The sequence below is a fragment of the Mya arenaria genome, chromosome 7 (assembly GCF_026914265.1).
Source record: "Mya arenaria isolate MELC-2E11 chromosome 7, ASM2691426v1".
NCBI classification, from domain to species: Eukaryota; Metazoa; Mollusca; class Bivalvia; order Myida; family Myidae; genus Mya; species Mya arenaria.
The window spans coordinates 36249409-36316961 of NC_069128.1; the positions used below are offsets into that span (position 1 = coordinate 36249409).

At 32.6% G+C, this 67553-nt stretch overlaps 4 protein-coding genes across 8 annotated transcripts; all 4 read right to left on the reverse strand.

Moving 5' to 3' along the window:
• Positions 1 to 11781: 11781 nt before the first annotated feature.
• On the reverse strand, positions 11782 to 16245 carry LOC128241789 (phosphatidylethanolamine-binding protein 4-like). Of its 2 annotated transcripts, XM_052958873.1 has the most exons (4): positions 15918 to 16245; positions 15473 to 15566; positions 13012 to 13057; positions 11782 to 12273 (listed from the first exon to the last, which is right to left on the reverse strand). In XM_052958873.1, exons 2-4 carry the CDS (start codon positions 15548 to 15550, stop codon positions 12089 to 12091), a joined length of 309 nt encoding a protein of 102 aa, XP_052814833.1. In that variant the 5' UTR covers positions 15551 to 15566; positions 15918 to 16245; the 3' UTR covers positions 11782 to 12088. The 2 variants fall into 2 exon arrangements, with proteins under 2 accessions (XP_052814833.1, XP_052814832.1); XM_052958872.1 differs by lacking the exon at positions 15918 to 16245 and having other exon boundaries at positions 15473 to 15835.
• Positions 16246 to 18490: 2245 nt separating this feature from the next.
• LOC128241546 (phosphatidylethanolamine-binding protein 4-like) lies at positions 18491 to 25437 on the reverse strand. Of its 4 annotated transcripts, none has more exons than XM_052958546.1 (5): positions 25331 to 25437; positions 24684 to 24958; positions 21613 to 21711; positions 20399 to 20444; positions 18491 to 19004 (listed from the first exon to the last, which is right to left on the reverse strand). In XM_052958546.1, exons 2-5 carry the CDS (start codon positions 24945 to 24947, stop codon positions 18814 to 18816), a joined length of 600 nt encoding a protein of 199 aa, XP_052814506.1. In that variant the 5' UTR covers positions 24948 to 24958; positions 25331 to 25437; the 3' UTR covers positions 18491 to 18813. The 4 variants fall into 4 exon arrangements, with proteins under 4 accessions (XP_052814506.1, XP_052814507.1, XP_052814509.1 ...); XM_052958547.1 differs by having other exon boundaries at positions 24684 to 25162; positions 25331 to 25378; XM_052958549.1 differs by lacking the exons at positions 21613 to 21711; positions 25331 to 25437 and having other exon boundaries at positions 24684 to 25321.
• Positions 25438 to 32260: 6823 nt separating this feature from the next.
• LOC128241628 (contactin-2-like) lies at positions 32261 to 41824 on the reverse strand. The gene is made up of 9 exons (XM_052958643.1): positions 41650 to 41824; positions 41064 to 41351; positions 40110 to 40430; positions 38717 to 38845; positions 38375 to 38396; positions 37343 to 37431; positions 36003 to 36018; positions 34523 to 34602; positions 32261 to 34163 (listed from the first exon to the last, which is right to left on the reverse strand). Exons 1-9 carry the CDS (start codon positions 41813 to 41815, stop codon positions 34108 to 34110), a joined length of 1167 nt encoding a protein of 388 aa, XP_052814603.1. The 5' UTR covers positions 41816 to 41824; the 3' UTR covers positions 32261 to 34107.
• A 594-nt stretch (positions 41825 to 42418) lies between these two features.
• LOC128241106 (MAM domain-containing glycosylphosphatidylinositol anchor protein 1-like) lies at positions 42419 to 60514 on the reverse strand. The gene is made up of 7 exons (XM_052958084.1): positions 60480 to 60514; positions 51582 to 51633; positions 46495 to 46809; positions 45643 to 45885; positions 44549 to 44836; positions 43763 to 44047; positions 42419 to 42732 (listed from the first exon to the last, which is right to left on the reverse strand). The coding sequence occupies exons 1-7, from the start codon at positions 60501 to 60503 to the stop codon at positions 42419 to 42421; spliced, it is 1521 nt and encodes a 506-aa protein (XP_052814044.1). The 5' UTR covers positions 60504 to 60514.
• Positions 60515 to 67553: the final 7039 nt, after the last annotated feature.

A 67553-nucleotide genomic window follows, 5' to 3' on the forward strand; every position in this document is an offset into this window, starting at 1 on the left:
TTGTAAAATGCTTAAATTAGAATTGTTCATACTAGTAATGGGAAAATATCAAATAACCACACACTGGTGTACCAAATTATCAATGCGGAAAAGCGGCGTATGTCTAACTATTAGTGCACATATTCATAAACTCGGGATAAGGCACCATTGGGGAGAATTACGTATGTATTTGTCAGTTCCCAATGTAATTTTTGTGTGCTTAAGTTAAGAAATCAAATTCATTGTGATATCTCACCCATTGTACCCATTATTGTTTAAGTTATTTATGTCCTAAATTATGATGTCGTTTCTTTTGAATATAACTGTTGCAAAAGAATGTAATTTGATGAAGCACTTATCAAAATATAAACAAAACCCTTTTTAGGTAAAAATGTTACTTATCTCTCATGATATGATAGTTCTCAATCTAACCCAAGTAGTTAAGTTAATATCAACACCTAAACTTCCATTCCTTAAATTCATTTATGCATTCGGTAATTGTAATTTTTTCCCGACCAATTCAACATGTTTGTCAATGTTCGGAAGGCGAAAAACTTTAATTTACATGTCGAAAATGTTAAACATTTGATTAGGTGATTGTATTGCTTTCACTAGCGTTACCATTCTACATTAAACGTATCAGTTTTTAGATCATTATTTATTCCCGCGCTTATATGCTGTCATATGATAAACATTTGGTTTCCGGTTACGGTCGGGTCAGTCTTTTTACGGAATAGGTTAGAATACAATCAATCATAAAGGGACTTCTTAAATAATTAAAAGTATTTTTGAACAATTCAGGAAAGAAATAAAGTATTACTGTACAAATAAGAAATGAATTTGGCGAGTGATGTCATAATCAGGGATATGAATGCAGTTGGACTGGTTAAATCACACATGGAGTCATTTAGACTCCACAAACATTGTTCGAATGACTACACGAGGACTTGAAGCAGTCCATAACCCGATAATGACATCAATCACGCAATTAATTCCTCAAAACAATGCAGTGTGAATGAAACAATAAACGAATAGTGTTATCTCAGGAAGTTCATTAAGTACAAAGGAGTTGCAAGAAGGTCATGTCATGGAAAAACTTTTCGCTTGAAAGAAATATCTTTAATAATTTACCACTTTAAAACAGTCGGTTGTTTGACACAATAATATGGGGAACAAAGACCCTGTCACACTGTCATGACTTGCATCCATGAGTTACCACGAGTGCTGGTGAATTATAACTCGCCAAAAATGCCATGAGATGACCGCGGATTCCGATGCTGGGTACATCAGTTCGACACCTGCCCGAGTTCCCTTCCATGTGAATACGAGAGTAGTACGAGATTCGTCTGTTAAACACGAGTTTAAGCAACATCGGTACAATCTGTGTAGAACACACTTTCGATAACCACAGATATTTCTACGAGTTATGCCGATATGTGCACGATATCATGAGGAGTTATTAAGAGTGAGCTACGATAATGTACGAGAAAGGACGACACATGGCGAATTGGGTATAAATACAGATGGTGCTGCACATCAGGACCAAATTCCAGTTGATCAGCGAAGGTGACGCTTCGTAGAAATTCAAAGGTGCTGTTGGTGCAGGGGTTGGTGACTCAACATCTTGTTCCACAGCCATCTTTGGTCTTAAGGGAGCGTTTCCTTTTCTCTTCGAAGGCATTACTAGTCTAACAATGGTTTACCTCTTGTAAACACAGTGATGTTTACTGGTTGGAATCTTCAGAAGAAATGATGCAGTGATTTTTCTTGATATGATCACATTGAACTCGCCGGAAGTCGCAACAGTCTCGAGGACATGTCGACGGGGTACGTCCAAACTCACAACAACTCGAACGAATCTCGAGCAGATATCGTGATAATGTCCTCCTGAGTCGCTGCTGAACTCGTAGATTGTCGAGCGACTTAAAGACGCGGCGAGAAGCGACGATAAATGAAGAGTTTGAAACAACTCGCAACAACTCGTAGCCGAAAGTCGCCACAGTGTGACAGGGGCTTAACGAGACATTTCTCTGAGTGACTGAAGGACAATCGGACCTCCATTGCCATTTTCCTTCGAAAACAACCTCCGATGTATGCCGGTACATGAGTAGAAGTAGTTCGGAAACTAATAATAATAATTAATTGAAGTGAATTGTGTAACTTGTATATTTTAGTTCAAATTGATTCCCTGTGAAGTATATTATTGAATGAATATTTAATATTCTTAAGGTAAAGTCGTAAGGTTTCACTGAAAATTGACATTTCTTCGTGATCTACTTGCGGCGTAGTTGAATATAACAGTTCAAATACATCCGAGGTTGTTTCGACAGAAAATGGCCGATTTACTGAGGGAAAATGAGTTTATCTAATAATTTAAAGTGTTATTGTATTGTGAAAGTATTTCGCTAGTGTCGGGTTATGTCAGGTTATGTATGATAATCCAATTCTCAAATTGTGCGAACAGATACCATATTACTTAAGAGATTATGACAAGAACAGTAAAATATACTTAATAAATTTGTTACTTTGCATAAAAGTAATAAGCAGTACCTTAATCTAAATGAGAAACATTATGTTACATTCATGAAATGTTGGAAGGAATTTGTATTTTGTATTGTGAATGTAAAACACAAAAAATTATAGTCAATATTTTAAATGTGTATGTACAAACTAAGGTAGAAGCACAACAATCATGAACTGATAAAATATTTGTTCTGACACATTTCATTTGGTATATATAATTGCTACACAAATATGCTTTATTCAGAATAATGCAAATCGTGATCGTTTGATAGTAACTTTATTGCTGAAAAACAAAGATTAAAGAAGAAAAGAAATAAAACTATTAAACAGAATTGAGACGATTAAATGATGGATGTCCATGTGAATCCAAATGTAAAACTAGATCAGAGCTAAATATCACAAAAATACGCAAGGCGAACGTTAATCTCAATCTGAACTCATTTTAACCCTCAACCGCGTACTATGATTCAAACTCATGTCAGATTTTACTTTAAAAAATAAGTGTGTTCTCACAAAATGTGTGTGGACGACCCTTAAGCCTTCATTTTTAAAACCAAGATGTTCTAGAATACAATACATTTTTGTTCAAAAACAACGAGCTATACGCCATTATATGTTATGCTGTATTATTAGATTTTTTTCTTCTTTTTAACTTTGAGTTCTTCAAAGTCTGCAGATGACAAACGATATATTTATCGCAATTAGACATTACAAATTAAGCCCTTATAGATGCATACGTACCCAAACCTAACATAAGTTTTACAATAGATTATTCCAACTAATGCGAGCCTCTTAGAGGGGTTTTGTGTATTGATTTAAGAAAGAATAAAAGTAATTTGCCAGCATGTCTAATTTCTATAACGAGTGCATTTCGGACAATTTAATCTTATCTATTGATGAACTTATAATGCTCGTTGCGATCATTAAGATAATTTGTATTCACAAATATGTTATGATCCCCCGAATCTACATAGTTACATGTTTATCAAATATATTACCCGCTTTTTGTCATTATTATCAACGGAATGATTTTCGAGTATTGAATATATTTAGATTTCTGCATTCCTTTATGACGTTAATTGTGCAATACCAAGCTGTCTGTGTTTACACAAAAAGTCATATTGAAACAGGCACATTTAATTTAAAAGAGTTAATTACTTCCTTCAAACATACACATATTGTCTAGAAAACAGTGCAGCCTAACATATCGTGCTACTTTAATTATTGATAACAATAAAATTATTATAAGCTCACATTTTAGAATCATTTAGCCTAGGCAGTGAACATTCCACGTATACGTGTATTCTGGTTATGTCATATTTCTTCTTATTAAGGAGGTGTTACTCCCGTTATTTAGTGCGTATCAAGGAGAGCAAACGAATAGTAACACATTCTTATCTGAATAAAATAAAATATATACAGCATGGAAAAATAGCCAACAGTTAATTAGCCAACCAGCCCCTTGATATCTGGAGTAAAATTATTTCGGATATGTATTTATTTATATTCCATTATGAGACCAATAGATTTGGTGACTATCTTTGGATAAATATATGATTAGCTAGTAACATGTCCTATAATAACAACTCAATATGAAGTCCTTATACGAAGTAGACGCTCCACTCTTCCTTCAAAAAGTTATCTCCTACCTTTGCTAAAGTACAACCAATCCAAATACTGGAGATTACGTCACTCGCTGATTAAGGTGTCATGTTTGTATTTCAAATGTATTGCATTCATAAACTAGCCAATGACATTCATTTATCTTAGACTTATTTTGTCCATGCTTGTGAATTGTTATTAGCAACGCATGCTATAGCTTCTCTATTAATGTGTACCCATGTACGTCCTTTGGCAGTGTACTTTCTGCCTTCGAAACAGTGAAATAGCAAGGATGGATTTTGGACGTGTCTCTATTTTTCTGCTGGGCGTTATTTGCCTTATTCCGAGTTCTGGTAAGATTTTTTTTTTATTTCATAGTAATTCGTTTAGTATTTATGATTCTATGATGTTTGTTTATTATAGTACATAAATATTGTACAATAAATAATGTACATCAATAAAAAACATATTATTTATATATTTCAAATATTGTTCACTAAAATACTTTGTTATTGGAAAACTTCACAAAGTACATACCATAACATAATGTCATTTGCTTAGATGGCTTTTATAAATTATGTTCACATACACAATTACCTTTAAATGATCATCATTATCAATTGGATAGAAATAAAATACAAAATAAAAATTAAAATCAAGAAAAAAAACAGAAAGAAAAAGAGTTTTCGCGTGTGAAATAGTTATGCCGAAATATTGTTCTGTAATGGCCGGTAGTTATAAGGTTGACTACAGTAAGAAGGGTTATGTGTGAATTTATTCCCGTGTTTTGCTTTTTCACATATATTTCTTTCTGTATTATGTCGCATTGACATATGTTTGTTTCCGTAGATTGGTATCGCTTCTCTGTACTTTGAACGAAATATATTCATTAATATTTTTAAAGTGTTTTTATCGTGACTATCATATCTGAAGGTGATAATTTGACTTGCATATGTTTTCATTGATAAGAATTTAATCAGAAGTTAAAACTGATATGGATTTTCTTTCTTGGCATCGAAAATATACGTTTCTTGTCTTAATTATTCATTAAAATTCTTGTTATCTACCGTGTAATACTTTTGGATATTGATAACATAATTTCTTTATCATACTATATTTCTGGTCAATTTTAATCGTTGTAATTCATTGATCATTATAAAGTTATTTTATACTCTTTGTAGCAATTGTAAATTGTGCCAGCGCTTAGCGATATATTTTAATATTGACGTGCCAACAAAAAGAACAACTCAAGAATAGTTGTATATGTAATTGCAAGGTTGTGTAAAATTTATCTCCATTTATAATTGTTTGGCTTCAATTGTTACTGTTTGTTTTAGTCACAGTTTGAGGCACAACATTTTATAAGGTAACAACAATAGATTCAACAATATCATCATTCATGTACGGTAGTGTTTGTAACAATAATAATTTGAAACTATGTTTTCTGAATACAAAATCAAAGTTCATGTTTAAACATATTGAAATTCACGGAAACACCCAGTCATGATTATACACTTATTAAATAATATGATCGGAGGCTAAACGTTTATAGAGATCTTCTTCTTAGGCATCAAATCATGTATTTCTATGGGGTTGAACAATAACTTTTACTGTATACGGTGCAATACATTTGGAAACGTATAACCATAATTCCCCAGATATATTCGAAAAGAAGTTCAACTACTCTCATCGGATGTTTCGTTTTAACCATTATTTGTTAAAAGTACTTGTTCAAATAAGTGTAAATTTAAATTGTAAGCAACACGTTTCATTTTTTTTTCGAATTCTAGTTTTGCAAATCGGTTTGAGTTATTGACAGCTTATAACCTTCAAGAGAAGTTGATATATATCAAAATCTTGCATTTGAAGTCGGCCATATTGAAAAACGTAAGTTGCACGATTGGGACAGATTTGTTTTGTACTAAACCTATGCTTAATATCCTGTTGAAATGACTTTTGCTGAACCTTATTGAGACTTGTTTATAAAGTTATCTGAATATAATGACATTCTGCTTATCACTTGGAAGAAAATGATGATGTAAAAGACTTGTTTCACGACAAAACACTCAAACTGCCATTAGCCACATGGTTATATTAAAACACATAGCCTCACAAATGTTCATGTTGCAAAGAATTTTATATCTTTTGTGAATTAAAGACAATACAGCACGGTGAAGTGAACACAGTAGACAAGTGTCTTAGCGTATATACAAATATTAGCAATATAAAGCAATTTCAAAATACAAAAGGACGTTTTCTGTGAAGTCAAGCAGAAGCAATTAAAGTCAGTGATATAGACGATTTTAGTACAAGTGTGCCAAGCCAAACAATCAAACCTTTAGGTATGAACCTTATTTAGATGCAGAAGGCTAGGTCACAAAACCTGAACACATCACAAACAAACCACACATCATCATAACTGTATCAATATATGATAGGTTTCATATTGGAACGGTCATTGACTGATATGGACATTTTTGTCAAATTAATGCTTTCATTAATTCTGAACATGAGACAAATTGTTCAAAATGTTCGAATTACACTATTTAACAAATCAGATGGTAATATCAGAGCAAATAGTAATCAAACACGTGTTCGTAAATGGTACTAAGTAAATGGCTAACGAGAAGTCTACTCTTAGAGTAGTAAGTAATATATATAATATATAGGCAGTTGCTGAAAACTTAGCAGAAGGAACTCTTCTATTTACCGTGACAGCAACAGGAGCTGCGAATTACACATTGACGGGCAATGCTGGAGGAAAAGGGACAATCAATCCTACCACTGGTGCTCTTACAATAGCGAAGGGGCAATATATTGATTATGAAACCACTCCCTCACTACACTTCGTCGTCGTTTACGTTTAAGAAATAGACTAATGCCATTTTACTTTATTATCTGAGCTAAATCACAGTTGTTTGTCATTGTCCTATTAACATTTAAAAAAAGTAAATATTATACATGAATTGAAGAAATCATGAAAATTTCATACTATTGGATATAATACAGCAATAAATTTGAGATTTCAGTTATTTCATAAAAGCGACTACCAGATTGGTGATTTAAACCAAATTTTGTCAACTAGATAATTCAAATTTTTAGCATTACTAATCCGTTTAGGTAAGGCATGGCTAATAGTGTTAAACTAATACATATCATGTTTAAAATGTTAACATAGCATATCTTATGTCATGACAAGCAAGTTGGTATTTAATATGCGTCTGTCTAAATGTCATGTGTTATCCATAAACAGCTTTAATAAAACCAATTTTAGTATGTTGATGTTCAGAAGGTAAAGGTTGTGCATTACCGGCCTAAATAAAACAAGTGTACTTTGTTGATGATTAAATGCCAAGTGCTGTGCATGTTACAAGTGTAGTTTGTTGTTGTTCAAATGTCAAGTGTTAAGCATGACCGGCTTTAATAAAACAAGTGTAGTAGGCTGGTGTTCAAATGTCAAGTGCTATGCATGAGTGGCCTTACTAAAACTTGTGGTGTATGATTATGTTTAAATGTCAGTGTTAAGCATGACTGGCCTTAATAAAACGTGTGTCGTATGGTTATGTTCAAATGTCAAGTGTTAAGAAATACTGGCCTTAATAAAACTTGTGTAGTATGGTTATGTTCAAATGTCAAGTGTTAAGACATACTGCCCTTAATGAAACTTGTGTAGTATGGTTATGTTCAAATGTCAAGTGTTAATCTTGACTGGCCTTAATAAAACAATTGTTGTATGTTGATGTTCAAATGAAAAATGTTATGCATGACCAGCCTTGGCAATACAAGTGTAGTGTGCTGCTGATTAAATGTCAAGTGTTGTGCATGACAGGTCTTAATTAAACAAGTGCAGTGTATTGATGTTCAAATGTCATACTTAAGGAATGACCGACCTTGAAAAAACAAGAGTAGTATGCTGATGTCCAAATGTCATTTTTTAGCTTTACCGACCTTGAGAAAACAAATGTAGTTTAAATGTAAAGTTTTAAGCATGACCGGCGTGCTTGTAATTGGATAAGTAGTATAACAGCCGTAATGATTTTGTGTACTTATATGAAACAGGTATGCATATTAGTCGGAGCAAATCATTGTCATAATCGACTTAATGTTTCGAGACAACAATAGTCGTATTTCGTATTCCAATGAGATTAACGATATTTTTTTCTCATACAAAAACAACTAAACAGAATCAGAGTTAGTAATTGTGCATACAGTTAATTAAGTATTTTCATTCAAGAGTCATATACTCGTATTTTCGTATAGAATTAAACTTTTATAAAATGTATTTTTGTCCCTTCTGTTGCATTTTACTTTAGTACTAGAATGGTGTTCAATATTCAACTGAAGTTACTCTTACGGTCATACATCAATGATTTCATTCACTCTATCGGACATTTATTAATAACAAGTTATTCGATTAGCTACACCGTTTTTAGCTTATTTACTTATTTAAAACCAATATTGAATAGTAACCATGTTTATGTTATCAATTGCAAACGCAAGTGCGGCTTAGCTTACTGACATTATGCGTAGAAATTTTAGTTTAATTTGGAATACAAAATATTCGTCTAAAACATCGCCTTTTACAAAAAGATTCATTACGGTTGTTTAGTGTAAGTTTTGACAGAAATACGTTCTCAGCTGCGCTCTATTAAAATGCCAAAATTAAGTTTTCATTTTTGAAGGGCCTTCGTAATGGCATTTTGATTAAAGCTTGTCCGAAAACAATTGGTTACGCTTGTTGCTTTCTTACCATCAATGGGTGTGCCAGTCGTGTGAGCACCTTGTAGAACATAAACATGTTGTTACGCTTGTTCTAGTGTGATTATATACGATTTTGTTAAAAACAATCAAGGAATTGGTGTTATTATTGCTTAAAACACATCTTTATATATCTTGGTTGGTAATACAGTAAAATTTATTTCGACATTTGGAACATAGGTTATATACTGTTTATTCAAGTTTCGACTGTTTTGAAATACTATCACTCGACAATGATGTTAAATGTTTAATTTAATGTACAGAATGTATACCGATATGATCAATCGAGATTGTGCATGATTTTGTAGTAAGTTTTGATTTTTTTTTATGTGTCACTTGTCTAAATTCAAATAGGTATTCCTCTATGTCCATGAAGAGCTTTGTTTTACATGTTCCTGTGGGAGCTTATTCTCAAAGCCTTAAACCAATAGTCTTTGCCATATATTGACTGCTTTTTGTTTACAGATGGTAGCTAGTTAAATATTATAAAACACGATAAAGTGCGTCTTATTGGTTTTTTCTCATTTAGTTGATAACCGTCATGCGCCCTCAGACAAAATCTGAAAATCCTTTTGAATCATTTTTCAATGTTAACATTAAACAAATAATCGGAAAAACACTTTAAAAACTTGTCTTAAACAGAACACTATCTTGAGTATGGTTTCCAAAAATAAACTGGTTGATTTCTGTTTTAAATGAAATCTTACAGATATTTCATTCTTTACCTTATTTCATAAAGCTTTTATTATTAGTCATGATTGTGATAAATGTCTGGCAGTAAGTACTCTACACAGGGGCTGTTTCAATGGAAATCTTAGTTGATTAAGTCCTAATTGAAATTAACCGAGTGACATTATTGTGCTACTTTGTCATCTTAATACAGAACATAAAATACTAAATTGGACTACGCATCCTTTCTTAAAACGCCCCCTTGCTGTTTAAGTGTTTACACCAAAACGTTTTATCAATACACAGCTGCCATAAACCGAGACTGCTGTGTTTATGCTTTGAACGAATCTCCTGCTGCAGAAGGATTTCTTACTTTCACTAAATTTATCTGCACTTCAACTGTTTTGAAATACCGTTTCGTTTATCAAAGTAGTTTCTATTTGTAATGCGGATGAACTAGTCAAATACTCAAACGCTGATATTTGATCATGATGGCATTATTAGCATCAATCATAATTATAGGGAAATTAATGACATGTCAATAAAATGCTGAGTTTTTCGTCTGGACACCTTTTTGAGCATGTGTACCCGTAACGTATGCTTACATTTGTAATATGTTTATTCATTTAAAGACATGTATGTACAAACCAATATAGTTTTGGATATATTTGTAATAAATTCACTTGTTCCGTTTCGATCATATAATCGATTATTAATCGAAGTGGCTCGTCCGATTATTTTCGATGATCGATTATGACTTTGGTCCGATTTTCAATCCCTAATTCTAACATATGAAGCTTTCTTTAGGCATCTTTATGTAAATACATGATTTATATCACGTTTTCAATGCTATAGTTCATGAAGGACCTCTGTCATGGTTGGATGGATTCACAGATGATCGCAGAGGCGCGGCTATATCCGTTCAAAATGGACGTTACAAACAAAAGGCCGATTGTTTCGAACGTTGTTAAAGCAAACAACGTTGTAAACCTCTGCGTTGCTAACTTTTAGATCTGAATTGCCGTATAATTAAAATGGACTCAAATCTGATCTGCAGTGTTTCTTACAAGAGATACTTTGTTCAGCCGTGGTTCAATGAAATATGGAAAAAAATCACCTTTAAATACTAATTTCGATGTTGTTAACTTGAACAAAGTTCTGAACAATACCAAATATTTCAACCTTACGTAAGTAGCCATGTTAATTGTTGATTTCTCTGACAAGTAGATATAATATAAATCAAAGTATTACTCGATCAATTACATTTCTTAATATGTGTACCCCTGACATATCAAATATATATACTCACATAAAATATATAAAGCTAATTCTTTTGATAGAAGTTGTTTATGTTTGTCTTTAGTACATTTGTAGTTAAGAATGTATAGCAAAATATATATTACCATTTAAAAATTTAAAACAATACAGATGTACACATAAATACATCATCCTTTAACATGTGTTTTCATATGTTTATACAATATTAGTAGATATACCCTAAGTTCAATGCAGAAAAGGGTATAAATAAAGCAGATATTAAAAGTTGTTATTGTTGGTAACAGTGGCCTGCTTTGCCCTATATAAGTGAAGTCGTACTTTTGTATTTCTTTAATATGAACAGGCATTCGGCACATTTTCAATATAAGTTTTCAATATAAATGATATTTAGAGATAGAACAAATGGATATAATTTGGGTAAACGATCATGTATATATTCTGTCCAATTATCTGAAATAAAGCACGAAGTAGTTTCTGTATCGCCATACGCGCATTATCACTGAAAACCCGGAACAGTTTCAAGAAACCTCTTCAAGTGGTGAAAGAGGAGTCGAGACGAACGGACGAATGAAGGTTCATAAACCACTCGGTATGCCACCATATTTTGTTGTAGGGACATACAATGTTGTCTACCAATCAGTCAAAGGAGATTACTCTGAATAAGAATACTTCATTTCTTTTCATGAGTTGTCTTCCTTAGACTTTGGAACCATTCATTTCCTTAAATTGCTATGTTCAGCGCTATGACCTGTTCATGTTTAGATACTTAAACCAGAATATCATGGACGAGTGTTTCAACCAGAAAGATTTATTTAGATAAGTAGTAATTAAACGAATGCCACAATCTGTTAGTACAGGCTTCCGTAAGGCGTTATGAATAGTTTGCAGTGTTCTTTAAACGTCGAGTAAATAATAAACACGTGTTCCATATTCAGTTTTTGTATTATTATTGTAACATTACTACACAAAATTAAACACGCAGTAATAAATAAAATTTACCAACAAATGACGAAAATGAGTGTGTTTTTGTTTGTGTTTTCCTCTCTTCAGCTGGAACATATCCATGATTGAATACGTGTTCCACAGAGTAACGATCCAGCAATTACTGCCAAATTTATTTTCAAATGATCAATTAAAAGTGTTAATGTACATATTCTTATGTTGGCACTTATTACTAGGAATTACATACTACAGAGCGGATTTTTCTACTTTTATATTAGATCGTTGTATTTGAAAATAAACAAAGCTAAGACGTTATTGTTTGTCAACTCTCAAGGCACTAAGGTGGTACCCGGAACTGGAACACAGCGACCACCGAGCAAAGACTTGCACTGTTTACATTTACAAAATTTAGCAGTGAAAAATGGCCTCTGTGTTGGTCCGTGAGATGTACACCGGTTGTAGACTCGAACACGACCAGTTGGTATCTATGAATGCCGAAGGGCGTGTTAGGACCGTGGTAACCTGAAATGGGGAACAAACGACATGTTTTTTCGTTAGTTTGGTATAATTAATAATATTATCGTATCTTACTGACTTAAATATATTCCGATGTTAGGATAATCTACAAGTAGCCAACAACCAAGTAGAAACCATCGAATTTTAACAATAACTAGCAATCATAATGATATTGTATACGTTTTATGACGTAGGAAACGCGTGACGCTCAGTTTGTGTTTATTTGAATCACAAATTACGTCAGTATTGTATTCTTTTAAAAGAGAGGCCTCATTTAAAACAATTTATCTGAAAGGATGCAATATTAATACATTGTTATATATTATCTTTAAAACGTGTAAGAAATAAGCGCTTATTGAATAACAGTTTTTATCTATGAAAACAAAATAATATGTACAGTCGAAACTTGCTTAGTCGATGTCGTTCGTCCTCGGAAAATACTTCGAGATAACGAGCATTCGATATAACAAACATACAAAATGTTTTAATCTAAACTAAAAAGTCGGATTTTTCGATATAACTGGAACATCAAGATATAGCTGAGTTCGACATAACGAGTTTTGACTGTACTCGTGTACTTGTAAAGCATGCGACGCTGTAATTTTAACTTTTTCCAAAATTGGACGTAAACAGACAATTACATTATCCTTACTTCATAAGCGATTGATTGCATTTGTTTATGCAGCAAAAAAAAAGGGTTTGCGATCAATTTTTAAAAATTAGAATCGCATTATGTTTAAGTACCGATTAGCGTTGTTCCCTGGACGAGTCCACGTTTAAGGTTCTCTCCCTGTGGAAACAGAAAAATATAAATTTAAAACAAAATAAACATAAATGGGGTTCGGAACAAATTTTATGAAGGATTATTTATTTGAGATTTGTTTAAATTTCGTTTATATTTAATTGTAAAAGTCATTCGATAATCTTGTGACAAAACGTTCTGACAATCAACAATACCAGGAGGTATCTGTTTATCAAATTTTCGCGTTAGAAAAAAATAAAATCACTGCCAGGTGACTTAACTGATAATATATCGTTTAGTAACATCAATCATCACAAGGCTACAATAACGTGCTGATCATTGCGTATCAAACGTTGCAATCTTCAACATTTAACACATTTATAATTTGTTTTATGTCATATCTATATATTTCAAACTTCCATACTTAAATATGTAGATGGTAAAGGTTGCAGCTTGCAATATATATTAAAAACAACGTATCCATACTGTTTATCTGATATTTCCATATTTATGAAACATTTGTAAATACAATGAAACCGGCATAGAAATGTAAATTAAATGAACAAAAAATAAAAAAATAAATCATCGATTGTTCTTATCCCACTCAAAAAAACAAATGCTTTTGATGCATCTTGTTAGGAAGATGATTATGTGCACATCCAGGAAGTATGCCTAGTGCGATCTACGCCTGGTTGTTAGATCAACCATGTTTGCATCAATGCATCATTTGTAAGTCTATGCTTACAATGTATTTAATGGTTTAATTTGACTACTGGAGAGGGTCTACTTAAAGCAGAAAAAACTCGACGTCCTTTTCTCACTTATCTATTTTCACTAATTATATATAAGAGTTCAATTTTGCGATAAACAAAAAATAGAGCGGGCTATCTCGGCTCAGCGCTATATAATATGAATATCGTTGAACTTGAATTCTCACATAAAGTTAACCAAGTGTAAGTAGATTAATAAAACTTTTTGGGGGGTTTGTCGGTGAAATTGTCATAAAAGATTTACTTTTACAATATGCATGCAAATCTAATAAGTGAATATTGAAATATAAATACATATTCAGAAACATTGAATACAAATCTAAACTTGAATAAGCATATTCTCTATATAGAAATAAATAAACTATACCAACATGAAATTTTTAATAACCAAAATGTTTTTGAAAAAAATATCCTTTGCAAGTTAGTTTGATTACTTAGTTTTTGTCTGATTCCTTGATAATGACCTAGTGTTTCAGTCAAATGTTCATAATAATTCTAGAGTAAAAAAAAATGCTAAATATATACCTATGGCATGCGACTTATACAGTTTTACCAATCAACAAACATGTTAATGGTGAATTGATTGTTATAATGGCAAATTTGCCAAGATATAGATTTGATAATTATAAGAAATTACTTAATCAGTCTTACATCCCACATTCCCATAACGTACTGTTTTTATTAAATTCAATTAACTTTTACGTATTTGACGCGATACGGGGACAATCTTTGCACTTATACCATAACATTGACGACAGTATATGCAAAAGCTATGCCTATATCGAACAAATTCGGCCAATTTAAGATTACGTTGTTTTGATTGGCTACTAAACTCGCCAAATATAGCGTTTGAAAAATGGACTATTTTCATTGGCTGTCGGAATTGGTTTATATGAAAAATATGTTGGAAATTATTTTAATAAATAGCCATTTCGTTTCCCGTTTTTCCGACTGTTTTGAAAATTTTCAGGTTAGTTTAAAACCTAGTATTTGGAATTACTAGCCACTTTAATACTTCATCTAATTTGTACGGTTTGATATTACAGTTGTATTTAACCTGTTGGTAGAATTAACGATAATTATTTTTTGAAAACCTTCAAGACGCCCGAGGAAAGTTGAAAATGTTGAACTTTTGGCCAACGATTTACGAAATAAAGACGAAAAGGCATGCGTCCTTATATTGTAGAGTGCTTTATTCATAAGTATGCGCAATGTCACTAAAGGATGCATGCCAAAATCAGCAAAGTCAAGTCTAGAAAAGCAGACACCATCACTTAATAAGGGATAAATAAGCTTCAAAATAAACTTAAGGTAAGTTATTGATAGTTTTTTTTTTCACCAAAACTTCGTACCATACGTAATAGTTTATTAATAAAATACTTATTAATTAATTAATTTTAATAAAATACTTATTAATTAATTAATTTTACATTTTCCGAGTTATTTATCTACGGTCATTTGTTTTTTCCTTCGCCCTTTCAGGTTCAGGCAAATACAGCTTACCTTGGACAAATAACTGGGCTAGTATGAAATCACCTATTTAAAAAGATTATAATATTATTTACTATATGACTTTTATTCTGATGAAGGCGATATGTCGAAACGTTAACAATAAATTCACTTAACTTGTTAATGCGATTAATCATTATTATTGATGTTAAACGATTTGTCAGTATAAACAACGTTGACATACCGTTATGTCTGTAATTGCCCAGTGAAGGTAGAATGTAAGACTTTCCAGACTGTGGTTAGGAGCATCTGGGTCAACCATCAGTGTACGTCTTTCCCTGAGAAGGAGAGAACATGTATTAATATATAAATACAAAATGACAAAATACGTCTTTAATATGGTCAAACTAAACATTTATTTTGCATCAAGCGCATAAGTTTATTTTTAATCTATAGTTGTTGTATTGCATACCGACACCTTACCATACATGGCGTAATTATTGGAATCCCTGTTGGCTAAAAACACGTTGATCTTTAACTAAATTTAAACACACAGCTTAAAGTCTTCAAGTATAAGAAAGACTCGCTCGTTGGGCTCACGCCTAATGATGCAATGTGTTCTCAAGATAGTATTATTCCACAATGAAAAAATACGATTTAAAACACGACACTTGTAAAGGGAAGCCTACCGCCTCAGCTTGGTCAAATATCACTTCCGTTGGTTGAGAAGAAGTTTCCAATTTAGAAGACGTTTCGTCGCACAGAAAAAAATCATCACTGCCATAACGAACGTTAAGCAGAGTTGTTGGGGGTTCACAAATACTTCCCAATTCGTGTTTCAGTGTAGCTGCGTTAACATCACACAGTCCTGATGACGTAGAAGCACGTTCGTTATTTGCTCCTAACGCAGTGCCAACGAGTAGTCCGAGAACTAGAGCAGCAACGGACACCATGGCAGACATCACTACAGTACAAATGTACAAACAAGGGGTTATCTTACATCGTCACATTTGTGAATTAAAAAAAACAAAAAAACATTGTCCTTGTTACCTGTGTTAAATCACTTTATAATAACAATTTGCCAAACGTAATACCTCATATAATTCTGCATCCTTTCTGTAGATATGACTTAAACGAATCGTGTGTTTATTTGAACCTCGAAATGAATGCCGTTGAACATTGTGTCATCAGCTTTTCATTGACATACCATAATGTGTGCAGTTTATAGAAAGGCTGAGTCCACCAAAATCGTTACGCTATTTATAGAAGTGTTGAGTCCTCCGAAATCGTTACGCTATTTATAGAAAGGCTGAGTCCACCAAAATCGTTACGCCATTTAGGGAAAGGTTGAGTTCACCGAAATGTTAACGCTATTTATAGAACGGTTGAGTCCACCAAAATCGTTACGCCATTTAGGGAAAGGTTGTGTTCATCAAAATCGTTACGCTATTTAGGGAAAGGTTATGTTCATCAAAATTGTTATGCCATTTAGGGAAAGGTTGTGTCCACCAAAATAGTTATGCTATTTAGGAAAAGGTTGTGTCCACCAAAATCGTTACGATATTTAGTTGTACACTTGATATATGCACGAAAGAAACTTTTTTTATTTTTTAATGCATTTTTATGTTTAACTCATTTGACATTTATAATAAAAACCCAAAAGCAAACACAAACAAGAGTGATTTAAGAACAAATAAAACTATTAGCGATATTTTTGCGGTTTGTTATCTGAGATATTTGTGGTTATTGATATTGATTGAAAACACCATTTATTAACACTAACATTATTATATGTACTTTAATCATATGCTTTTTTGTTTTGATCATTGAAATAATATGAGTTAACATAAAAAAGCATTCCAATTAATAATTTGTTTGTTTATCTATCAAATGTTAAAACTTATTGCCCACATCCTACACAAGCTGTCACTTACGCACATGTAGTAGTTCGCAACCTCTTTACTGCATGGCCACTAAACGCTAGCTCCACCCATTAAAGGTAGTGCAAAAAAACACGAGCTGTCGACAACACCACAGTGCATCTGTTCCCTTTGTATTATTATACACACGCGAACCTGATTAATGTTTTATTTGATTATTTTATCGAACGGATATATTTCGCAAATTCTAAAATGTGTTACCGTTACTTGATATTCTAGCCGGTCTCGAAATATGAGTTAGTCCGACTCGGTGGAGAAAACCTCCTAGCACCACAATTCACACAATATTGAAACGAAATCCGTGCCAGCCTGCAGTAAATGTATTTACACGGTACCACATTATCCGATTTTCTTTTTATGTCCGTTCAATAAAATTGTCAAATTAGCTGGCGTTTAGTGGCCAAGAACTGCTATAAAAATAAGTAACGACATGTAAAGTTTCCACCTGTCTTCTAATAATTGGGATCATACCGAACATAATAAGAACAATAAGTCTAAGTTATAAACTTGACTTGCCTGTTGACATATTGAGCTTCTATTGAAATTCAATCTTATCTTTGTACAATGTATACATTATAGGCCATACTGTTTAAAACTGTCCCAGTTTAACTGCCACAGACCGAGTGAATCTAAGGTTATTCTCATTTATAAAGTGATCGAAGTAACGTTAAACTTTGTATATTTATATTGCAATATGACAGTCGCTTTTATTAATGTTAAACTTAAAAAAGCTTATATAGATATTGACACATCTGAAAAGTGTTATAGTTGTAATTGCTGGAGACAATCTGTTTAACATGTTTGAAAAGTGTTTTAAAATTCATTGGGGTGTTTTGCAAAATGTATTGTGTTAATTTATAAATCCAATGGACCAGCACAAAGGACAAACATTAACGAAGATTAAAGAAGAGTTGTGGAGGCTCCAATTAAGACTTTCGGCTGTATTCAATAAACAGCTAAGATGAGTAACTTAAGCTTATGAGTAGAATTTCAGTGTTTTGTTTTGCCATTAGACAGTATGGAGTATCGAGGTCATATCAGGGTTATGTAAAAGAATGAATAATATTAGATGTGTAACTAAAGTTTAAGAGTAGATATTGAGTGTTTGTTAAACTGTTTAAAAACTGGCTATTAGACAGTATGGAATCTCGAAGGCATATCAGGAAAAGGATAACACACATTGATTACCGCCCCTGGCCTCTATGTAACAAAAAAAATCACCGTACCATCTCAAACTCATTTAACAACGTAACGTCAAATGTTATTCAAAATTATAAATTGTCTTTCTAATATTCTTCATAAAAACAAAAAATATGATAAACACGTGTTTAATATTTATTAATTATATATATTATTGAAATATTAATAAACCTGAAACAATACGTAAGAAACAATTACGTTAGATATCAAACAAAAAGTGTTATTGAATTCACCAACTCGTATATATCTACGGTTAAATAAGCCCTTTAGCGATATTTGAGAACCTTACTTTTAATTTTTGAAATCGTCCCGGTAAATATTTCCAAGATAGCACTAAAAACTGGAACGTACACATAAGAGCTGATAGTATTACGGCTTTAAGTAAAGATCAATATCAGTGAATGTTAACACATATAAAACATTATTTTTATCGATGTCCACGGGACTAAGCTGGTACCTGGAACTGGAACACAGCGACTACCGAGCAAATACTTTCACTGTTCAAATTTACGAAATTTAGCAGTGAGAATTGACTTCTGTTTTCATCCGCAAGATGTACGTCAGCACCAGTTTTTGAACTGAACAAGACCAGTTGGTATCTATGAATTTCCGTAGGTGGATTAGGACCGTAGTAATCTGAAATGGAAAAGATAGACCTGTTCTGGGGGTAACAAAGGTAATTTATACCTATTTGGTCTCAAATGCTACACAAACCAATACTATTTCTCTTCTTTTTGATTTCACGATGTTCAGTGTTATTTAAAGATGTGAACTATGATTTTGAATACGTAATTCTGTGTCAATTCGTTATTCAGATCTATTTATTGTTATATTGAATGGCATACATTATCCGACAGGAAGTCCTTTCAAACTTTGACTAATAGTAAGGATCTCATACATATAAAACTCGGTGCAGTTCTAAGGAAAAGTTATTCATATACTTTTCTAACTACCCTTAAATATAGAGACGTTTTGCTACATGGGCGTTTTCAGGTTTAAGAACTTAACCATTTATATAACAGCGACCTATTGGTGTTTGCCAATTGTTGGCCAGCGGCTTGAGCTGATTGAGGATGCCCAACGAGCAGCATACAGCAAATACGAAATTATCGACTTAAAGATGCACTCTTATTCTCAAATAAGATTTACCACAACTAATACAATTGTTTGAATATACCAAAAAGGGTAAATAAATGTCGAAAACAATTGCTCTTCTGAGGGATACCTAGTTAAATCTGAGAGAAAGGTGCAAAAACACGGTATTCCTACTTTTGGAGACGATAGTAGATCCCGGTAAATCTTTAAGCACTCACCAATCATTTAATATTTTTTTCGTTTCCAGCTTTAAAATACACGGTTACAATCTTGTTATCAGTAAATGATATCTCCATAAATGCATTATTTAGTAAGTTGTTAAAGGTTTATCATTCAAAATTTATGTTTGTTATACTTGTGTAAGTATATGGACCAAGCTACGGGAAAATAAGGATAATTTGACGAGCGACTGAGGCGACACACACTTCGATGTTTCTGACATTATTCTATTTACTTAGGTACTGAGATTTGATGCATGCGCTCATCTTAAACAAGGTATATTAATTGGAGGTTATAATATTTGTCAGAATCACAATAATATGCACTTGTTGAACTTCGAGGTCAAATGACGTTCCTTTTATGTTTGTATGTACCGCAAGGGCGTTACGACGTCATATTTAACATCAGTCAATGCGAAGACCGGCGTCGTTCAAATTACACAATATTCCCAAAATGATGCTCTTTACATTGTTTTACAAATTTTCTTTAGTAAGTGTAGATAATAAAAAAGTTATTGCATATATACCAATAAGCTATACTCGAGAAATATGGGACGCTACAATTATCAGTTATTTCTTGAAAAATCGACGCGTAGAAAGACAATGAATGTTGTTAAAGTTTGCAAACTGAGAAACAGAATCGAACATGTAAACAAACGAGATTGATTGCATTTGTTTACGCTCCTGTAACTAAAGAAATCACAAGATATCAAGTACCCATAAGAGTTGTTCCCTCGATGGTTCCACTTTTCAGATCTTCTCCCTGTATGACAGAAAATATCACAAATTTTGTTTAAAATTTCATGATTCTGTTTGGATACCTATTGCCAATCAGTTGTTGAAATTGTTTTATAAAGGTTTATTGATTTGATAGCTGAAGAAATTTTGATTGCATTAAAAAAAACTTCTTCGAGTTGATGAATATGTTCTGTGCCAAAATTTCAGATTATCAAATCAGAAATGTCATGAGTTGTATTGATACGATATGGTTAGCCAATACGTTATGAATTGTCACGTGGCGTCCTGATTAAATATGGTAAGACAATACATTAAGAAATGTCATGTGGCGTCTTAATACTATGTGGCCATTCAAATTCTATAAGCCTTTTTATTTGGACGGCGGAGATTCTTTAAAATTTAGTTCCAAACGCAGATTTGTTCAATCGATAGCCTCGTCTGATTAGACATGTTAGTTAGAATGGAACTCAAGTGTTGGCCAAACCAAACCATTCAAAGCGGCTGATGATTGACTCTTATTAACGTTGGATATGAGATACTAGTTTGATTGCAATTATCGGAAATAAAGGATAGTGTACATCGTGTAGCATTTAGATTGACCAAGTAATCTTGACTCCATCAAGACAAACATTCTGATTAATTTTCATGAGGTTTTGGCAAGAAACATTGCCAAAAATTTAGCCTCTTAAATGTTCAAAACACATTCGAAGAAGGACCTAGTGACCCAGTTTTGACACCATGTGACTTAGTTTGAAACAAAAAATATTAGAGCAGATGTATTGACCCTTTATGCTCCCAAAATAATTGACGAATTGATCTGATGACCTAGATTTTGATCAAATTTGACCACCGTTAATGTACATCAAAAGGAACATTCTGAACACAGTTTACATAAAGTCAGCCCAATCAATACCAATATTTGGTCACATACATGATTTCACAACAATCAGACCTAGTGACCTAGTTTTTGACTCCATGTAACAAAGTTAAAAATCGGACGAGATTTGATCATGTAATACATTCTGACTAAGTTTGAAAATAATCTGACAAATCCCTACCAAGATATGGTTCCAATTTTATGGTAATCGTACGGACGGACAATCCCAAAACAATATCCCCTTTCCGAATCCTTCGAATCGGTAGGGGTACGACTTCAATAACCTTTCATCACTTTTTTACTAGGAGTGACCTACTGTTATGCCTGTAACGGCCCAGTGAAGGAAGAATGTAAGCTTTTCCAAACTGTGGCCAGGGGCATCTGGGTCAACCATCAGAAGAGAGTACGTATTTTCCTTGAAAGCAGATATAGTGATATAGAAAATATAAGCTGTCACTGATACGTCAAAAAAACATTTATATTTTGCGTCAAACGTATACGCACAACATGGTGTTGCGAGAATCTTCAGATGTTGTATTTGTAGTTTAGGCAAAAATTTCCATATAAAATACTATTTATTTAGTGTTCCAACTTTACATTTGAAAGTGATTTCAAGTGGTTAATCTTTTCCCGCGTTGTTGTAACGTCATTTTAAAACTGTATTCGGTTACGGTCGTGTGGTTCTATTTACAGAATGGATGAGAAAGATTTACTGTAAGGTTTTCTTAAGTGAAATGAAGTATTTCTTAAACAATTCTTGAATGAAATTATGAACTATTGGTGCAACTATAAGTAAGGAATTGCGGGGCTGATGTCATTATCGGGGACGGGACTCCACACACTTTAACCAGCCCAACTGCGTTATACCCTGACAATGACATTTACGACGCAATTCATTCCTTAATTGAATTATTGATCAAATTGATTGAGAGTCATTTCATACAATTTTTATTAAACGAGTTTAATAAGTGTTGTATTAAATGTCTATTCATGTTAGTTTCCTTTAAAAAAAAAAGTACGTGTGTGCCAGTTTTCAGCAATAAATATATTAAAAGTTATTTAAAATAACATAACTTCCCACCTTTTTTATAATTATTACATTTATTGTATATCGAAAATTAGATGACATCGTTTCAAGATTTAAGACAAAAAGAAGTTTAACATGCTATAGAATTGCATATTTTGTATATAGCACAGCCATTGTTAACGATATGTATTAATGACATAACTGTACGAGTTTTGGATGATTATTATTCTCCCATCTCAGATAAGTAGATCCAATAATTTAACCATGCTAGATTATAAGTATCTTCCATGGCCGAGAGTGTAAGATAGGCTCATTCCCACCCGAGCGTAGGGTGTTTTGCGGAAACGAGGTTTACCGAGTTTCCGCAAAACACCCTGCGCGAGGGTCGGGATGAACCTATCTTACACGAGCGGCTATGGTAGATGCTTTTTCTCCCATCTCAGTTAAACTAAATTAAGTCAAAATGTACTTTTTGGCTGCAACTCTTTTGTGCTTAATAAAAATAATTGCGTATGGATATGCGATAATTCGTGGTCGTCATGGATATATGCGCAGTGATTCCGATTATGTTAATAGTCAAATCGGTCTCGGTTAAATAGTTCTTTTGAGAGTGACGCATTATTTTTTGAAAGGTGCAGAATTTCTAGCCTGGTTAAATGATTGGATCTACTTATCTGAGGTGGGAGAAATTCTTATCTTGCCCACGGGCGAAGATAAAATGCCGGTATGGAACTTCTTTTTAACGGTCACCACATTATAATTACCTCCCTTGTTTAAGACTGTCGTCAGTAGCATAAAGGAAATCTTGTCTTATGGTAACATTTAGAACGCTAACTACTTATTTCTCGCTTCAAATGTCACCACAAAACAGTTTTCACGCACCATTCAAGAAATAATGCTTCATTTTCCTTAGAACTATCTAAAAAGACCGATTTGACTATTAACATTAACTGGATCACTGCGCGCGTATCCATGACAACAACGTGCTATCGCATATCAATACGCAATTATTTTCACTAAGCACAAAAAAGTTCCAGCAAAAAATACAATTTTAATTAATTTTGTTTAACTGAGGTGGGAGAAAAAGCATATACCATAGCCGCTCGTGTAAGATAGTTTCATCCCGACCCTCGTGCAGATTATATAGAATAAATTACTTATTAGCTGATTGAAATGCTTTCATGGTGACCAAAATTCATTATTGACGGAGGCGATAGACGAGGTTAATTATATTTTTGGAGGCAAATTGGCGTTTATGATTTTTCCCAGCGTCATTATGACGTCAAATGATAAAATGATTTTGGTATATAAATATGGCGTTTTATTTAGTTTTCGAAAATTGTCCTCCCTCCAATAATGGACGGTTTATTTGTAGAACTAGAACTCTCTTGAAATATTCCATATATACAGTCATGCGCATACTCGGATAACACAAAAAAATCGAAAGAAATATGGAAACAATTTCGTAGCATTGCAATATTAGAACTACTATTTAATACAAACTGATTGCATAATATGCTCGTATGTTTTGTCTGATGGACTCTTTAACGGTCTTTGATGGATATCTTGCAACCGATTACATCTTGAGGCTTGATTAGATTTGATATGAACACTGATAGTTTAATCAAGTTAACCTAAAATTAAGACTAAAATACATGGAATATACGAGGGAACGAAGCTTATGCAAAGTATGTCATTTTGAATGTATTGAAAATGAATGCCACTTTCTACTTGTTTGTGACTTCTACGAGGATCTGCGATCCCAATATATACCACAAAAATATTATGTTCATCCTAGCATTAACAAGTTTAGAATACTCATTGCATCATCTAAAGTTAATATAGTTAAAACGTGTCTCTACGTAGTTGTACCATGCGTTTAATAAAAGAAAAGTTCGAGGAACGAAATTCTTAAAATCACTATCTATATAAAAACCATATTATTGTATAGTTGTTTCATTGTGTTTTTCTTTGAACTGTTGCACAAGATTGTAAATTAATACTGTATGTCTGTATATTGTAGTCGGCCGGTGGCCTTATGGGAAATAAACTCTGTCATTGTCATTGTCATACAGTATGTCTGTATTCTCTAAGAGAGGTTACATGACATGCGTAGCAAATAGAAGTAATCAAATGAAATTATTTGAAATGTTGTTTAACTCACTTTATTTTATGACCTACATTTCTACGTTAGAACATGTGTCATTAAGAACATATTGCGTACATTAACAAGAAGGGCTCATTCGCTTTTCTCGCTCCGCCGTTCTTTATCGCAAAGGTTTTACACAATGTGTAACAATATAACTTGATTCCAAGGTGATAATATATACAATTGAAACATTAACAAATGTTAATCTTACCGCTTCAGCTTGGTTAAAGCTCACTTCAGTTGGCGGCGAAGAAGTATCCGATTTAGAATATGTTTTGTCGCACTGGAACTCATTATTTCTGCCATAACGAACGTCAAGCTTGGGTTTATTGGATATGCATACACATCCCAATTCGCGTTTCAGTGCATCTTCGCTGACGCCACAACTTTCTAATGACGTAGCAGCACGTTTGTTGAATCCTCCGACCGCAGCGCATACGAGTATTCCAAGATAAAGAGCTTCCACTGACATCATGGCGGAAACCGCTGCCACATTAAGAGTGCGAGAACGAGGATTACTTATTTTGGCACTTTGGATATTTTGATATTAATCAACACTTGCCAGTCTTGTTTGTGTTTAAATGTTTATAAGTATCCAGATAGCTTCATACATGATTGTGTAGATACATTAACACTATCTCAAAGACATATGTATGTATATACGCAGCTGCATGAGCGTATACATGTACGCTATATCAAATTGAAAAGTTAATTAATTAGATTTATTAAGGTGTTAACGAAAACGTCTTACTTTCTAAAACAAACTCATTCGAAAGAAAATGCTACTGACATAAAACAATTGCTGACACAAAATAACCTTCAAACGTTATTTAGGTAAAACAATGTTTATGGACTTACATTTATTGTGCAATTTATCCGTTAAGACATGAACACGGAAATCATAAACCTTTTAATTATTCAATATCGTATACAATTTCCAGCTGATAATCTAGACGATAACGCACAAAACAAGACAAGCAAAATCGATATTATAAATGTAACTTGCTTGGCAACATATTGAGCCTCTAACAATAGACTATATCGCTAATATAATGGACTGAGAGCGAGCTTTACAAAACCCGCAAAGTCTTCTAAAATTGATGCGTATATCTAACCATACTTTATAGCGCAATTAATCCTAAAAACGTATTTTTCACATAACTATGTTAATGTGATACGTATTTAAAGTAAAGCCCTTTATAAGAATTTGATTAAACACAACAATACCTCATATTATTGGCACGGCCATTTTGTATGTTTTACAGACAAATAAACCGCATGTGACGTCAATGACGTCGTCATCTTGCACGGCGTCAAACCGCGCCATTTTATAATGTTATCTTTAATTTTACCGTTGTAACGACCACCGAACGCAATATGGAAGAAAACCCAGCAACAAACACCGACACACAATATTAACAAAAGAAATTTCAAAGAAATAAATTGATACCTGGAACAGAGAATTGTCTTAAGTCCAAAACTTCACGAAAAGTTTCGATGATCCTGGTATATTCAATATCCAATAACATATTGAACACACTATATGAACACTAATCATATCCACAAATACTGAAAAGGGTTAAAATGTTAATCTTAGATAATAATTTAATTCAATGTGTTTAGAAATGTTCCAGCACTGGTGGAACTTGTATAAAACTACCAAAAGACCAACGATCAGAGAAGTTTGCCCGTACAGTCGAACTCCGTTGGCTCGAGCTCGCTTGGCTCACTTGGCTCGAATTCCTCGTTGGCTCGAACTGCATGTGAAACACCGATTTCTTTATACTGAAAGTAAGCTTTCAGGCTTGGCTCGATTTTTCCGAGGCTCGAGTTATTTTCACCGGTCCCTGGAAGTTCGAGCCAACGGGGTTCGACTGTATTTACTTAATAAAAATAATAGAGAACATACTACACAAACTTGTAGAGTTTTCTCTTAAAGTCTATAAACAATTTTGTTTCCTATAACGTCTGTCTATAATCAAAATGTCCTCAGCCAATATGAGGTCGTGAGTGAATTCAATGCTAAGTATACATCCTAAGTTTTCTTTTGGATGTTATTTTAAAGCTGCATGGAAAGCCGTGTGTTAATATAATGATGTATAAATATGTTTATAAACGACGATATAAACGTCATGTTTGATTAAGATTTGTTTGGACATTTCAGGACACTGGCATCGGATTTTCAAACTCAAACATTTTTTTTTTAAAAATCAAAAAAAAATCTTATAATTGCTTACTAAAAATTAAAATACCGAATATGTAAAAAAATATTGAAAAATATTTTTTTTTCAAATATGCACTTTGTACTGTATAATATACTAACATGGTATTGAACGCTTCTCTACCCGGGTCACGTAATCATCTTATTACTCAGTTCAAAAGAACTTTTGCAGATTGACAGTCATCGCAATCTAAGGATATGATATCCATCTTCAAAATAATCAACCTTAACCCGCGAAGAAATTCGCCGGTCATACGATTTTTTTACTTAATTCCCATTTTTCTGTTTTCCTGGATTTTCTACCACCCTTGACTTCCGGTTTTTTGTTGTTTTTCGCTCAGTTTGTAACATGTGATTTGATTGGTCGAATGAAAAGGCGGCGTATTTAAATCTCAAATCGTTAACAAATTGAAACTCTAACATTTTGGCCCTTCTTCTCCGTTATCAAGCAAATCATGAATGAAAGTCCACATGAAATATGAATTTGCAATGATTCAATGCAATGGTTATACAGATTAAGGCATATTTATAACAGAAAATAACGGTCACTCTGCACTCAACATAACAATACATTTCCTATTTACCAGTACGAGTTCACTGTATTGCTAAATTCTTACTGTTCGAAACGAAGTAAAATCGATAAATATAATGAAGAAACTTTGTTGTTCTTGGTATTTGAGTTACTAACCACTAACAGATATAGGGGAACGCACCTGGCGCACCCCCCCCCCAAAAAAAAAAAAAAAAAAAAATAAAAATAAAAGAAAAATATATATTATTTCTTTTTTAAAATATAATAAATTTAATTAAAATAAATACATATTCCTTTAATTGGATATTTTTTTCTAGAGATTCATCTTCTGATAACGTTTCCAATGTACTAGTCAAGAAGGGTGAGAGACTGGTTTGCTGGATTAGGATGTCTGCCTCCAATCCAAGAGTTATTTGGTTATACCCAACCTGGTGACAAATGGAACATTGTGATGAGGCTCTTGAACGTACACAGTACTGATTTCCAGGGGCGTATCTAGCCCTCTATTCATGTGGATTCATGATTGTGCTGAGGGGGGGGGGGTATGAATATTTTGAAAACAATGGAGCAATCTGGTGTATTCTTGGCGTTCTTAGGTCCTTTAGTACTTGTAAATTGACAGTTTAAGGATAATAAACCAACAAATTTATTTTCTCGGCAGATCTTTTCTACAAAATAGCAAACAAATAAGGTTTGATAATGTGAACAACACTCAGATTGTCTTACAGAAGTCTAATTGTCTGTCCTTTTAGCCATTGAACTGTATAATTACATTCTCGATGACAATGTCTGTTACATCATGTACTCAAAAAAACATAGTGATTTTGTATCTTTGGCTAAACTGTTTTTTGTCAGAATCATGCGGATTCAGCCGTGTATTTCGCTTATAGGCAGCTACGCGCCTGGTTTCTACCTACCAAACAGACTTGGCTGTTAAGTTATCAACTTTCATCACAATCAAGCAAATTATTATATATATATATGTTTTATTAGACAAATCTTGCAATATAAGTTTAAGCAATATTACAACACAACTACATTAACAACAAACATGATATGGTTATAGTGACTTCTGACTTGGTCACAATTTATAGAGAGAGCAAAATAAGTAATTTCCTTATTGATAAAAACTAGTTAAAAAGGTAACAAATCACTTAAAGTTCCAATATAGCTAATTTAAAAACCAATACATCGCTATTAGTTCCAATAGAGCTCTATAATGGAGTTTATTCATTTAAGAAGTTTAAAAAATGCTTTATTTTGCTGAAAAGCATTGGTAACACTTGCTACTTTAAAGGGCGCCTCTTTTAAAGCATGGATATTCAAATGATTTTGCTTTTGCTCTATAGTAATTTAAAGCTGCACTCTTACAGAGTGAATGTCTGGTAAACAGTGATATAAGACTTCTAACAAAAGATTTGAATGTAGTTTTTCATGTTTTTGTCAGAAATTGGATGTTTTATGGTAATATTTGAATATAGTTTTTCATATTTATGTTAGAAAATTGATGTTTTATAGTAAAAAGCATTATTAACGCTTATTTTTTTTAGATTTTGGCGTTCTTTCTTACAAATGAGATTTGTTCTATTGTAAGTTACCTTTATTTTGATAACTGAATTGAAGGCTTTAATGCCAACATGAGCAAGTTCTGAGACAAAACCCCCAAACATTTCATATCAGTGTCAAACTGTGAGATTGCAGCTCTAAAGCCAAACTGGTTATACAAATTGAAAGCGATTATCCTGTAAAAACAATAGCATTATGTGCTCCCTACTAAAATGTTACAAAATGGTCTGTGAAACTAAACATTTATTATCCCTATATTGAGCTGAGGTGAAATACATACATGTTTATACCTACAAAGCAATATTCCTAAATTACATTTCATGCATTTCTAAAGATACTATTTCAGCAACTGTAAGTATCTTTTATTGAGAAAGTACACAAAGCTGGACAAAATCCCAACTCTTGCAAAGATAAATACAGCAGATTGTCATTATATAAGTCATTGTTTCCAGGTTGTAGCGATATCATGTTAAAACTGTTAACAGCGCAATGTAACATCTCCACTGAGTCCAGATCTAGGCGGTGGGATAGGAGATAGTGCCGGTGTGTCTCACTCTGTGGAACTGCAGCCCACAAGCCTACACTTCAATACATATGACCGTCACAGATACCGGTGTTGCCATCCATCACTTCCCTGCAAAGATATAAAAAACAACAACTGATTTTAAAGGTTTATTTTAACCTAGCTACAACTGTACATTCATTTTAAATCTATTAATTAATGCACAATGTGCACATGGACTTGTAGCATCTGCATTATAATAAATGTTTTGAAAATATTAATTGATATTCAACTTTTCAGCAAAAGCTGGGGTATGTGCCTGTATAGTTGAGTGGTTTATCCATTTTCCTAAAAAAATTCTACAATTATGATATCAAACTTTGAAATATATATACATGTGATTGTGATACAGGTAAATGTAAGCATAATAATATTAATCATTTTCAGTTTCAGGAAATTAAATTTTTTACCAAAAAACATGACCAAGTCCCTTTAAGAGCATTTTGGCAATTGCAAAGGAAATTGAGATGGCACTCATTTCTGTATGCATGTATAAAAAACAAAGCATTAAGTTAAACTACAAAATGAATTAATCAAAGGTGTTCGTCACATTGCCTGCATGGATACAGTAATACATTTATTTTTTATTTTTTATTATCAATATTTTTTTTTTTTTTTTTTTATTTTGCCAAAATAGTAAATATATGTCATTTAAAAATAAATTCCACAATTCCACAAAAATAAATATAATGTTACTTAATAAATATACATGTGTAAATGAACCAAACGCAAATACATGCATGTTTCTACAATTATATAGATTATTATTTAACACGGCGTATTGGTAAACAGCTCTTTTTTATAAATAAAACATTTTGCACCTCTTACCTGTGAAACGTTTTTGCAATCAGATCGCTGTCAAGGAAACAAGTCAATCCTGTGGTGCATATTAAGCCACTTTCCGTTGTCTCATGCAATTTCATATTCGGCTTTGATTGTATGTGTAATTCCAGAACCAGTCTGACCCGAAATAAGCACGCTCAATCACTCAATGCGGAACTTAATGTCAAAGACTTCTCTGTGATTAACACTTTTGGTCCAAATATTACAGTTGTTGACACTTATACGCGAAATGTCTCGCGGAGTTCATGGACCAATGAAATGAGCCGTTATAAAACCTTACTCTGAAACCGGAAGTCAAGGGTGGTAGAAAATCCAGGAAAACAGAAAAATGGGAATAAAGTCAAAAAAATCGTATGACCGGCGAATTTCTTCGCGGGTTAAGGTTGATTATTTTGAAGATGGATATCATGTCCTTAGATTGCGATAACTGTCAATCTGCAGAAGTTCTTTTGAACTGAGTAATAAGATGATTACGTGACCCGGGTAGAGAAGCGTTCAATACCATGTTAGAATATTATACAGTACAAAGTGCATATTTGAAAAAAAATATTTTTCAATATTTTTTTACATATTCGGTATTATAAATTTTAGTAAGCAATTATAAGATTTTTTTGATTTTTTTAAAAAAATGTTTGAGTTTGAAAATCCGGTGCCAGTGTTTCAGGATTAAAGGGACATACCACCAGATAAAACAATTTCAAGAAAAAAATAAAATTGTCAAAATCTTACATAAGATTGACATCATTGTGTACAACGCATTTAATCTTACTAACATATATTTTACATGGCTTAGGTCAAGTGCAACTTTCGCAGATTTTGCAAAATTTTCTAATTCACCATATTTTTGGGGATGTCAACTACGTAAATCCCAGTAAGTGTAAAAATAGCATTGGTTTATTTATCTGTTATATTATAATACTAAAGATTACATTTATGATAAAATTATTCATTTTTTGTGAAAAATGTCATATTTATTTTAACGATTTACGTCATATCCATTTATTGCTTTTTTCAACAATTATCTTCATGCATACAAATCCTTTCGAAAAGATACAAAAGTATTTATGCCCGGGTAAACACATACTAATTATTTTTTTATAACTCGCAGACCTGTACATACTGATTATAAAAGCTTTGAATTAAAATGATAAACATGTAACACAAGGTTTGACATGTAGTGTAAATAAAGCCTAGCTATGGTGTATGCCATTTGATTTCATAGCTTATATGACAACATTATCATTTGCTTAGCATGTGACCTTTTGGGAGAGGGTTGTATCTGACTTTGGAAAAACGCAAGGCCCAATCCCTATGCATGGCAGTTTTATATGAACGTAAATAATGTGACATTGCACCGTTTTTGTTTCTCTGTTGTTTTCTTAATTATCGAAAGTGTAAATGTATCGTCATGCAATTAAGTATGATTCAATTTAATTACTGGTATTGGCTTCTCTATCTTTTTGACCTTTCAACTCCCAGAATGATGCAAAAATTAAATAACAAAATGCAACAAAAACGAAAGTATTATCTAAATTTAGCGCACCCAACGTCATTACGAAATTTGCATTTCACGTGACTTTCTGAATACCTTAAATTATATGTTGTTTTATAAACGTATGATTTGCATTTTTGGTTTAAATACATTTTCCCCGTCATGCATCTGAAAACACTTATTTTATCATTAGTTTACTCACCCAATCACGCAATAACAAAGCATGAAATTTGTGGCAGTCAAAGACGATATTTGAGAAAATATCAATATTTGCTGAATGGTTCAAGGTTTCAGTATCTTAGTTTAAACACTCCTAATTATTTGTCACACTTTATTTCGGCATACACAAAAGTGTATTTTACAAAATCATGACCGAGTACCTATATGCAATATTTCACTAAACAACATTGATGCTTTCCAAAGTCAGATACAACCCTCTCCATAAAGGTCACATGCTAAGCAAAATGATAATGTTGTCATATAAGCTATGAAATCAAATGGCATACACCATAGCTAGGCTTTATTTATACTACATGTCAAACGATGTGTTACATGTTTATCGTTTTAATTCAAAGCTTGATCCGCCCACTCATCTGCCACAAAATACTAGACTAGAAAACAAGAATCTTTTTTTTTTAAAGTCGGGTATACGTTTACTAGAAACATTATGTCAATGAGCTATTTTCCGACATGAATAACAAACATACATAATATATCAAAACAACACAATTAAAATAGGTACAACTATTGGAACAAGTATTTACAAAAGCCGTTCCTTGTTATATTCATACATTCAAAATGTAAGATGGATTAGAGCATTGAAAACAGTGATCACATCCACAAATTATGGAAAACAGCTTCAAACAAGGTATACACATCATAACATAGTACGAACTATTTGTAACTTAAACTGTAGATGGATTAAATGGTTTGTGTATCATATCATCATTAGCATTAACATATAATAAGTCAATGGACCAATTTGGAACTGGAAAACGTTGGTATTTCCCATAAGTTTTTCTTAATACAGCATCGGGTGGACCTCGTGAATTTATGAATTTTTATATGAGATGCTATCATAGTTAGTTATATCATATGTACGTTTTATTAATTTCGCAACATTCCATCAAATCTCGATTCAGAGAAGCGCAACCAAAAATAATAAGGAATTGTCATCTTTACAAACTCGTTTTGAGCAGTCATTTTTCTTGAGCTATTGTTTTTCCGTTATAACCCTGGTCTCGTCGTATGGAAAAAATATTAATATTGGCTCTAACTCGAAAACATTTTAACATTATTCAGTTGTCCACATGCTACCGGTGACAGTTATTTACATGTGTAGCAAGGCTTATACTTCTGGATTTAACTGTCAGCATACTGAATAAGTTGTATTATGGAAGTTGTAAAATTATTTCTAGAGATCTACGGTCAAAGACATAATTAAAGCGCTCTATGTGTATTCATCACCAGGTCTTTTGCTTGATGGACTGGAAATGCTAGTGTCAGGAACAGGAAATTTATAAAAGTGTGAAAATGTCTGCGAGATTTAATCACTTTAAGATGTTATTCATGAAAACAGGTTGATGCACCGGTGTGTTGGTCTTTATTAGAGACCAGGAGCGGTATTATATTCGCTGGAATGAAGGACACAAACCATCTTCTTGCCCAAGAATGAATCTTACTTATATAGTCAGTTCAATGACCTGCTGCATGGATAGGTTGTCTACAATAATGTATAGGGCAGTATTATCTGCAAAAGACACGAACGATTATTTCACAAGTTGTTTTTCTGTCGATAGGATAATCAGTAACCATAAAAGTAATGCTCCTAAAAGTCCACTTTGGCGAAGCTGATGAGAAGACGTTTGTGCCAAAAGCAACCAAAAGCTTTATAAATATCACAAACTGGCGAGACAAAATAAATAATAAAATGAAAACAATGGAACATAGTTAAATATTTCTGAATGAGCCCAGGCTGAAAAGGGGCCCGGAATTCGGTCGTGCAAATATGTTAATGTTATTATGCAGGATTCCATCAACCGAAAATATTATTACGAAAACTTTAAAAACCCATACATTTTCATATTACCTACAATCAAGCAATATAACATTATAAAATAGCTAGTTCGCCCAATGATCAAAACATTCAAACAAGTTATAGATACATTGCAAACAACATTTTGTAAATAATTTTTTTTAAAAATTTAAAAAATATCATTTAATGAGGGAAACAATTATTTATTTGTTCTTTTATCCTTTCTCCAAAGAATACTAATATCTCCTTAAGTTTGTTGTATGTTGCTTATAACGATGTAGATAAGGAATTTCACCGGCAATGCCGTTTTAAAAAGCTGGGTATTCCAATTCTTTAAAGGCACCACAGACTTGAGATTGTCCTGTATGCACTTTCAATATACACTTAAAGCACTGTTTGCACTGAGTGTGTCAGCCTCATGTTGGTATAAACAGGATCCTCTGCAAACAAACCAATATGAGTGAGTGAGAACAAATATACATTTTATAGTTCAACACAACAAAATGGTTTATTATGAGTTATAACACACATTATTTTGACCAAATTCACGCTGTTGTAATACATATAAAGCCGTGTTGTTTCCCACCATTCGTAGACGTCGAATATGGCTTAAGAACTGTTGTCTATCATGTAACAAGTATTTCATGTATCTGTCTGAAATTTATAATTTATTTCGATTATATATAAGTTGCGAAATTTATACATTTGTTACTAGTTCACTTGATATTTGTTGAAATGAAAAATCCCAGTTTTATAATTGTTTATGTGAACTTTTACTATGAGTGTAACTAGATCATACCTTTCTTAACATTTTCGTACTCTACAGCATTCTTTGAACTTGACTCATCCAGCGGTGTATACAAATCCCGGTCGTCGGGTCTGAAAAGTAATACTGTCGTTAGCTTAACACCGTTGTTTGGAATGTAACAAATCATATATTGTATATCTTTGAACAAAATGCATTTCTACCCACTACGTCATTGCAAAATATTTAACAAATTGGGGTTGGATAAACAACATTGGGTAAAAGGGCGGCTATTGTTAAACAAGACCTTATTTATGAATAATTATTCAAATTGCCCAGAACGTTTTCCTTGTGTCTGATTGCCGTTTTTACTATGTCACGATAGTGGCAGGTAGTCCAGACAATGCTTCTTTATTAAAAGCGAAAAGTTATTTAGCACATATTTTTTAAGGATTTATATTTGGTTGTGGTGAAATGCGTTCTTGACATTTAAATGAATGTGCAATTATCGACATCATTAAATCAAATTCAAATACAAGACTATGATGGTGACAGTAAAAGTATGTGAATAGTAACAATTAATAACGTTGATTTTACACACATCAACTGTATATCACTTTCTAGAACATGGTGATTGCTTTACTCAAGTTGTCATAATAATTTGAATCGATTATTCAAGAATAAGGAAGTGTCAAATAAGAAATATCACAGTAAAAATATTTAAATACGTTTAATCAATGATGATGATTTTAAATACACCGAATGTTAAATACGTAATACAAAAATGTTAATGTTCGTCAGCGTTTATTTCCACAATGACAGTATTATTGATATGGCTGCCACCATCAAAATAAATATACATTGATGATAATTCATCATTTCAATATCTGCCAATTTCCATTCCTAAATTAGGTGCATTTAGTCCTAAACACGTCAAATATGTCCTGAAACAATAATCTCCGATCTGCATTAGATAGTTTTTAATGGATAGAATACAATCACAATTTTGGCACATTGAAGCATTGTAGTCTTAAATAAACTGGACACGAATTCGCTGAAACGTTAAGATTAAGTTGGAACGGATAATTTTGATAAAACAACGGACTGATTTTTAGTCACGTCTAGTGTCACTTGAAAAAAGTTTACCTATGAATTGTTGGTATAGAATCATAGCTAAACTTATTTCAAGCCGTGGTTTTGGAAGACGTTCGTATTGTTCATGTTTGGCATGTTCATAGGTTGTACAAACGTTTGGGGTCAATACTATACGCACTTAAGGGAAGGAATACATGACAACACTTTTTTATAATGTAAAACATTGTTTAGTCTACGCGGTAAAATCCTGTTCCCAGCGGACAACCACAAGGATCACATATACAAACACCGACACATATAACCGAACAAATACGTAGCTCATTTGTACAAACAAAAATATGTCAATTAGCCTAACAATATACCGAATACACTTTATTGATTTACTATACACATGGTGTTGAATGAAACTTATAGCTTATATTTCACTGTATTTACATACCCATTTCCTCGATCTTCTGTAAAATAAAAACAGAAGCATACTTAAACAGTACGATAGTTAACAAATGAAAGCATTGCATTCATGTAAATTATGTAATCATCTGTGAAGGCCACCAATGCTGTGTTAATGTAAGCAACACTCTCAAATTAATATGAAAAGCAAGGAAATATATTGGTAGGTGAATACTCGGAGCTTAATGATTCGAATTTGACATGTTGGTTTTACTTATTCAATGTATGTTTCACCTAAATTATGGATTTTAAACTGATGACTGTACATGCTGTTTTGAGAATATAACAAATCATGAGTGTAAATGATAACATGATTATTTTTAAATAATTTTAAAAACACATTAAAGTAGAAAATACACAAATAATCAGAAGTCGGTGGCTGGTACTCTCGGTCTGCAAAACGATAGTTAGATAATTTTATAGCATTTATGTGACATATAAACCCTTTACAATTTTAGCTAAATTTGTAAACATTGCAGCGAAAAAAGTTGACCTTCGCTATAGGGATAACGTTAATAAGCAACATCATAACGGACTACTTTAGCAAAAGATGCATTTTTTATTCTTTGATATAAACAAACACAATGATCAAAACGACAACTTTATTTATTGACGATACAAATATATAATATCGGAGAGTGACGCTTACTAAGCGCGTCGTAAACCGATGCGAACTTACGCCAACGTTATTAATTGACGATACACATATATGATATCGGACAGTGACACTTACTAAGCTCTTCGTAAACCGATGGGAACTTAAGCCAACTTTATATTAATTGACGATACAAATATATGATATCGGACAGTGACGCTTACTAAGCGCGTCGTAAACCGATGCGAACTTACGCCCACTCTATATTAATTGACGATACAAATATATAATATCGGACAGTGACGCTTACTAAGCGCGTCGTAAACCGATGCGAACTTACGCCCACTCTATATTAATTGACGATACAAATATATAATATCGGACAGTAACGCTTACTAAGCGCGTCGTCAACCGATGCGAACTTACGCCAACTCTATATTAAATGACGATACAAATATATGATATCGGACAGTGACGCTTACAAAGCGCGTCGTAAACCGATGCGAACTTACGCCAACGTTATTAATTGGCGATACAAATATATAATATCGGACAGTGACACTTACTAAGCGCGTCGTTAAAAGATGCAAACTTACGCTAACTTTATTAAATGACGATACAAATATATGTTATAGGAGAGTGACACTTACTGAGCGCGTCGTAAACCGATCAGAACTTACGCCAACTTTATTAATTGACGATACAAAAATATGATATTCGACAGTGAGACTTACTTAGCGCGTCGTAAACCGATGCGGCATTTGGCATGGATCCTTCATCGTACGTATGAGCTGCGTTATTTTCAGGACTGTCTGTACCGGATCTGAAAAAAAGTTCTTTACATATCTTATCTAAATATATAACTGCAGTTGTTCCGTTTATATCTATAAAAAAATAAGATATTGATAAAGTAAATATTGACGATCTTCCCTAAAATAGTTGTACTATCTAAGTGTACTTTCATTGTTTGAATCACATTATAACGTAAAAGATGCGTGCATTGTATTTACGCTTGTAAAAGTTCTTTATAAAATAAACAACATGCTTCATATGTTAAAATTAGGGTTATTTAGTATGTTCCTTGCAACCATGACGAGTTTGAAATAAAATAAATTGTTATAGAATTTAACAAAAAATGAGAAATACATTCTGGAAAGTACCAAAATATTAACATTTCAGAAACTTTTCATGGAAAGCAATAAAATGTGCAACACTGTCAATTTCCCTATTGCTAACCTTATGTTCAAGAGTCATTAGAACATATTGAATACAAGAAGAACAAATCAATAAATGTATGAACTGTGGTCGATGTACAAGACATATTTTAAAAGCCACCGAAATACACCTTGTAATCGTTTTTACTTTTAACGTTTACCACACACCTAAGAGAAAGAGAATACAAACACGCATATTAAAATATCTATTTATGTCCGTTTTGTTAACTAAAACCTTTTTGAAGGAATACCAATCGAAAGTACAAACTTCATCATAGTTGGATTTAATCTATTTGTTAATTGCTAATTCGGCTGGGAACTATTGAGTTATCAGTTCTTAAGTCGCCGACTGTTCGCTTTTCAAAAGCATTGACACTATTGTGAATTGGTTCGTATGAAAGAAATGCTTTCTTTTGTTATTACATATATTAGACAAGTCCGTGCCTGTTCTATACTAATTTATGCTTTTAGACACAATTCAGGGTTGAGTAAGTAGACCAGTCATAGTTGACGTGTTCTTAAACCCTTCTACTTAGAATTGTAAACACTTACACAGATTGCGAAGCAGCCACATCTGAAAAAAAAATATATTAAGGGAAAAATATATTTTGACTCAGCAAAGGTATTCAGGAAAAGTCAAAACAGCAAAAAAGTTTGTTCTGTGATACTACCAATACTTTGGTTTACGGTACAATATTGCTATCTAATTTCAAGGAAAATATCGTAAATGTTCGACTCTTACAAAGGCACTTGTCGTATTGCAGGAAAGTGCTACGTATATAACAGCGCGGTGAACGAAAGTACGGTTCTCTTTCAAACTTACAACGCCATTATTATAAAATCAACATCATATTCATTATAAGTGTTAAATAAAAACGTGAAATAGCCGCTTACCTCTTTTTCTTTCAAAGTTACAGTTCACTGTATACTTCCGTCTAAGAATAACCACGACCACAGTTACGACTACAACTACCGCAAGAGTTCCGCACACAGCACCGGCAATAACTGAACCAGCACTGTCATCTGGTTGTATAAATATATAATTCGTTTTTTATTAATTAAAATACACTGTTCGTCACGTTAATTTTAGGTTTATTTTTGAATGGTATCTTAAGTTAAATTTATGTCGTACGCCCAAATGTATATTCAATCATGTGACTAACATTCCCACAATTCTTAAAAGTCTCTCCAGAGACGTGTTAAATGTGCTACCACATAAAATATATCCACTGTCGGTGAAAAGATTTAGTGAAAACATATACTAGGGTACTTCAAACCGTTCTGTAATATATGTTGAATAGCTTAGAGACCACAATATAATTTATACAAAAACTATCTTTGGTGTAATCCCACACTATGTGGAACCTGTAAGCATTCATGTATTCCTGCTAATGGTTGTCAACTAACAACACAGAAGTCTGCACTTTGGCACTGACACATTTATATTTAAAGGCTACTCCTAGTATTATATCTCCACCCCTAAAGCACGTGTATGAAACAATAAAAACATAGGAACATGTTTCGACAACGTGAAAGTTTGGCACAGTTTTAACTTCTCTTTTGTAAAGAAATACCACCACCACTAAATTTGTGAAATGAATCAGTAAAAACAGATAAAGCTTTTCGAAAAGCTGTAAATCTTAGCACTTGCAATTCAATAATTCTGACCAAGAAATAAGATGGACAGCAAGATTATGGGGTATTCGATGCTATTTTCAAAGTTGCGAATTGTGATTATAAAATGTTAGAAAAATATAATATTCTCTTATAAAAGACAAGTCAACACCATTCGTTTTGAAAACTCATAGTTTGGTTAATGGAGATTCCCTAAAATTCTAAAATCAGAATGAGTACCGAAATTGAACTATAAATTGCACATTGTGTGAATAAAATGTAGGCTCATTAAGTGACAATCTTATACAAAATCAATCCATAAACATGTATAACAAACATAAACTTTGAATGAGCCTTTAACTACTTACTAAATAATGCATTGATGGAAAATATTAATTACTGATAACAAAAGTGTAACTGTGTATTTAATACCTATAAACGCAAAAGTATTAAATGATTGGCGAATGCTATAAGATGTGCTGTGATCTACTGTGTTTTATGCACATGTTTTGTTCAAATTAAACTAGGTATCCTTTATTAAAACCATTGTTTTCGACCTTTATTCATCGTTTTTTGAATATTAAAAAAGTATTAATTTTATGTGGGAGTAATAGTACATATTTAAAAAGACATAATCCCCCGAATTCAAGAGCTGAGTAAACTCGTACATTACCTTGTGCCTGCAGTAGAAACGTTTCAGTATAGTTTCCAAGCTCGTTGTTGACATGTACGCGGTAATACCCGAAATCCTTTTCATCTACGGAACTGAAGAATAATTTAGTTTGAAGTCCGTCTGTAGAAATAGTTATGACGATGTCTGTGTCATTAGAAACAATATTCCATGTACTAGACGCCGAAACCTTCTTTTCCCAAACAAAGTCCTTAGCTCTTGGTCGCGGAAACGCTACTAACTTAAGAGTAAACGCTGCAGGCTCTCCAGGTGCAATTGTGACGTTCTGGTCTCTCTGGGACAATGCTGATGCACGAGGAGCACCTGAGAAATAAAGCTCTTTTTTATATATTTTCCTGGAAACAGGATAAGAAAATGTTTACAATGTGCTGTTCTGGAAAACATGGTTTCTAATGTTAGTACATAATTAAAAAAAGGACAAGCAAAGTAGCCAACAATTCAGGTAATATAAACTTTGGTATGATGTTTTTTACATATGAGGCGATATCGTCTGGAACCGTTTGTCGTACTGAAAACGAATATGATTTCAGGTTCAGATATAACTAACTTTAGCGCCAAATATGGGTCACAAATGTGTTCATGTCTAGCGTATGTTCAAAATAAGTAGTTGTGTTTTTGGCTTAGTCACAGTATAATATGCACATTTGTGAATGCTTAAACTTTCATAGAAACTCCATTCAATACAATATGAGATATAAACAACACTTATCTACGTTCGACAACAGTATATGCCATATGTACAAGATAATTAACACATGTTTGTACTGCAAAGGAAACAACAGAAAATAGTAGTGTCGCAATGGAAGTTGTGATGAAAGATTTATTGGTTTAAGTTCTTTTAATAAAATGAATATGCATTAGTCAATGTTTAGAGGGAAAAACAAATAAATGGAACTAAAGCTCGAAAAAACAAAACCAGAAAATCATTGTACTCACATCGAACAAATAGCTCCAAGGACCTGATATTAGCTTTAGTATTATGTTCGTTTTGTGCTGTACACTGGTAAATGCCTTCGTCTTCACAAACACTTTTGCTGATCGTGAAATCCAATTGTTTTGCGTCACTGGCTGTTTTCAAATATTGGCTTTGCTTTAACAATGCTAAATTTGATGATGGATTACTATGAGCTTGGCAATAAAATATGACTTGTGTGTTTTCATTTACTTCAAAGTTTTGCCCGTGATTAGCATTCAATAATGTAAAACTCGCTACCTCTGCTTCGTCTGAAATACAATATATTGAATAAGTATACGATCAGTAGTGCTGCACATTCTAGTTTTTATCAAATTCATTCATATGTCTTAACTATTTAAAACATTTTTCGGGCTTATTTTCATGTGTTTAGTCTGGAAGTATTTAATTTTACTAAGTATTTAACTTTAACTTTAAAAAAGCATCCAATGAAACACATTTTTAAAGCAATTTAAAATTAATACGTCCCCTTATGTGCTGCAGTTAGTTTAAAGATGTCAATTTCAAATATATATAATCAATTGAGGCTATTTTTGATATCGGACTTACATTGCACATCAATGTAGACTGTATTGCTGCTGATGCCGACGGATGCGTCATGTCTTGTAGGTTCCATGTAGTTCGAAGCTGTACATCTGTAGTATCCAGTCTGTTTTCGATCAATGTTGGCGAAAATAAGAGTCTGCTCCATGGAGACTTTGGAACTATCAGACATTCTTTCCCATTGAAAGTCGTTCTTGTTCGGAACACCAGCAGTTATTTCACAAACCACAGAAACTGTGCCTTCTTCGATTACTGTAACGTTCGTCAGCGGCTTAACCACGGGAGGAACTGAAGTAAAAGTTACCTTATCATCACTACAAACACTTTTACTTTTACAAGTCTTCATTCTAAAGACCAATAAAAGACATCGCTAAGAATAAAAGAAAATACGCGCGCACTCATCAGGAACTCTATTTAACGCTATTCTGAATAACTGCATTTGTTATTATCTGCATGCGCCGAATCGTGGTATTGGATATATTTATATAGGTGAAGAACAAAGAAACCAGCCCTAGTGTCATATTTATGAAACATTTTAGAGAAAATGTTGAATTTAGTGAAATATTTCAAATGTTATACAATAAAATTTTAGAAACCCTTTTATTTTTCACCAAATTTTTACATGTATGCATTATTATTTATATTATTTGCTTCCTTACTTTTAAAATTAATGTTTTATGTCCCTAAATCATTTTTAAGCATGCTGAGAATTTAAGTTGGATTTGTTTCAATGAGTAAAAAAAATGTACTATTTATCAATGTCAAATCTTAAAAATCAAATTAGACTGATTTCAGTATTGGACTTGCATTGCACATCAACGTAAACTGTATTGCTACTGGCGCCAACGACTGCGTCATGTCCTGTGGGTTCCATGTTGTTCGAAGCTGTACATTTGTAGTATCCAGTCTGTTTTCGATCAATGTTGGCGAAAATAAGAGTCTGCTCCATGGAGACTTTGGAACTATCAGACATTCTTTCCCATTGAAAGTCGTTCTTGCTCGGAACACCAGCAGTTATTTCACAAACCACAGAAACTGTGCCTTCTTCGATTACTGTAACGTTCGTCAGCGGCTTAACCACGGGAGGAACTGAAGTAAAAGTTACCTTATCATCACTACAAACACTTTATTGTTTAACAAGTTTATATTTTAAAGACTTTTATTTTATATTTTTTTATTTCTTTTTATTTTAAAGAAAACATCGCTAAGAAAAAAAGAAAATGCCCGCGTTCTCATCAAGCGTTATTATGAATAAATGTTATGTTTAAGCGTTTGTTTATCTAATTCATTTTCCTTTGGACCTTGTAACTACACAGGCTCTTTTTTGAATTTCCAACTACTAGGCTTTCCCAATCAGAAATCTTTGTATTATTCAAATTGTATATTATGAGAGCATTTTAGATTTAAGTCATACTTATGTGTCCCAAAAAGTTAATAAAGATGCCATCTTACTCCCAACTAAGATTTACGAAAATTAATTCAATTGTTTTGATATACCAAAAAGGATGAATACATGTCGAAAGCAATGGTTCTTATGAAGGAAGCCGAGATAAATTTAAAGAAAGGTGCAGAAAACATGATATTTCTACATTATGAGACTATAGTAGATCACAGTAAATCTTTTAGCATTTACCAACCATTTAATATTTTAGCATTTTCAGCTATTAAAAACACGGCTACAATCGTGTAATCAGAAATTAACATTTTCAATAAATGCATTATTTGGTAAGTAGTTCAACTTGCATCACTCAAAATTAATGTTTGTTATGCATGTATATGTATTGATTTTGAATAAGAATATCACTTTAATTTCAGGTCATGTAACTCTTATTACCCCATTGCAGATTACTGACTTGTGTTAGATTGAAGATCTCGGCTTTCGGTTTTATTGTTTGGAATATGTATATCAGGTACGAAAAATAACGCGCTAGTTATCACATATTATCAATGAAATGTGTTTTGGTTTCAGCTGAACGGGCTATTAAGTAGAATACTTATATGAAAAACAACAGAAACAAGCTCAATAGCAAACAGTTTAATCACAGGTTAAACGCCAAAGACAGAACACAAACACAAGAAGACATGCCTCTTCAAAATACATAATGTGAAAGTTACTTACAAAGAACTTTGACCTCAAATGGCGACACACGTCTTCCTTGCGTAGAGTTTCCAATTGTGAACTGCATGCTGTTTTCCATGGTAAAGTTTATAGTTGTTGCATTTTGAACGAAAATGCGTAGATCTTGTCCAGATTTTGAAAAAGAATATCCAGACCACCAGTATATTGATGGCGGATTGCTATCACATAAACAGCTAATTGTGATAATTTGTTCTCGTATCGCAGATACGGTGTTTGTCGATATGGCAGTTTCTCCCAAGTGGCACTGTGGTTGATCAGGTGGATCTATGTTAAAACAAAATCCATTATATAGAGGATAATTGTTTTCGTCCGTGATCGGTATATATATTTCACCGAGTGAGCACCAAAGTTTATATTTCAAAATCTACCTTCGGTTGTCAAGAGGTAAAATAAGTTGTGATTACACAGAAATAAACAATAGTTCTTTAATATATGCATTAAAAGGATAGAAATAGATATTTGATTTTTTTTTGAAAATTAAACAAAATTGTATGCGAACGTTTAGTCAGGGCGGAAAATATGTCGTTGAAATTGTATCAAAGTCTAGTACATGTTGTCGAAGAGAGCGGGATAAAAGTTAATAATAGTGAAAAAATAATTTGTTCTATGTTTGAAACAGTGAGATATCATTATGCTTCACTGATGTATCACTATGTTTATAACCGGGAAGCATAATTAATATTATTATTAAACAATAACAGCATCAACAAAGTTTCCAATTAATTCAATATTAAAGATTAATAATAGAAAAGAGGATACTCGTACACTGCACATCCACTGTGAGATGCATATCCTGTCTGAGGTAAACGGACTGTTGCTCTAGTGGAATCAATCTGTTCTCTGCTATTATCCTATATCTTCCAGAGTGCGTTCTTTTAATGCTGCTTATGATGAGGCGAGTAGATTGTCCGCCTCCAGGATGTATCCATGAAAAGCTTGGCAACGGATTTCCGTCGCTGGTGCAGTTAAGGCGAAACTCTGAGTCTTCTCTTAGTGTTACAACAGAGGACAAGGCTGATCCACCAAATCTGCAAACGGGTTTACTTGGTCCATCTAAAAGTTAATACATAAATAAGATTTTTGAAAGGGGCAGCAGATACCATCTGATGCGTTGCATTTACTGCACAGCTTTAAAACAATAAATCAGTACTCGGTATGAAATACTATTAATGTAGTATTTCTGACAATTGTGCATTACATATTGCATCGTCTCATATATTGGTGTGTTTTTCTTTTCCATTTTCTATTATATGCAATAAGGAGGTTAATACAGACAGTCCCGGAGATGGGCGGCAATATGTCTTGTGTTTTGTAAGTGTCATTCTAAATGAGTTATAATGTATGTACCTGAAAGAAAAAAACATTATTAAGGTATCGTATTTCATTTTCAAATCAAAACTACTGACAAATTTCATTTGCTGAATTGCACTGATTTTTCTCGAAGAATATCTCACACAGTAAGACAGTATTATTGTTGTTTTTTGCGCAGCATGATGGAAGAATTGTTTTATTTTGTACGATGTTCTAAATACAATTTTGATATGGCTCACTCGATAGATTGCCTCTTTCAATGTACGTAAACATGCATTATATGTAAGGTCGTATATGCGATTGAAATTTATAAATCATTTTATTACACGAACTATTTATTTTAAGGATTTTGCGTCCAACTCACTTAAATCCAACGTCTTAACATACAGTTACATTATTGTTAGCTAATTATTAATCACGGAACGTTAGTATGGCATCGTCCCTTAAAAATATTAATTCCAGCGCATTTAAAATTTAATGAAAATAACACATACAAAGAACGTTAAGTCTTGGTTGATTATCAGATGTGAGTAATTGACCACCATTACTTCCTCGACAGAGGATTCGCTTGTCCTGGTGTCTTTTCTGGAAGGTGTAGTTTAGTGTACTAGTAGTGACGTCTTGTAAAGAATTGGACTCATTGCCAGATGTGATTTGCGTGGAACCCAGATACCACGATATTGTGGCCACCGGACGACACGTTGACGTAACGCACCGGAAAATCTGTGGGACATTTTCAATTACCGATATAAGGTCAGTCTTTGGAGTTAGTGTCACTGACTTAATGTCCACTGAAAAACAAAATACAAAATTATAATGCTCTTGAAACAATTCGGAATAAAAATGCTCATATTTTAAGGGCCCTCCACCATGAAAAATTTGTTAAGAAAGGCCAAAATTTGAATGGTTCCAATGTTAATGATATATGTTGTTCTCAGCAACAATGTTTTTCAAGAGTAAACAAATTCTATAATTGTGTTTGTCAATAGAAGTATGATATAGTTGCGGCAAGCTTCGAAACAATTTCCAATAAAGTTCATGTTTCGACTTACTTAAACCACCAGGAACATAATTTCAAGTGTACAAAGAGAGCTTGACAGTTTTAAAGCACTAAGAAAGGCTTAACCTTGTTTATCTGATTTTTCTAATTGGATAAATATGTCTCATATTTACAGGGTCACACCCATTTCAGCGCGAAACACCACGCCAACATCGAAATCATTTAAATATGGGGCTCTCACCCTCAATCACGAAAATCGCTATTTAATAAAATTCTGTGCATCTGGTATACATTGTATATCACGCACTTTGTGTTTATGTTGTTTTAAACCTGTTAATTAATTAATGTTTTGTTTCATATAGAGCTGTTGTCAGGAGTGGAACAAAAAGTATTTAGTTACCTGCATGAGTAATATGTATTGTAGAGTCCTGCCAAAAGGTATCGAATGTGAGACATCGATATAAGCCTGTATCGTTCACTTCAAAATTGTTTATCGTTAAGGTGTATATGTCGTATCCAACAGGCTGTAAATTGATTTTCAAACTAAATTTGCTTTCATTTGATGTCGAACATCCCACTTCTTTTCTGCATATTCCCAAACGGTTTTCATCTCTCTGAAACTCAACCGCTGAAACGCTTTCACTTGTGTTGCAGGTGAGCGTTATAGTACCATGTAGTTGTGCATACTGTTTGTCGGATGTAAATATCAAATCACCTGAAATCGTATATTAAAACGTTTAAGACTATCGACACATATCAATGCAATCCATATCAAGTCCTACATGGGTACATAGCCTAATATCAGCTTTGCATACTATGAACACTTTAAACAACTTTATTGTTATTACTACCTTTGTTTCAGTTCAACATACTGAACAAAAGAAAGTGCTCCAAGTCATAAATTATCAAAGAAGGTTGAATAGTTCTTTGACACTTAGGTGAGGCTTACGTTTAGAATTTAACCCTACTTGATTTATATATATATACTTATAATATTTCTTCATATAATTTGATTGTTTACAAAGTACATGATTGTTATATGATACGCAACTGTACGTGACAAATATAAGTTAAATAGTTTGCCTAACGCTTGTTTGTCCATCCTCAATGTCAATCTAAACACTATTTAGTACTAATTTAACGTGCAAAATACTAATTATTAATAGTCATTATAGTATAGCTGTCGTGTCTCATATTAAAACTTATTATGTTATTATTGTATATATGTATAATTGAATTATATTTTGATCATGTAATGAGGAATACGATTGAGTTAAAATTACTTAAATTAATGTATTGAATCTTGAATCTTGAATATTTAACGTTACTTAATATAGATTGGTAACGGCGATCTGTTTCGTTACAGGTCTAGGTTAAATGTCCAAGACCAGTAAGCTCAAAGTTAATAAATATAATTGTTTTGAAAGTAACGAATTTGTTGGTTAGAATTTCAAAGCATAAAACAAATGCAATCGCATTTTAAGGTGAGCATGCCTTAAGCTTTAAGTACAACGTAAACAATAACTGGTAAATTAGGACCAACAACTAAAAACTCTACATAATAATTTATTTTAAAACTTTGTCGAAAAATGACCAATTATAATGAAAAAATAGACATATCTTGTATTTTCTGATCCTTTACGTTTGATTCGCCTAAGAAAATGGGTAAATTTTTCGGAAATATTTGTCTTTTAGCGCTAGCAATATTAGTTCGCTCTCGTACTCATGGGTTAGGGACTGGAGAAGTAGGCGTTTTTAACGCCTGTAACAACCGGCGTACCAGCCTTGTAATTGTTTAACTGAACCTTATAAAGAGTATTAACAATGAATCGAATTATATTAATGTTAGTTTGTATCATTTGTATTTTAATATGCTGATGGCAGGAAATACAATTATTTTTCGTATTGTTTAAACATTCATTTGGCAATATAATACGCACAAAAGCGTTCAATTCGTAAATTCAGTGTATAGCACTCAATTTGACCCGACAACTAATTGTCATGGAATAATAAAATGATGAATGCATGTTTAGTCTTTACATCTAAATAGTACGCACTCGGGTCAAGGAAAATGTTCCCATAAGGTGAAATTTCCAAATAATGAGAGGTTGCAAAGGCATATTCCTGAAAATATTTATGCGAAAATCTACATAAACAAGCTCAGTAGCAAAACATAAACATAAACGCTGTTTAATGGCACTGGGTAAACGCCAAAGACAAAGAACATAAAAACAAAAAATCACAAACAAGAAACATGGAAGAACAGCACAAAACTCAATAAACAGTACATTGCAAACATACTATATAAAAAACTAGGTATGTTTATCAAGGAGTGGTAGGTACCGCCTTGGAATGGTCAGTAAAATATAAATTTACTGGGAGGTTTACTTGTCATTTCCATGTTGAATAGAAATTTAAATAATTTATTTAATAATTGGTCAAATCGCTATGAATATCAATATCCAAGACAACTGCATAACTAGACTGCTTTACTATCAACCGTTTTGTGGAGTTTTGTGCTGTTCTTCTATGTTTCTTGTCCGTGATATTGTGTTATATGTCTTTGGCGTTTGCCCAGTGCCACTAAACCGGGTTTATGTTTAAACCTTTTGCTACTGAACTTGTTTCTGTAGCTTTTTGCATAAGTATTTTTATGTATTAAACCATGGCTATGACTCTCATATCACCAGTGAGTAAGTAATCAACAAACGACCAGGATAAGTAAATATTTATATATATCGATACTGAATTGAAACACTGAAATCGTTGAGGTGTACTTTTTTACAATTCTGTTCACAGGCAAAAAAATGAATCCGTAAATATTTGGCCCCAAACTGTAACCGATGATTGCTTGTCATTGCCTGCGATAAGGTAATGTGGATTGATGAATTTTTAAAACATTAAGCTAGTTTTTTAACTGATAAACTTATATGTGTAGGAAATATGAACATTGCTTTCATCTCACAAGACATAGTGTATTGCTAGTGTTTATATACTTAAATGAAACACCGGAAAAAGACGTTTTGACTATTTGTACTGAAGGCTGAGTAAAGCAGGGTCTTTGAGTCCACACATTACCATTATATGCGTTATTTTTAACAATTATATATCCCTCGGCTCCTCACAAAGATTATTTTGCGATATCTGCTTGCGTTCAAATTCACATTAGATTGATAAGTGTGTCGACATGCGGCATACAACCTTAAAACTCTTGATGGGCCATAATATGTTTTCGATCAATCCGATATGCTACACTGGTTATTTTCAGAACTAAAAACCTGAAGTGTTTTTTTTAGTTGGTCAAAGTCCGGACACAGTTGAAACAAATACATAATGTGCATTAATTTTCAAACAATTTAATTTACTATAACTTCATGAATGCTTGTCGGAAAATTAAACAAACCTAATATGCACAAATACTAGCTATTGACGCCGCAGTTTCTGAGAAGTTTTCGGACACGATTTGAATATAATGATTAATAAGGAGCTACAGTAGTAATTTGTTAGGATTGCTTATCTGATAAATACACCCTACCGTTCTGAGAAAAAGATTAATATTTTTTAAACTAATAAGTACATGTGAGTCAATATTGAAGATACAACTGAACCTAAATCACAAGGAAAAGCTTAGCCTCGCCATCGAGCCAATTAATCTAGTGAGTGCTATCTATATTTGGTGCTTTATTTTAAATATGTTAGCTCTATGTTTTGTGGTTTTAGTCAGTATTTGTTTAATGTGTGCATCTATATACAATATCAGAGCCCGGGGATGGTGGTTGTCAACGCGATTGATTTGTACAAACGTTAAAAAAGACATCAATTGTTTAATGACAAAGGGACGTTAAACAAGTTACATACAACGTCATCATCATAGTGCATATGCAAATATATGTCATTGGACACAATTAACCGCGAGACAAACCCAATCCTGACCTAGTAGGTACGATATTTACGAGCAAGATACATGTTTTATGTGTTACTATAGAGGATACTATGTTGTCTGAAATAAAAAGAAAATCATTGAAATTAAAATTTATTTAGTATACGGGTTGATAACCACTTGATGGTATTTGATGGTATTAGCGCAAAATGATGGAAATGATGAATATGCTGATTGTGTCGATCAGTTAAAAAGATCATTCAGAGCACACTATTACATTTGACTCGTCAGATAATGATATTTTAAATGTTATCGAGTGGGTTCAATTTCTGCTTAGACGCTTTTTAGGGCTATAAATAAATGTTTCTGTTTAGTAAATGATTATCCTACTGAACTCGTTTTACTAAGGCATATTAAACTTTAAGTCGTTCCCTGGTCCTGTTATTTTGGTGTTTTAATTCCAATTCACCATAAATACAATACATATTATTTTAATATTTACAGGGCGATCACACTTTCTAGCTCTTTTGAAAAATGAATAACTGTAATATTAAATAAAAGATTCAACAATGGGAACATATTGCGAAACCGTTTGTGCTTTGCACTTTTTGATTCAAAAACAGCTTAAACGTAAGAAAATAAGTTATATTTCTTTAAATAAAGATTGCAGGTGTATGAGATTTCGTCAATCAGTTTCTTCTTCCGTTTCAATGTTTGGCACTCTCCTCTCCGCCAGTTCCATCAGGCTGAAATTTCCTGAGCAGTTCCACTTATAGACCTCAGAAAAACACTACCGTCCTCTTCATTAAACACTCTTCAGTTCACTAACTGATAAATCACTAGATCCAAGTGTGCAAGTATTTTGGAACACTTAACACAAACACGAAGGGTTGTAAGTTATACATAATGCATGCTTGTATTACCTAAATAACCAGGCTGTAGGTTGATTTATAACAGTGGGAAAAATAAGTAAAAGATCGATAACACGTATATGAATAAGTAAATATACGTTTAAACAATTCTACACCAGTTGGACGTGTTTGACCTGCCAGATAGGTAGTTTAATTGGTTCATTATAACAGCTACATTGACTTGTATTTTTTCTGTGAACGCGGATGTTGTCTGGGCCAGTATTCAACACGATGTCGCTAGAATTATCTCCGTTGCAACACGTCTTGTGTCCTTTTATCAATCTATATTTCGAAACCGCCCTTGGACCACTTAAAGACTGTTGTTTAAGTCAATGACTTCACCGTACTTGTCGTCCGTGATACTCTTCCGTTGCTCAACTCTTTTCTTCCGTCTACTATCTCTTCTTAGAATGCCTTTCGCAATATACACATCGTATACCCGGTTACACGTGTATTATAAAAAATGATATATGGCATTCGCTTTTTTAAACCAAAATATTACAATATTGTTGTTTTATCTTCAGGTTTAGTCATTTCAATATTTGTGTGCTGACTAGTCTGTCACCATTATGCAAAGAGGACCTCAGTGTAATGTTATACATCTTCGAATATGTTTATTTAAATGCATGTAGTTCATACATTTGTGCAATACATTAATGCAAATAGGAATGTAGCCAATACGTAAGTATAAATTACCTTGCGTGACGGCAATCGTCAACAGTAAACAAATGACGTTCCATCGGACTACCTAAAATGATAATTAAAGTACTAAGATATTGCAAGCAGTGCAAGGAGTATAGAGAGGAAATATATATATTTTTTAAGTAAATTTTTAGCAATTATAATGCTACAAAACGTTTCGGTTAAGATATATTATAAAACATTAACAACCTTTTATAACTACCAGTTAAAAATTGTATAATTACAAGTTGCTTTGGTAACGCTAAGACGACAAGCCCAGACCTCACTCACGATTTCTACTATATTGTCCCCCCCCCTTTCCCGCCGCATCTGGTTGTGGGGGCATTAATTTGGGTGAAAGATGAACATCATTTCCCCGTTATTGTGATTAAAGTGCTGTTGTTGAAATACAACTACTGGCAAGGGTACCACAGCGGCAATACGAAAACCAACAATATTTGTACGGCTTAAAAAGCATACTCACTTATGCTTAAGTATTTGTTAGAATGATTGAATAGTCCCGTCATTGCACAATGAATCTTCACAAAAGCCTGCCAGAAATACATTGTTCACTCATAATAAGATAATTGTTTTGTTCCATTCTGGTATGACTGTATATGTCCCTCTCCAAAAGGAACTTGTTACACAATTGATGTGTATTGTTAATTTGTATATATTTCCATAATTCCTTTGTCATTATAATTGTGCAATAAAGATTGTTACGGTTTCGGTCAATTTTAGATATTAATATGATGTTCATGATGTTTAAGAAGAACTATTAATTTTTTAAAAAGGGGTTTGTTTTTCTAAAATATAAATGTGTATTCTTCTTTTTTAATTAAGTGTCAATTTATTTGTTGATTATACAGTTGTCTTCGCAAATAATGAAGAATATTTATTGTATTCATCGCTGATTTGGATAACTTCAGCAAATTTTGAAAGTTATGTAGATAAATCAAATATATTAGTAGTTGATAATAGACCGAGACCGGAATGAAATATGTTTGTGCTAGATCAAGCTTGGAATTATAGAAACATTTTAATATCTAAGAGTATTTTTTTAAGTTGAAGATGCCAAAATATGTGTTAATAATCAAGCAAGGAATGCCATATTTAGCTTATATCTTCCAATGAGAATCTTAGATTTACCTATAGAGTGTTTAATGAAACTATGTCTATGACCAATTATGTTATTAAGTTGTGAAGTGTTGGTGACCGAAGACTTATTTTGACCAGTAATAGTAAAATACACACGGATTGTATGACACAAACATTAAAAATTAAAAAAAAGGTTTTTCCATGTTATGCTATATACATAAGTTAATTCCCACTAAGTATTGCTTTTAGTGATATAATTCGATTTTAGTAACATACATAACATATATTTTACATAATGTTTGAAATATATTTTATGAGATATCAATTAAAATGATTTTAAAAGTGTCTGCTATAAAGATGTACTCCAGAGGTGATATTGGTATATGTAAGAAAATGCTTTATTTTTGTTCTGATTTTAAAGAAAAAAAAAATTTGTGGAAAAGGCAACATCAAAAAAAACAATCGTAATTGTTTAAACAAAATAATAAGTGAAAATAAATATTAAGTCAAATAAGGAAAAATTCTATAAACGAAGAAATGTTCAGTTGCCATGAAAATAGGAAACAATTTCGTGTGATTTTGTTCCATTTTAGGGCAAGAACCTAAAGTCTTCCGTTTCGTTTTGCCAAATAGCTCTCTTTTTGTTTCCTTTGTTTGAGAAACTTAACAAAGCTCCCAATACTGGAACATCGAAAGTTATACTACATTTATAAATATAAAATTTGATAAAGGGAGAAAATGATAAGCCTCACTCTCGGAGTTTGTTACTCTTTAATTCCAAACAATATATTTTTGAAGGTCATTTTAGTTCGAATATTGTTCCTTTAATTGTGACCAGATTTTTATATTTAAACAACATTTTGACTTATGGCAAAATCTTCTTAATGAATTTTACAGAAAGCTTCTTAATCTATTATCGATGGTGCGATAAAAATAATTTAAGTCTCATTATGTAATGTAAAAAAATATTTTTGTACATATATCCAATCCACTTCTCTAAACCTTTTTGAATTTTGTTAACACCCAGTTTGATCAAAAGTGAGTTTATCGCTATTATAATTAAGAAGATTTTGTTTTTAACATTTTAAACAAAACAATTATACTTACAGTCATTTTCAAAGAATCGTTCAATTAAAAGCTGACTATATTCAACTGAAGGGAGGTAATCAAATAATAATTAATGACTCATGCAATCGGGGATTTTGCACTAAACGACATTGATTATTTTCATTCGAAAATGCTTGCATCACATCAATTTAAGAAACTTAAGGAGCTTAGCTTTCTTCATGTGAAAATTTCATTTGAAAACCTTAAGAAGGGTCAGGTTTTATTTACAAAGCACTATGCTACGCCCATTTATCTACCTTATAAGCATTGAGCTATTTAGCGGTCCTTTTAAGGATTCCCCTATTTTTTATATTTGTTTTAATAAATCACCGTGGGGTCCTTGCGATTTTATCAGACATTATTTGGGACTCAATCATATGTATATACGCACTTTTAAATGTGTTCTCTAATTATGTTAACCTAGGTCGGACTTGGCCTTTTAATAGATATATTTACATACTAAATGCGTGAATTCATTTTTCTATTTTACTTCTGGTTTGATGAGCTTTTGCCCTTTTTTATGGTTAATCTAATGTTCCTATTAGAGTCTGTTCGGGGTTTTACCCTTAACATTTTATCAAGCAATATATCATTAGTAAAGGTTGTGTTATATTATGCATATCAATATTTAAACGTTCGTCTTTCCAGCCAACTGGAATGCAAAAAATTAATACATGGTAGTTTCGAAATTATGGAAGATGTAGATCATATTATGAATTTCTAAATTTTACAAAATCGCAATTTTTTTGTCTTCTTATATCATAGAGGTGACCAATTAATTTTATATCTCGCCTAAAGCAGGTCTTAAAAATTAGGCTTTCTAATAAATGTAATATACTAGTAAATCCGATGTATTTGTTTCGGATGAGAATTCGAATTTCGGTCAAAATTTATCAATGTACAACCTTAAAGTATATCTCACAGCAAAGAGTCTTTCATTATACTAGAACACCTTTTTTAATTTTGATTCTTAAGACATTAATTTCAGTGATCTTGAAGCTCTTGTAAATGAAACGTTTTCGAATCAGTTAGAGTGTTTTCATTAAATTGACATGTTAACATCCTGCTTTTAGAGTATTTATATCTGCAAACATGTCAGTCATTTTAATTCCGCCCCATTCAAAATAATTAATTAATGTTTGTCTACATATATAACCAGGTTTCCCATTCCAAATGCAATTAACCCTTTTTCAATTAAGACCTTTAAAGATATTATCTGGTGCTTTTTGAAGACATGTCAAGGGATGAAATGTGTGTGACAATGCATCCACTTTGCCAACGAAAATATTTGTTTCATCTATCTATCTAAGCATGAGTATAATTCAAGCACTTTGGGGGAAAAGATAAAGTCAAATGTGGTTTTCTTTTATTCGTGATAATCATTCCGAGAGTAGATTCTGTATCTGATGTCTATGTAAATTCTTTACCTTTGCAATAAACAGCATTATTGTCTTTCAGAAAACCAATTTTGTAAACATTTATTTTTATTATTTAGTTTAAGACCAGATTTTTCACTAACTCTGTCACAATTTTTGTAGGCTTTTCAAATGACTGTATTTTTAGAGGTAAGTGAGGCATTGATACTTTTACTTAAGTTGTTTGATCATACGGCGATAGATAAAATATATATGGATATGATGAACAAGTAAGGGGAAAGTTGGCAGCGTTGTCATACATCTCTTTCCACTAAAATGTGATATGAATAAACGGATTAAGGGATTTTGGCATAAACTCACTCACAATAATTAAAAGTTATCTTCGATATTATACAAAGTACATTTTAATGAGTCCATTTGAATAAAGTTAGGTAATCAATACTTATTGCAAGACATTGGTAAACATATATCTGATGAATGTGGGTCAAGCCTTTTATAGCAAACCCAGCACTATGACTTTGAATTTCACTACAATAACAACATAGACTGGCGTACTTGATTTAGCAATAACCAGCACTATGATTGTGCCAAAGAATCTGTTTAAATCTTGTTGAAATATCACTAAAAGATCAATCCAAAAGATTTAAAGTAGTTTACCTTTTCTAAGATTTACAAATCTGATCATTTGTTTAAGGTTTTTATATTTCGTTTCCAGACATGTTTACTGAACCCTTTATATATTTTGTTAAGTTATCGAGGTTTGTTACTGTTTACTCATGTTTCAGTTCAAACATTTTATAAGCATTTATCAACACACTTTGATAAATGCATTAATTTTCCAAATGTAATGATATGGTAGTCATGTACTATATCTTAATTTAAAACGTACTTGTCTTAATGGTGCACTAGGCTCGATTAAATGACCTTTATAGTGTCAAATAATAGGTTGTTGTCCTATAAAACTTTGTGGTGCTCATGTTGTTGTTTTATTAGCTCATGTGTTTGATATAAAACGATAACCTACTTTCTGTTTTGTACTGTATATTTATTCAATGTATAAATTTAACCCATAAACTAACATCATTGATTAGGGTGAACTTAACAAAAGCCTCAATTGATAGTTCTTTGTCGGGTTTTATAACCGACAGTGTCATAGCAAAAGGACGTTTTTCGTGCCTATAAGCCTATATTTTGCCAAGTCATGCCAAAGATTAGGAATAATATCCGTATGTTTTTTCAAACAGCTGTTATTTAGTTGTGACTTAAAATACGGTCAATATAAAATTATATTAACATTTTTCATACATTTTACACAAAACTCATAAATACATAAACATTAATAATAAAATCGAATAAAAATGACATATCTGAGAAATTGTAGAATCACAATTGAATTGCCACAATGTTTGCCTTAAAGGTACAAGACACCGATGATATAATTGCAAGAAAAAAGAAATTGTCAAAAACTTTATTTAAACAATATACTTTTCAAAAGAGCATTTTAGGATACATAAAGTTTAATCATTATCAATAATTAAGGATTTTCCGAGGAACTTATAAATTAAAGGTAAACAATTGATCCATGCAAAAAGCAAAAATATTTTCTACAGACTTTGCCTTGCTTTTGTAACTTTTTCATCCTGCTTGTTCTAGTGTAATTGCTTTTATCATTTGTAGATTAATGCAATTGTTATAATTTGATGCATAAGATGAATGACAAATGTATAAAGTAGTAGGTGGTAAAAATGCGTTTGACGTACTGAAGTTGCCACGGAGAGGCAAACGTTATGTACAGGTGGAGGGGGAGGGGGGGGGAGGGGGAGGGCATGGACAGGTCAGGTCAGTTGTAGAATAAAGCGTGTTCTAATTTACCTAAGGGAGGTCAAAAACGTTGAGTTTAGCGAATGAAGTGCTGATTATTATTGAATATCGTTGAGTTGGTCAGGTCCCTGGAGTTTTTCGACTCAAACATTTGTATTTGAAGTGACACAGGCCTAATAGCAGACAGTTTGTCGAATAGGTTGAGTTCTTGTGCATGATATAGGTGACTGGTGAAGAAGAAATGGTAGGTGTCCTCAATTTCACCACATTGACAATTAAGGCTATTGATAATGGTTTCAGAGAACAAATGTTCATTAAGATTACTTAAGTGCATCCGCAGACTGACATTCGTGGCACTTAATTTGCACACTCATAGTAGAAATGAGGAACTGATTTTTTATTCTTGTTAAGATTGTACTTGAAGGCAGGCAAGGATGTAGAGGAACGAACAGTTACCAGAAAAGCATTCCATGAGGATATTGTAGATGGCAGAAATGACATCGATTACGGTTGACATTAACAAGAAATATAATTGGGGAGAGTGACGCCAATATGTTTATGAATAATAATTGCCTCTATTTTAACATTATTAAGATAGGTGGATTAGACTGTCTGTTTGTTTTTTCGACAGATGAGAAGTGATTCTGTTTTGCAGGATTGAATAATACAAGCAACCTTTCTGTCCATGTCACCATTTAGTTGCTGAGCAGCAAAAAGGTCATCGACAATGATATGCATAGTATTTTCACTTTCAAAATAACGTACAAATGATCGATATCATTTATATTGACAAAAAGAGTATGGTTCAAAGAATTGAACATTGCAAAGCAGATATTGAAACCGTATCTGACATTGTGTCTGACACGACAACGCTCTGTTGTCTTTAACATAGATAATCAGTAAGCCATACTAATAGGTAACTGGAAATACCACTTTCTCGAAGATTGAAAAGAAGGCCATTATGCAATACGCTATCAAAAGTTTTTGAGGTGTCACAGAATACTGCTCTTAATTTTTTTTCTTCATCTAGAGCAATGCAGTAAGAATGATATATAGATAGTTAGATAGATATATAGTATAAGTTGATTTACAGTTCAGTCCTTGGTAACAAAGCCTGACTCAAATGGAGTAAAGAAGTCAGTATGACAAAGAAGTTGAACATGTGGTTATGCAAAAGTGTTTCTAGTACCTTATTGCCACTCATTAGGCATATGAGACGGTACTTACCGTCAGCTTAGGGATTTGACTTTTTAAGAATCGCGCAGACATGAGCCAGTCTCCACTGGTTAGATACCTTTCCAAGACGATGAGAGTAATTAAAAAGGCATCGAAGGAGATGGGAAAGTTGTGTTGCTATCTCGCTTAGAAAATAGCTATTAACACAGTCCGGTCCTGTTGCCTTGGCAGATTTAAGGTTCCTGATCGAGTCAAGAGCATCTGGATAAATTAAAATCCTTTATAGAAAAAAACATCAAAGACAATGGGAATAGGTTTGTTAGTAGAGTAAGAAGGGTCTGTGGTCGGAACAAGTTATTAAAAAATTGCCTTTCGATATTTGATTCGTAGATTAGGTGCCATCGTGGATTAGAGGGGGGATGTGCTAGGATACCTGAGTAAGACGAGTACAAATTATAAAGTTTTCCAAAGGTCTATTAAAGAGAAGGTATTTCCCTAAGTTTCGAAGCATGCATTTCATGTGTATGCTTGGCAGTTATAATAATATGATTGACATGGTTATGTATCGTCCTTTAAGCTCACCAGTGATGAGCATTTTTTTCTACCGTCTGGCTCTTCCGTTTTGACGGAGTTACTAACGAATTGCCTTATACAACCTCTGGGTTCCTCAGTGCGAATCTTGTTTTCTTTGACGATATACATATGTCAAACAAAATCATCAGTTGATTAGCGAAATTTTTAGCGTAGATGACGATATTTGTGTTAAAAACATTTACATCAAGTCAAACGATGACAGAAGCGATCGGGGTTTGATGTAGAAACCTTGTGAACTTTTCGTTTCAATGTTGATCTGACCGTTTTGTTGAATTTGCATTTGAAATAAAAATGAGTAACGTCACGGTTGACTTGTGACAGATTTAATTGTTAACATACGGACTATATCGTTTATACAAGTATAAACTGCCAGTGACACTGAGTTGGTAATGTATCCAAATACATATGAAGTAGAATTGGGAGGTATGTTAAAAAAACAGTTTTTGCACGTTTTTCCAAATCGAAATTTACTGGGCTTGTCTATTACGCAAATCTCACTAATTTAGTGTCGGTATATGAATGTGTACTCACAGATGGAAATGATTTAAACTGGAAAACCTTATGCGCTTTTTGATATCTTGGAAACTCAGATAAGACAGGAACATGATCGTTGCGTTTACTCTTTTAATCATGTACAATTATTTAAATTTGGCCTCCTCCTTTTAGTTCGATTTGACAAAACTATGCATAGTTTGAGAAAATACTGTATTTACCTTTGTTGGACCTTAAGGTGTCTAGAACCTTGAATATACCGTTTATTTCATTAAGCACCAAATGAATCTTAACAGTCGCCCTTCAGTGTGGTGATTCAAAATATCTTTAAAGTGACTCTCTTATTCAAAAGCAATACATACACTTGTATAACAAACATAATTATTGACTCAGGAACCTTTAACTATTTACTAAATAATGCATTTATGGAAAATATCAACTACTGATAACAAGATTGTATCCGTAAATTTAATAGCAGAAAGCGCATTTTTTAAATGATTGGTGAATGTTTAAAGATTAACTGTAGTCTACTATAGTCTACTTTAGTCTCATAAGGTAGAAACACCGTGTTAAATGCTCATTTCGTTCAATTAAGCTCGATATCTTTCATTATAACCATTATTTTTAACAATTTTTCTTCCTTTTGGAATATAAAAACAATATAATTAATAGTGGTAAATCTTATTTGGGATTAAGAGTGCATCTTTAAAAGATTGACAATAATATTTATGAAGTTTATTGTTCATTTCAGTGAAATACTTAAGTTGATTTTACTTTTCAAACTACGTTTCATACTAAGTTACAATCAATAAACTCATTAGACATGTGCAATCGTATTGGGTGTAACGTAACTGTAATCCTCCTTTTAAGGACCATTTCCAGTTGTTATCATCATTGATTTAAAGCTTTACTTTCGAAAATATGATTATGTTTTTACGAATAAATGCTGAAATTAAACTAGCAGTGGAGATTTTATAACATCCTTTAAAATTTTGCTATTCAGAGATTTTGTCGAAAAATTTTTTTTCATAAAAACGGTATCAAATAATATTATTTATAAATATTAATAATACATTTTTCAATTTTAGCATAAATAGTAATTTACTTTTTTATATATAAAATATGTACACCTGTATGTTGGTAACGAATCTATTCATGATTTCAAATACTCCAACTGATGAAGGCTTGATCATTCAATACAAACAGTTTGAAAGCCCCTTTTTTAAATGTAATGATTAAAAAAGATTACCTCCATAGACATAAAATCCCTCATAGCTTTTCTAAACAAACATATCGATGAACTTTAACAACAAGGAATCCGGTTTAAGTTTTAGAGCGTGTACTTCGCTAAACATCCGTTCGTTTGAAGTGTAATAAGGCCAAGTTCAACTGAATGTATGTTTGCCGTAAGGTTCCAGTTTCAAATCTACCTACCAGGCAGAAGAAAACGGTGAAATAAATCCCAACCACTTCGTCCGAAATTTAACTTGTTCGTGTCCTGAGAAATTATAATTAATCCATTTTTCGATATAGCAGGTTAAGAGGCCATGTTTAGAGCCCCCTATCTAAAGGTTATCGTCTAGAGCAATGATAAATAACAGTTAAACTGATAGTCAAATAAATATGAGTATCAGTAGCATTAGCATTAGCAGCTGCAGCAGTAGAATTATCAGCAGCAGATGCAGCAAGTACAATGACAAAGTTCACTTTTAATTAAGGTTAGTAATATTAAGTTATTAATAAAAAAATACTATTATTCAAAATGAATACATACACAATTCATGCATACCAAACATACATTTTGACTGATACCTTTAAACCTTTAACTACTTACTAAATCATGCATTTATGAGAATATTAATGTCAGAAAATTTAACCGTGTACTGAATAGCAGAAAGCGTAAAAAATAATTAAAAAATAAATAAAAGAAATAATGATTGGTGAATTTTTAAAGGTTTACTGTGGTCTTCTATAGTTATATAAGGTAGAAATACCGTATTTAATGCCATTTCGTTCAAACTCGGTATCCTTCATAAGAACTATTGTTTTGACATATATTCATCATTTTGGGAATATTTAAACAATGTAATTAACTATGGTAAATCTTATTTGGGAGTAAGAGCACATCTTTAAGTTAAGCACTTAATAACTGTTATCGTTTGCTAAACATTAAGGCTCTATTCTTATCATAGTATGCCATGGCTTCACCAGTAACGGTTATATATGCAACTATTGTTATAAAGTTGTAAAAAGCGGCATTTCTGATTTATGGCGGAATCGCCAGAGATGAATCATATTGTACACCGTAACGGTGGAAACACCAGTACTAGTTTGTAAGTAAATATTATTATGAAGTTGTAAAAAGCGGCATTGCTGATTCATGGTGGAATCGCGAGAGATAAAACGTTAAATGTAAGGTGTCATCACCAGTACTAGTTTATATTTAATATTGTTATTTTATTGATTCATACGAATGCAATAAGTCATAAGCCATGAGTGTTAACCAAATTAATTTATATGAATAATTTATAAATTATTGTTTTGTAGAAACAGTTTTGTGAATACGCGTATTTAAGCAGATGCACAAGGATGACACTTTACCAGAATACTTGACGGGCAAAGTGGATTTTCTCCCGTACCGATTACAGAAGTGAATGGCCTCAAGTGTTATTCTTCAATACGGAAGTAGTTATTTCAGTCAGAATACAGGATTTTTTACGGTTTATGGAGAAGAATATTTTGCCTGCTAAAATTTTACTATTGTAATACATTTGTTTTCATCAATACGAAGTGATGAAAGGGCAAGTGTGTAGTGACTTCTGGTGGTTTCATCTGTACTGGCTTTCGCAAAAAATGATTATTATGTATCTAATATATATTTATAAAACAAAGACAAAACTTACACATATAAAGACAGTGCGATCATTAACATAGCTAGAACTCGTTTCAGCTTATGTAAAACCTTTAATGACTCATTGGTCTGAAATGAAGGTTATGTGTATCCCAATTTATATTGTCTATACATGATTATGCTGTTTATTGAAATTTTATACGAATATATGAGATGAATTTATTCCGACACTTGCTACTCATGTTGAAGATATTTAAAGAATATACTGAACACTGATTAAGATCTGCTGGTGAAACGTCTGTTGTCAACGATGAGTTAAGGACAGAAGTTTAAGTGAATCTAGTAAAAATAGATATGTGTAAAGGTTTCTTTAATAATTGTCTTCAGCATTAAGTTTGTAAACAGAAGTTTGAAATGCCATTACCAATCAACAATGGGTTTGTTTGAAAAAGATGATCATATTAAGAATAATTGATGATTTATATCAGATTTCCCGTTCTTTTAATTTCATCGGTGTCCCAAGTGCTTCTCTGATACTTCCAAAATAATACTATTGAAAAGTATTGATTTTGTTGTTTTCTATAGGAGGTTATATGGAAATATAATTGCCTTCGTTTGAGTAAAACGAATTAGAAGGAAATTATTTGTTAATCATGGAATAACCGCCCGGTGGCGTTTAATAAGCACGAGTGATTCATATGCACCAGGTTTTCGTGCGCATATGAATGTAAAGGCATTTCATCGTACAACTTAATATAATACTTATACATAATTCATGTAATTAATATATTTTCTATACATCATTGTTATGGGTTATGAGGCCCGACATCTAGTGGTACAAGACAAATCCTGTTAATCTGGATGCTAAACAAGCAGAGGTTTCTGAGTTTTCCCCAGACGGAAGGTTTATCTCAGTTTTCCTCGGCCGGTCGACCACGTCTGTAAGCTCTGTTTGTGTCAAGCATGTTGTTATCTTGACATACTTTGTTCATGTTGCAAGTGTATGCTGTATGTGATCATCGGTTTCCCAAGACTTCCAAAATTATACTTTTGAAAAAGTATTGATATTGTTGTTTTCTATAGGAAGTTATAGAATGGTATTCTGGGAATTTATCTATACTAGGGGTCACTCCGGCAATGTAACATTTTAAATAAAGCTCCAATTATAATTTCAGGTTAATAAATGTGTACGTTTATAAGGTAAACTGGTTTTATGATTAGGCTTAAAAATGCAAGTTTCTTAGCATTCATTTGATATTTCAATCGTTTGGAAGGCTCAAAACATACTAGCCAGATGACGCTAAACAAGGAATAAATTTGACATGGCTACATCTTTATTGTACTTACAAGTAGAGTGGCATTTAACTGTAATTGTGAATTAGTCCGATGTATATGTATATGCACTAAAGGAAACGCCTAACGTACCAGCTAGCGCTAAATTACATATTTAGTGCCCCGTCATGACAAATCAGCTGTCATTTCGGTCCATGCATATTTCATTCAATTGTCCAAATAATCCTGACAACATGGCGCTCAGAGGGGGCATTATGTGTGACAAACATCTTTTGTTTTAAATTTATATAACATCTCTCGAACACATAAACTACATGTGTTTTTCTGTCGCCACGTGCAGGGATGCTGAGTGATCTTCTACATTAACTTCCCCATTTTAAGGCATTTTTTGGCGGTATTTTAGCGTTTATGAGAGCCATGTTCGCGAATGGAGGCGGTGCAGCAATTACGTCAGAGATTTCGATTATAGGAATTGCTTCAGGTACTAGCATGCATGATTGACACATAATTCCTATCAACAACTTGCCATACATTTTTGTAAATATGTTGATATAATATAGAGGCGATTTAAAGACTGATCCATGTATTAACTTATGAATATGAATAGTATACGCTTAACAAAAGTATTTTAGATAAAGATGAGATTTGGGATTAACACTTGTATGTCTGTGTGCTTGAATGAGTGTCCTTGAAAAAAATAATATTTTATTAGGTTATACAAATTGTCAATCTTAAAACTCACACATTGAAATTGCAACGAAAGTTTCTTATCAGGTAGTGTACACTTTTTTTAATATAAATGTATATAAAGTTTAATTTTATGGCACTTGTATTTAGAAACTGTTTAACGAGACTGACTTTAAATAAGAGAAGTGAATAAGCACTCTTTTCAATTACACAGCCTTTATTTACCATAAAATTATGTTGGATTCTGACATTTATTTCAATTTATTTTAAAACGTGATAACTATATACAGTACGATTTTTTTACGGATATTTAGTAATTTTTAAATCTGAAAGACGTGCATCAAACATGTTGTTTAATAGTTGTTTTCATGACTGTGGTATAACTATTGAAGCAAACTGAAACTCTTCCTCATACATTGAGCCTACCTACATATCAATATATCAGTAAACTTATAAGAAACTATGTCATCTATTAAAAACACGGAACTTAAGTTTTTAAGTGCATACTTGAATTGTTTATATTCGGAAATAAGGATGCTTCTACAAACAAGACGTGCAATACAATGCCCTCGATTAATTACAGTAGTCTTAATTGAGCACTTTAAAGCGGGAAGTTTTTTACAAGTACTAACACAAGACCATAACATGATTACAATATTAAGGGGGCTTACTCAAACGTGCGAATGCGAATGGAAATTATGTGTGTTTTCAAAGTCCATACGTATATTATTTATTACTATAAGCTGGCGGATACGGACTCCAAAATTTACATCAAAAACGCATGGAGAACTGTCAATCTGAAGGGCACGCCGTTCAATGTTTTTGACCAGCTTCCAAAGGAAGTCCAACTGCACAGAAAAAGCATTAAATGGTAAAATTAAGAGAGGAGGGTGAGCGCGCATTTCTCATCCGGGAAAAATAGATCGTTAACTACAAGCCATACACGCCTGGTGAAGCATAAATTTAAAAAATGCAAAAAAGCAATACCGTGGACCAAGGACAACTGAATTTTAATTTGGTTATTGGTAAGCGTCGCATATTTCGAATGGCAAAGTGTCGCGTTAAATTTAAATAAAAACAATGTCAACGTGAACGGCAGCATAATACAGCAAAAAATAAACCCAAACAGTTCTAGGATCTTATTCGATAATATAAAAAATAAGAAGAATAATAGCGATGTTTCTTCACAGGAATTTTATGAACATTTCAAAGAATATTTTCTGATTTGAATCTTTCACTGATAATGATATCGAAATTGTAAATAGTGACACGTTTGGTGATCAATAAATAGATTAGCTTGACTGTGATTTTAATGTCTATGATGTTATTAAGGCTATAAATAGTTTAAAGAGGGAAAAGGTCCCGGTTGTTTTCTATTAATCCCCGGTATATTTATTAAGTCTAAACATATTTTAGCACCATAATGTGTAAACTTTTTAATTATATATACAATACGGGTTCTTATCCGGAATCATGGACGAAAGGCATTTAATACCTGTTCCTATAAAGGGTGATGAAAATGAAGATGATAATTACAGAGTAATACAGCTTACTAGTATGTTCTCTAACATATTTCACTTATGTTAAAAGTCCAAGAAAATGGACTGAAGATAACGATATACTAACGCGATATCAATTTGGGTTAAGGCAAAACAAAAGTAAATTGATTGCATCTTTGTTTTAAAATCAACTATTAACATAAGTAACATAACATAAAGCATACAAATTTTATTGCGCACTCGTAGACTTTAAAAATGCGTTTGATCTAGTTTACAGAAACGGCATATGATTTAAGCTCTTCAACAAAACTGTTTCCTCAATTTTGTTTAAGTGTTACAATCTATGTATATGTATGTCACAATATGTGTTCGTTCAAATGGATGGCAATGTCGCGGACTTTTTTGAGATTTAGTTAGTGTTAAACGGGAAGAAACCTTAATTATATATCCAAATCTACATATATATAGGAGTCTTCAAATGCGAAAGCCACCAAAGGCTTTAGCCTACCAGGCATTTAAGGCTATCTATTCACTGAACTGACTTTTTGACGTTGTTTAACTGGGGATAAATGAAAACCTTAAACTAATTGACAGCATGCCTATATTTTATTACGGGGCAGAAATATGGGGTTTTCATTAAGCCACTGATACGGAAAGAATATATTTAAAATTCCTTAACCATGTATTAAAGCTGATAATTCAAACCGCAAATGCTTCTGTATATGGTGAGCTTGGGAGGTTTCGCTCAGATATTGCAAGTAAAGAACGAATTCTGAAATATTGGTACAAAATTATAACTAAACACCACGGTTCTTTGGTGCATGAGATGTATTGGGATCAAGTGAATAATAATATTCGTGGGTCATGGGCATTAGTGGTAAGGCAATTGCTTAATAGTTTTGGTTTTAGTTATATATGGAACAATAATGACATATCGTTGCTTCAATTTACAGTGTCAATCAAAGAATCCATGATCATTAGTGCTAATACCGGTTTTCTCAATTCAAAACTAAATCGTAGTTTAAAGTGTAGGTTTGGTTATGAGAATCATCTAGATTATTAAATATTAACAACTACAAGCATCGTATATCGCTAACCAGATTAAGATGCTCAGCTCACAAACTTGCAATCGAAGAAGGTCGTTTTAGAAATATAGATCAATCTGATCGTAAATGTATATTGTTAAATTAATGTTGTTGAAGATGAGTTTCACTTTTTGCTTGTATGTGCTTTAAACAGAGACATACGGATTGAATCTTTGTCTAGATATTGTTGTTATTGGCCCACAGAGCTAAAGTTTAAAATGCCGAGTAGTATAGTACACAAATTAAACTTGATTAATGTGCATATCTTTCAACTTCAAGACGAGAAAGTATCATAAAATTATAAATGTTTATTTTTTCTTCTTATAAAACAATTATTGCTATGCTTTAGTGACAATTTTTATTTCATACTTTTTCAGTCTGACCATGGACCTAAAACAAATAACAATTATGCTCTGAACAGTGCTTTACAACGATATACTTTCATCACTAACAAACACGCTGTTGTCAAAACATGCCTGACAGCATACCCGTTTTAGCGGGGGTGGTCAGTCTATTCATATTATTCAGTAAAGGATTATGGTACGTCACTGTTCAAGCAATATCATATTAATAATTACTTTTTATACTTGAATTATCAATATCTTAATAGTATTATTAATCTGTGTCATCATATTATCATGCTCTTTTCATGTATGTAAAAAAAATATAAACACCAGCAATATAGGCGATGAACTTGAATGTTTGTTCTAATAATCTATTAAATTGAATTGAATCACAACTGAAACAGAGAAGTTGGTTTTAATTGGCATTTGTAATTGACCAAATAATTGCTTTTGTAATCAAAGTACGATGATGAAGTTGATTTAAGCTACTTCGTCTTGGTGATGTGATACCATTCTTCCTTCCTGATCGATGTTTAGCAATATCAATCTTGATTGTTTAAATGG

Excerpts from the sequence above, each read along its gene's own strand:
- LOC128241789 (XM_052958872.1), bottom strand. The coding sequence starts at position 15,643 with ATGTTTAGTTTGACCATATTAAAGACGTATTTTGTCATTTTGTATTTA. Across the intron at positions 13,058-15,472 it reads GGGCAATTACAGACATAACG|GGAGAGAACCTTAAACGTGG; the intron begins GTATGTCAACGT and ends CTGTTTCCACAG. Across the intron at positions 12,274-13,011 it reads CCAGGGAACAACGCTAATCG|GTTACCACGGTCCTAACACG; the intron begins GTACTTAAACAT and ends TCCCCATTTCAG.
- LOC128241546 (XM_052958546.1), bottom strand. The coding sequence starts at position 24,947 with ATGATGTCAGTGGAAGCTCTTTATCTTGGAATACTCGTATGCGCTGCG. Across the intron at positions 21,712-24,683 it reads GCTTTAACCAAGCTGAAGCG|GAAAATACGTACTCTCTTCT; the intron begins GTAAGATTAACA and ends TCTGCTTTCAAG. Across the intron at positions 19,005-20,398 it reads CGAGGGAACAACTCTTATGG|ATTACTACGGTCCTAATCCA; the intron begins GTACTTGATATC and ends TTTCCATTTCAG.
- LOC128241628 (XM_052958643.1), bottom strand. The coding sequence starts at position 41,815 with ATGTCTGATAGTTCCAAAGTCTCCATGGAGCAGACTCTTATTTTCGCC. Across the intron at positions 38,846-40,109 it reads GTTTCTACTGCAGGCACAAG|ATGACAGTGCTGGTTCAGTT; the intron begins GTAATGTACGAG and ends TTATACAACCAG. Across the intron at positions 37,432-38,374 it reads GTGGCTGCTTCGCAATCTGT|ATCCGGTACAGACAGTCCTG; the intron begins GTAAGTGTTTAC and ends ACTTTTTTTCAG.
- LOC128241106 (XM_052958084.1), bottom strand. The coding sequence starts at position 60,503 with ATGAGGGATTTTATGTCTATGGAG. Across the intron at positions 45,886-46,494 it reads AATACATATTACTCATGCAG|TGGACATTAAGTCAGTGACA; the intron begins GTAACTAAATAC and ends TTTGTTTTTCAG. Across the intron at positions 42,733-43,762 it reads ATTTGAGGTCAAAGTTCTTT|TTCCTCCCGTGGTTAAGCCG; the intron begins GTAAGTAACTTT and ends CTTTTACTTCAG.